The sequence below is a fragment of the Odocoileus virginianus genome, chromosome 11 (assembly GCF_023699985.2).
Source record: "Odocoileus virginianus isolate 20LAN1187 ecotype Illinois chromosome 11, Ovbor_1.2, whole genome shotgun sequence".
Lineage (NCBI taxonomy): Eukaryota > Metazoa > Chordata > Mammalia > Artiodactyla > Cervidae > Odocoileus > Odocoileus virginianus.
This window is the reverse complement of record NC_069684.1, coordinates 40,407,739-40,468,097: the sequence shown is the minus strand read 5'-3', so window position 1 is coordinate 40,468,097 and position 60,359 is coordinate 40,407,739. Positions and strand designations below refer to the sequence as shown.

The following is a 60,359-nucleotide window of genomic DNA, read 5'->3' as shown; positions in this document are numbered from 1 at the left end:
GATGTTGAGCATCTTTTCATGTGTTTGTTAGCCATCTGTATGTCTTCCTTGGAGAAATGTCTGTTGAGTTCTTTGGCCCATTTTTTGATTGGGTCATTTATTTTTCTGGAGTTGAGCTGGATCAACCTCCAGACATTCTTTGGACTCATTGGAGAGTATATAACTCCATTGCTAACACTAGCAAGCGGGTACTCTTTCTACCCCCTTCGATGTCTATGTCAGAAGCTTTCTCTATCTCCTTTATACTTTAATACAACTTTATTGCACACACACACACACACACACACACACACACACAAAGCCCCAAAAGTGGGACTTTGAGCATCTGTCAGCAGATGGAGAGGCGTTTATCTGACCAGAGCCTTCCCACCACTCCTGTGTCAAATACTGAGAAAGATTTTCTCCTAAGTCCAACCTTAGAGTGCTCACATGCTCATTCTTCTGTTGAGTTTTCTCTTTCCAAGACTCTCACCTATCACTTCATCTGCCTTTAGCCCTTACCCTAGCTATTGCTCAGGCCCAGATATTCTGCTGTCTTTTAGGCATTCTAGTACCACTTCTAAAACCAATTCCAAATAGGCTACACCAAGAAGACTCTTATTCTGAGTATATTATTGTCTACAAGGCCAAAAATCTTACTAATAATCTTACTTTCTCTCTTTCTCTCCTTAGCTATTTATAGCTATTAACAAGTCATCAGGTCCTGAAAATAGAAAAGCTCAAACCCAACATATCCACATTCTTCCTGCACTCCTCTGTCTACACACACACAAATTTGACTGTGAGTGCATTGTCCATAAAATAAATAAATTAATTTTGTTGGCAACCTTTGCTCTTCTTCTCACTATTTGCTTAAATAAATCTAATTCTATGAAGCATTAGCAAACAATTCAGATTGTTCTGTTGGAAAACAAAGGGATACATCTGGCACCATAAGGGAAAACTTCATCGAAAAATCTTCATCAGACACCTCCACTTTCTCTCAAAGCTTCTCTTTGATTATCATGTCATTCTCATCATCTTCTCAACCCTTTCTACCCACTGCTACTTCATTCTACGGTACCAGACAAACCACCTCCTCTATGTTCTACCTACAAATCTTTCACTCCTTTCTTATTAGAACAGTCCCATTTTCTCTAGTTTCCTCAGTCATCTCAGTCAACAAAGGATTCTACTTTGAAAATGTTGAGGATTTTCATAACAACTACCTTTCTAATTTCCCCATGTGTCATAATTGCCCAGTCACAGAAAAATGAAGGGCAGCCTTAAAAGCTTAAAGAAAACACAAAGAAGCATCATAAAACTGGAGGAATAATATAGAAAGAGAAAAAAAAAAGTAATGACTTTCTTTTTTCTAGAGTTTAGAGCCACGGAGATTGTGATTATGGATTTTGTTCTACAATGTGGGGGTTTTCTCCACATCTCTATTAGGTTTGTGCATTTTTTAAATTATCTAGTTATGACAAAGTTTGATATTGACTAGATTCATCATTTCATCCATACATACTGTGAAATTTTTGTTTTGTAAGTTTGTTACACACAAATCACATGCAAAATGTGACTAGCCTAAAATATTTATAACATATACTAAAAGGCTCAAAAAAATTTAATGGGAAACCAAATAGGGTTTTTTTAAGCAAAGAAGTAGCATAAGTTAAAGGAGCAATATAAGAAATTTCTCTAACTTCACGGTGGAGAATGTGTTGTAAGTGGGCAATGGTGGAAACAAGACTAATTAGAAAACTATTGCATGATGTAAAGTAATTAGCCTCCATCTAATAAAAATAAATGGAAAAAAAAACAATTGCAATAACTCAGGCCTTATTTCCATAATTCAGAAGATGTGATAATTCCAATAAGGATGTGAGTAAAGTATCCCTTCTTCTTATCTATAAAAGGGAAGTTTCATGAACAGTCAATACCATCAAAAAAAATACTGTAAGAGAGAACAAACTATTACAGATTGCAGAACATTTTAAATACTTTGGAAGCAATCATGTTCACATGACTAAGAGGAAATTTTAAATTATTGTTTATTTTTTTAAAGTATGCTCTTGAAAGACTTTGATTGGGGAACAATTGGTCCAAATTGTACTTGAATTTGGCTTCCTTGGCAAATTTAGACTTAAACTGAAGAGAGTAGGGATAACCGCTAGACAATTCAGGTATGACCTAAATTAAATCCCTTATGAATATACAGTGGAAGTGAGAAATAGATTTAAGGGATCTGATAGAGAGCCTGATGAACTATGGATGGAGGTTCGTGACATTGTACAAGAGACAGGGATCAAGACCATCCCCATGGAAAAGGAATCCAAAAAGACAAAATGGTTATCTGAGGAGGCCTTACAAATAGCTGTGAAAAGAAGAGAAGCAAAAAGCAAAGGATAAAAGGAAAGATATGCCCATTTGAATGAAGAGTTCCAAAGAATAGCCAGAAGAGATAAGAAAGCCTTCCTCAGCAATCAATGCAAAGAAATAGAGGAAAACTATACTATGGGAAAGACTAGAGATCTCTTCAAGAAAATTAGAGATACCAAGGGAATATTTCATGAAAAGCTGAGCACAATAAAGGACAGAAATGGTATGGACCTAACAGAAGCAGAAGATATTAATAAGAGGTGGCAAGAATACACAGAAGAACTGTACAAAAAAAGATCTTCATGACCCAGATAATCATGATGATGTGATCACTCACCTACAGCCAGACATCCTGGAATGCAAAGTCAAGTGGGCCTTAGAGGGAATCATTACAAACAAAGCTAGTGGATGTGATGGAATTCCAGTTGAGCTATTTCAAATCTTCAAAGATGATGCTGTGAAAGTGCTGCACTCAATATGCCAGCAAATTTGGAAAACTCAGAAGTGGCCACAGGACTGGAAAAGGTCCATTTTCATTCCAATCCTTAAGAAAGTCAATCCCAAAGACTGCTCAAACTACCGCACAATTGCACTCATCTCACACGCTAGTAAAGTAATGCTCAAAATTCTCCAAGCCAGGCTTCAGCAATACGTGAACTGAGAACTTCCAGATGTTCAAGCTGGTTTTAGAAAAGGCAGAGGAACCAGAGATCAAATTGCCAATATCCGCTGGACCATCGAAAAAGCAAGAGAGTTCACTACTGTAATGATGTAAAGTAATTAGCCTCCAACTAATAAAAATAAATGCTTATTATTAAAAAAAAAAAAGCAAGAGAGTTCCAGAAAAACATCTATTTCTGCTTTATTGACTATGCCAAAGCCTTTGACTGTGTGGATCACAATAAACTATGGAAAATTCTGAAAGAGATGGGAATACCATACCACCTGACCTGCCTCTTGAGAAACCTGTATGGAGGTCAGGAAGCAACAGTTAAAACTGGACATGGAACAACAGACTGGTTCCAAATAGGAAAAGGAGTACATCAAGGCTGTATATTGTCACCCTGCTTATTTAACTTACATGCAGAGTACATCATGAGAAATGCTGGGCTGGAGGAAGCACAAGCTGGAATTAGGATTGCCAGGAGAAATATCAATAACCTCATATATGCAGATGACACCACCCTTATGGCAGAAAGTGAAGAGAAGCTTAAAAGCCTCTTGATGAAAGTGAAAGAGGAGAGTGAAAAAGTTGGCTTAAAGCTCAACATTCAGAAAACTAAGATCATGGCATCTGGTCCCATCACCTCATGGGAAATAGATGGGGATACAGTGGAAACAGCATCAGACTTTATTTTGGGGGGCTCCAAAATCACTGCAGATAGTGACTGCAGCCATGAAATTAAAAGATGCTTACTCCTTGGAAGGAAAGTTATGACCAAACTAGATAGCATAATAAAAAGCAGAGACATTACTTTGCCAACAAAGGTCTGTCTGGTCAAGGCTATGGTTTTTCCAGTGGTCATGTATGGATGTGAGTTGGACTGTGAAGAAAGCTGAGTGCTGAAAAATTGATGCTTTTGAACTGTGTGTTGGAGAAGACTCTTGAGAGTCCCTTGGACTGCAAGGAGATCCAGCCAGTCCATCCTAAAGGAGATAAGTCCTGGGTGTTAATTGGATGGACTGATGCTGAAGCTGAAACTCCAATACTTTGGCCACCTCATGCGAAGAGTTGATTCATTGGAAAAGACCCTGATGCTGGGAGGGATTGGGGGAAGGAGGAGAAGGGGATGACAGAGGATGAGATGGCTGGATGGTATCACCGACTCAATGGGCATGAATTTGAGTAAACTCCAGGAGTTTGTGATGGACAGGGAGGCCTGGTGTGCTGCGATTCATGGGGTCGCAAAGAGTCGGACACAACTGAGCGACTGAACTGAACTGGTGGTTCAGAGGGTAAAGCGTCTGCCTGCAATGCAGGAGACCTGGGTTTGATCCCTGGGTTGGAAAGACTTTGATTGGGCAACAATTGGCCCAAATTGTACTTGAATAACTTGTTTAAGTACATGCAATATTTGGCAAATACTATGCATTCAATAAATATTTACTAGGTAATTGCACATATTCATTATTTCTTTAAAAATATCCCCTCATTCAAATATTATAACAGTTGACCAGCTTCACCCTTTTCCCCACGATTCTATGAATTAAGCCTTCAATCCATGAAATATTCTCCTTAAATAAAGTATGCGCTATAATCCTAGTATGTATTTTAGAATATTAAAAAATAGACCAGAAATCATTCTTGATTTATAAAGTTAAATCATGTAGTTTTAAATTACACAAAATATACTAGAATTAAAAGTTACAGATGTGTCTACAGAGAAGAAAACCAGCAAAAATTGAAGTTGTTTGTTTTCTTAAGAATTACTGATATGGAAAGTGTACTGTTAATAAGATTTAAAGGATTTAGTTAAACATAATGAAGAACTTCCTAATAGTGAGGGCTGCTAAAAGAGAATGAGTGGCAAAGAGAAATTGAGCATCTCCTTTTCTAAGAGGCTTTATAAAGGTAATAGTCCTTCATAAATCTCACTAAATCTCTATGTGGAATTCATAATGTCATGAGTAGAGTATGAGCTAAAGTTGATTTTTGCTAAATATGACTTCTGTTTTTCAATTTGAAAAGAAACTGAATAAAAGAACAATATTTAAATGGAGAATACTTAGACTAATTAAGAAAAACTAATCATTTACTATTACAGCACAAAACCCATAAAAATTAGAATTATGGAAATTATAAATGATGATCTCTTTGCTAAGAAAATGCCTGCTGAGGTCCATGGCACATTTAAAAGTGAACCATATTACATATTTTAAAAGCAATCATTATTCAACTTTTTCATTGATTTTTCACTGATACCCTCAAAGGCAAATACCAGTCAGTTTATTTGCCTTAAATTTAAAGTTGGTAGGACTATGTCAATAATCCTCAAGAAATCCTAGTGGATTAAGTTACCATTTCATTCAAAATCAATTGATCCTGAATGTGTTTGTTATTCAACAACTAGGACACGCAAAGCATTTTGCTAGTAAGGAAAAAATAGCTAATCCTGCTTTAAAAGAATTTATCTAAACGAACACATACACACAAGCTACATATAAGCAAAAGAATCTGGAGCAGTTGAGGACAGTGAGAGCTGTATAGTGACCCCTCTCCCAGGATCTCCTCATCAAATACTTTGAAACAAGTAGAATTAAAAGGTAATTTCTACATCAAAACATTCCTTCAGTATAACTTGAAGACAGAAAACACCAAAACTGCAAAGTAACTGTGAGTAAAAGAGAAAGATTACCAAATAACAATGTGCAACTTCACCTTGTGCCACCCACTCTCCTCAAGTTGCAACACTTTGTAGAGGCAGATCGAGAAAAACTGCATGAAAGAAAGATGGAAATAGTGAAGGAGGCTAAGGGTGAGTTGAACAATCTCTAGATTAATTACATTCACCATGCATTACAAAATACTAGAAAAGCATATAGGCAGATCAGAGTACTGACTAGAGGAAAGGAACTTTAAAAACAAGGTATTTGAAGAACTGGGCACCATTTTAAGGACTGGTGCATTATAAAAACAGGTGCAATTTTTTGAGTAATCATGATTTCTTATTAATTAATTTCAACTGGAGGATAATTTCTTTACAATATCATGGTTGTTTTTGCCATACATCGATATGGATCACCCACAGGTGCATATGTGTACCCCCAACCTGAACTCCCCTCCTACCTCCCTCCCCAACCCATCCCTCTGGGTTGCCCCAGTGCCCCAGCTTTGAGTGCCCTGCTTCATGCATTAAACTTGCACTGGTGATCTGTTTTACATATGGCAATATACATGTTTCAATGCTATTCTCTCAAATCATCCCACCATCACCTTCTCCCGCAGAGTCCAAAAGTCTGTTCTTTACATCTGCTTCTATTTTGCTGCTTTTCATATAGGATCATCATTACTGTCTTTCTAAATTCCACATATATGCACTAATATACTGTATTGGTGTTTTTCCTTATGACTTACTTCACTCTGTATAATAGGCTCCAGTTTCATCCACCTCATTAGAACTGAGTCAAATGCATTCTTTTTTTATAGCTGAGTAATAGTCCATTGTGTATATGTACCACAGTTTCCTTATCCATTCATCTGCCAATGGACCTCTAGGTTGCTTCCATGTCCTAGCTACTGTAATCAGTGATGCAATGAAATTCGGGGTACATATGACCCTTACAATTCTGGTTTCCTCGGTGTGGAAGCCCAGCAGTGGGAATGCTGGGTCATATGGCAGTTCTATTTCCAGTTTTTTAAGGAAACTCCACACTGTTCTCCATAGTGTTTGTATTAGTTTGCATTCACACCAACACCGTAAGAGGATTCCCTTTTCTCCACATCCTCTCCAGCATTTATTGTGTGTAGATTTTTTGATAGAAGCCATTCTGACCAGTGGCAATGAGATGGTACCTCATTGAGGTTTTGATATGCATTTCTCTGATAATGAGTGATCAATCACTTCCTCAGTGATCAATGCAAAGAAATAGAGGAAAACAATACTATGGGAAAGACTAGAGATCTCTTCAAGAAAATTAGAGATACCAAAGGAACATTTAATGCAAAGCTGAGCACAATAAAGGACAGAAATGATATGGACCTAACAGAAGCAGAAGATATTAAGAAGAGGTGGCAAGAATACACAGAAGAACTGTACAAAGAAAATCTTCACAAACCAGATAATCACGATGGTGTGATCATTAACCTAGAGCCAGACATCCTCGAATGAGAAGTCAAGTGGCCTTAGGAAGAATCACTATGAACAAAGCTAGTGGATGTGATGGAATTCCAGTTGAGCTATTTCAAATCCTAAAAAATGATGCTGTGAAACTGCTGCACTCAATATGCCAGCAAATTTGGAAAACTCAGCGGTGGCCACAGGACTGGAAAAGGTCCATTTTCATTCCAATCCCAAAGAAAGGCAATGCCAAAAGAATGCTCATACTGCACAATGGCACTCATCTCACATGCTAGCAAAGTAATGCTCAAAATTCTCCAAGCCAGGCTTCAACATTACATGAACTGTGAACTTCCAGATGTTTAAGCTGGATTTAGAAAAGGCAGAGGAACCAGATATCAAATTGCCAACATCTGTTGGATCATAGAAAAAGCAAGAGAGTTCCAGGAAATCATCTATTTCTGCTTTATTGACTATGCCAAAGCCTTTGACTGTGGATCACAGCAAACTGTGGAAAATTCTTCAAGAGTTGGGAATACTAGGCCACCTGACCTGGCTCCTGAGAAATCTGTATGCAGGTCAGGAAGCAACAGTTAAAACTGGACATGGAACAACAGACTGGTTCCAAATAGGAAAAGGAGTATGTCAAGGCTGTATATTGTCACCCTGCTTATTTAACTTATATGCAGAGTACACCATGAGAAACACTGGGCTGGAGGAAGCACAAGCTGGAATCAAGATTGCCAGGAGAAATGTCAATAACCTCAGATATGCAGATGACACCACCCTTATGGCAGAAAGTGAAGAAGAACTAAAGAGCCTCTTGATGAAAGTGAAAGAGGAGAGTGGAAAAGTTGGCTTAAAGCTCAACATTCAGAAAAGTAAGATCATGGCATCTGGTCCTATCACTTCATGGAAAATATATGGGGAAACAATGGAAACAGTGACAGATTTTATTTGGGGGGGGCTCCAAAATCACTGCAGATAGTGACTGCAGCCATAAAATTAAAACACGCTTGCTCTTCGGAAGAAAAGCTATGACCAACCTAGACAGCATATTAAAAAGCAGAGACATTACTTTGCCAACAAAGGTCCATCCAGTCAAAGCTATGGTTTTTCCAGTAGTCATATATGGATGTAAGAGTTGGACTATAAAGAAAGCTGATGACTAAAAATTGATGTTTTTGAACTGTGGTGTTGGAGAAGACAAGAGTTTCTTGGACTGCAAAAAAATGAAATCAGTCCATCCTAAAGGAAATCAGTCCTGAATATTCATGGGAAGGACTGATAGTTAAGCTGAAACTCCCAATACTCTGGCCACTTGATGCAAAGAACTGACTCTTTTGAAAAGACCCTGATGCTGGGCAAGATTGAAGGCAGGAGAAGGGGACGACAGAGGATGAGATAGTTGGATGGCATCACCGACTGGATGGGCATGAGTTTGAGTAAATTCTGGGAGTTGGTGTGGACAGGGAGGCATACTGCAGTCCATGGGATCACAAAGAGTCGGGCATGACTGAGCTTCTGAATTTAACTGATAATGAGTGCTGTTGAGCATCTTTTCATGTGTTTGTTAGCCATCTGTATGTCTTCTTTGGACAAATATCTGTTTAGTTCTTTGGCCCATTTTTTTTATTGGGTCGTTTATTTTTCTGGTATTGAGTTGCATGAGCAGCTTTTATATTTTTGAGATTAATTCTTTGTCAGTTGCTTCATTTGCTATTATATTCTCCCATTCTGAAGGCTGTCTTTTCACCTTCCTTATAGTTTCCTTTGTTGTGCAAAAGCTTTTAAATTTAATTAGGTCCCATTTATTTATTTTTGTTTTTATTTCCATTACTCTGGTAGGTGGTTCATAGAGGATCTTGCTGTGATTTATGTCACAGAGTGTTCTGCCTATGTTTTCCTCTAAGAATTTTATAGTTTCGGGTCTTACATTTAGGTTTTTAATCAAATTTTGAGTTTATCTTTGCGTATGTTGTTAGAAAATGTTCTAGTTTCATTCTTTTATACGTAGTTGACCAGCTTCCCCAGCACCAAGTGTCAAAGAGACTATCTTTTCTCCATTGTATATTTTTGCCTCCTTTGTCAAAGATGATGTACCCATAGGTGCATGGATTTATCTCTGGGCGTTCTAATTTGCTCCATTGATCTATATTTCTGTCTTTGTGCCAGTACCATACTGTCCTGTGATTGTAGCTTTGTAGTATAGGCTAAAGTCAGGCATGTTGACTCCTCCAGTTCCATTCTACTTTCTCAAGATTGCTTTGGATGTTCGAGTTTTTTTTTTTTTTGTATTTCCACACAAATTGTGGCAAATAGATGGGGAAACAGTGGAAACAGTGCTGATTTTATTTTTCTGGGCTTCAAAATCACTGCAGATGGTGATTGCAGCCATGAAATTAAAAGACACTTACTCCTTGGAAGGAAAATTATGACCAACCTAGACAGCATATTAAAAAGCAGAAACATTATGTTGTCAACAAAGGTCCATCTAGTCAAGGCTATGGTTTTTCCAGTGGTCATGTATAGATGTGAGAGGGACTGTGAAGAAAGCTGAGTGCTGAAGAATTTATGCTTTTGAACTGTGGTGTTGGAGAAGACTCTTGAGAGTCCCTTGGACTGCAAGGAGATTCAACCAGTCCATCCTAAAGGAGATCAGTCCTGGGTATTCATTGGTAGGACTGATGTTGAAGCTGAAACTCCAATACTTTGGCTACCTGATGCAAAGAGCTGACTCATTTGAAAAGACCCTGATGCTGAAAAAGATTGAGGGCAGGAGGAGAAGGGGACGACAGGGGATGAGATCGTCGGATGGCATCACCAACTTCATGAAGACAAGTTTGAGTCAACTCCGGGAGTTGCTGATGGACAGGGAGGCCTGGCGTGCTGCAGTTCATGGGGCCGCAAAGAGTCAGACATGACTGAGCGACTGAACTGAACTGAGCGACTGAACTGAACTGACACAAATTGTGAAATTATTTGTTCTAGTTCTGTGAAGAATACCATTGGTAGCTTGATAGGAATTGTGTCAAATCTATAGTTTGCTTTGAGTAGTATACTATTTTCACTATATTGATTCTTCTGATCCATGAACATGGTATATTTCTCCATTTATTTGTGTCATCTTTGATTTTTTTTTAATCAATGTCTTACAGTTTTCTATATATAGGTCTTTTGTTTCTTAGGTAAATGTATTCCTAAGTTTTTATTCTTTTCATCTCAATGATGAATGGGATTGTTTCCTTAACTTCTTTTCTGTTTTTTCATTGTTATTGTACAGTAATGCAAGGGATTTCTGCATATTAATTTTATATCCTGTAATTTTACTATATTCTCTATCTATATTACTATATAGCTCTAGTAATTTCCTGGTGCTATCTTTAGGGTTTTCTATATAGAGGATCATGTCATATGCAAAAGTGAGAGTTTTACTTTTTCTTTTCCAGTCTGGATTTCTTTCATTTATTTTCTCCTCTGATTGCTGTGGCTAGGACTTCCAAACCTATGTTGAACAGTACTGATGAGAGTAGGCACCCTTATCTTGTTCCTGATTTTAGAGGAAATGCTTAAATTTTTGCCACTGAGGGTAATGTGCCCTGCGGGTTTGTCAAATATGGCTTTTATTATGTTGAGGTATATTCCTTATATGTCTGCTTTCTGGAGAGTTTTGATCATAAACAGTTGTTTCATTTTGTCAAGGACTTTCTCTGCATGTATTGAGATAATCATATGGTTTTGTCTTTCAATTTGTTAATATGGTATATCTCACTGATTGATTTGTGAATATTGAGGAATAAAGCTCACTTGGTCATGTTGTATGATCTTTTTAATATGTTGTTGGAATCTTTTGCTAGAATTTTATTGAGGATTTTTGCATCTATGTTCATCAGAGATATTGACCTGCAGTTTTCTTTTTTTGTGGCATCTTTAAGGTAGGTACAGTTTGAAAGGATAAACTACATGTAAAGAAGCAGTCTTTGAAATACACAGCTCTGGAGGAGAAAAAAGATAAAAGAAAGGACAATGTGCCCTTTTAAAATTTGGTGGTGAAGAGAGAAAAAAGAAAAAAAGTGGGGGAGGATCTAGGAACTTGCAAGACAAAACAAAAAACAAACAAAAAAAAAAAACTCAAGATAAGAGGACTCATAATCCTTCCACCACCATTTAAACAAAAGAAAAATTTTAAATACCAGAATTTTTCTATTTTTCAGAAGGAATGAATCATTAAATGAGGAATCTAATAAAACATCCCAATATCACAAAAATAAATAAAGAAGATGAAGACTCAGTTCAGCACAGTTCAGTTGCTCATTCATGTCCGACTCTTTGCGACCCCATGGACCACAGCACACCAGGCCTCCCTGTCCATCACTAACTCCTGGAGTTTACTCAAATTTGTCTCCATGGAGTTGGTGATGCCATCCAACCATCTCATCCTCTGTCATCCCCTTCTCCTCCTGCCTTCAATCTTTCTCTGCATCAGGGTCTTTTCAAATGAGTCAGCTCTTTGCATCAGGTGGCCAAAGTATTGGAGTTTCAGCTTCAACATCCGTCCTTCCAATGAACACTCAGGAGTGATCTCCTCTAGGATGGACTGGTTGGATGTCCTTGCAGACTCTCAACAGTCTTCTCTCAAGACTCTCAAGAGTCTTCTCCAACACCACAATTCAAAAGATAAAGCCTATGCTACATCTAAATAGGTGGGGGAAGGAGAAAGAGAGAGGGAAAAATATGGGAAGAAGATAATGGAGGGGGAGAAGGAAGAATAAGGAGGGAGGAGAGGTAAGGAAGGGGAGAAGAAGGGGGAAAGGGGGAAGGAAGAGAGAAGGAGGAAAAGAGGAAGAATAAAAGGAAGGAGGGAAAGAATGATGGGAGCAAGAAAGGGAAGGAGATCAAATACTTCCCAGAAATCCACTGGAAGAGTTCTGTGTATGTCTCATCATCAAAATTAAAATAGCATGGTGACTCCCAAGTTGAAGGGCATCTGTAATAATGAAAATCTTTTCCAGCCTATAGTGGAAAGGGAAAACGAACCTGGAAGCTTTTGGAGAGCCAATAAACAGTCTCCGATATGTCTTTCCTCACAAACTTAATTAGTAAATATTTCAGTTGGATATAAAACTACAAGCTGAAATTTTTATTACCTAGAGTTTTTAAGTCATTGCCCCACTGTCTTTTAGCTTCAGTATTATTGTTAAAAGTCCATTGTTATTTCTATTCTCTTTTCTTCTCACACAACTTGTATTTCTTCTTCTGGAAGGTTATGGAAACTTCTTTTTACCCCTGTAATTTTTGTCAGAGTGAAGTGCCTTGTTTGGGGGTCTTTTTACATCTTCTGGTCTAGATCTTCACCAGTTCAATTTCTACAAAAATCAAACTTTCAGTTCCCATCCAAGATGGATGAAGGCCAGCCTCATGGTTATGCCATATGTGAGGGAGAAATATCTGTCCCTTAAACAAATTTTAAACCAATCTTGTTGTTTCCTTACCAACATCTTTGAAATTCCTGATGCCTTCAACTTCTAAGCCATCCTGACCTCATCTGGTTTGATTCACCTTTTTTGTGTTACCATTCCTCTTGCAAATACATATGTTAACTTTCTCATTTCTGATGAATCAATTCCCATCTTCAAAAAAAAAATGTGATGACACGTCTTCTCTACTGTAATCTCCTCTCCTATTCTGTGTATCCTTTGAATTTATGCTTTTTGGGGGTATTATTAATAATATTTTAGTGGGATTTCAAGGGCAACAGAAGAGTAACATGTGTTCAGTTAACCATACTTAGCCTGAAGTTCTCTTAATTACACCTGTAGTCTAATGAATAAATCTGGGGGTGGGAAGGAGTGGTTAAGGTGGAGGGCAGTGATGGGCTAAGACTGAGAGTCAGGAGACAATCAGACTTTCAGTAAGAAAGGACAACCACCTGAACTTTGATAGTAGCAGGCATAATGGAGATAAGAGGCCAAATTTCAGACAAACTGAGTTGATAGAAACAACTGCAGTTGGTTATTGGTTGTGAAGAAGTCTAACACAGTATATGAGAGAAACTTGAACAGGTTACAATTCAACAGTAGCAAAGTAAGTTCTAATTTCTGTGTGGTTGATCAGGAAAGACTCCAAAGATGGGTAAGAGTTTGATAGATGGAGATGGAGGCAGGGTATTATGATTAATTATTACAGTTTATTTGTAACAACTTCTACAAAGACTAGGATTTAGACACTTTTGAAAGTGATAAAACTGCTATTTCATCAGATACAATTAGTTTCTGCCTTCCTGAATGGGGACTGTCATTTACCTCTTTAGGTAGATCCTCCCTTTTTCCTTAGTTCATTGCTCCATTATTTCAGTAGTGACCATGTAAGACAAGCATCAAGCACTTTCCTTAGGTGAACCCAGGATTCAGTGAAGTTATCCAAATGCAGAGGCTTTTTTGATGGCCTAAACAGTAACAATTGTGCTTGTTTTAATAGCTATATATTTTCATTGTTCAAAAAACTTTTAATGAAAAATCTTACATTCACTCCTGGCCTCTATCTACCAAGGTCCCACCTCCCTTCTTTTCAGTTCCCATTCTCTGATCCCCTTGAGTATTCACTTTTACTAACTTCCTGAATAGTTTTTCAGTTTATTTATGCAAATATGAGAAAATTAAAATGCATTTTCTTTTTATTCTTCTGGTTTTACACAAAGTATACCATGATACATATACTGCTCTGTATCTTTCTTTTTTCATTTAATAACATATCTGGGCAAGCAGTATATAGAGAAGTTTCTCACTCTTTTTAAAGCTGCATATTATTTGATTGTATGGATGGACTGTAACTCATTGAACCCAGTCTCCTATTGATGAACATTTTGTTTCCAGTGTTTTGCTATTTCCTTCCATTATAATCTTGTAGGATCAAATATTTTGTTTAGAAATAAAAAGTGGATGTTTTAGCAAAGTCATGATCATTCAGACCTAGTGAAATGTTTAGCACTATTTTTGGTTTTGATTTTTCATAAATCTAGAGCTAGACCAATCTATGCATAAAACCATCCATTGAATGATATATGTGAGCTTGTGTTTACTTCTAATTTGCCTTCCAGAATGCAAAAGTAGAAATGAGAATATAGCAAAAAGGAATATTCAGGCAGTCTTTCCCTGAGAGATAAAAAATTGAATAGAAAGATATTGGTCTTGGCAGCACAACATGCCCCAATTAGGGGGTCACTCACATAGTGTTGAGGCCTTGTAACTGCAACTTTGAGATGTCTTTACTGGAGCTTCCCAGGGGGCACTAGTGGTAAAGAACCAGCTTGCCAATACAGGTAGAAAAAAGACAGGGGTTCTATCCCTGGGTTGGGAAGATCCCCTGGAGAAGGGCATGGCAACCCACTCCAGTATTCTTGCCTGGAGAATCACATGGACAGAGAAGCCTGGAAGGCTATAGTCCATAGGGTCACAAAGAGTCAGACGCAACTTAGCATGTATGCACTGTAATTCTATTACACTCTTATTCTATTATTATGGTTTGTCCAGATCATAGGAACATGTCTTTCTTTATGGGCATGGATTTTTACTGGAGAGTAGGAAGCTCTTATTGTCATTTGTACTGAGTATGGGATTAATCCCAAGAAGCAAACAAGGCAGACCAGGGTGACTATGCTTTCTGGGTTTTAGAGGCAGTCAGGCCTAGGCTTTAAGGTTTATCTCTACTATCAGCGAAGAGTCAACCTGGTGAGGGATTCTGAGATTTGATTTGGGCATATAGATTTTAAGAGAAGACACTTCAAGTATCAACTATAACTTATTCTTCAAAGTGTACTATTATCTACAAACCTTTGTTAATTCAAAGCACTCAATAATCCAAAAAAAGCTTAAAATATGATGAAATATCATTTCACATCTTTAATATTAGATTAAAAGAACCTCTGAAAATGCCAAGTACCAGATAAAATGAGGATCAAAGAGAATTAGTCATTGTTGGAGGGAGTATAAATTGGTACATACATTTTGGAGGACAATTTATCTAGCAAAGCTGAAAATATGAATATGCTATAATCAAGTGATTCCACAGTGAGGCAGGTACCCTGGAGAAACTACTGCACAGGTGCTCAAGTAAACAAAAACAGGAATATATTATTTATATAGAAAAAATAGAAATAACCTTTCATTAAATGGAGAACTAAACTATAGTATATTTATATCAAGGAATTTTCCACATGATAAAAATAAATGAAATAAAGTTGCATAGATTTAGAAAACATGGATCTCATAACATTGAGCAAAAAAGCAAGTTACACAAAAATGTATATGGTGTGATATATTTTTCTGATACTATAATATTTTATTCATTACATGTAGTAAAAGTATAAAGAAATGCACAAAAACTTAACCAGACTGTTTACCTTTAGCAAGCATAGAAAAGAATAAAATCAAGGAGGGTACAAAGAGCGCTTCAGCTGGATAGTGAGTGCATGACTAGGCGTATACCTTTGTAACTTTGTAATATATTCATAAATGTTAAAAATAAACTTACATCTTTATCTTTGTAGTGCAATAGTGATTTAGGGGGAAGCGGTCTTCATAATAGCCATTCCAAACATTCATCAACTGATGAATAGATAAATAAATAAAACATGGTTTCCATACAATGGAATATTATTCAGCAATAAAAAGGAATGAAATATTTGTTTCTACAACATGAGTGAACCTTAAAAAATTACTGCTAAGTGAAAGAAGCCATTCACATAAAAAAAAAAGATCATATGATTCCAATTATAGGACATTTTAGAATCAGCAAATCTATAATAATAAAAAGTAAATAAGTGGTTGGCTAGGACTCAGGGTGGGGCTATGTGCAGAGAAATTGAGATGTGATTGCAATTCTGTACAGGAGTTCTTTGGAGGGTGATGAGAATATTCTAAAATTGATTGTGGTGATGGTCACACAACTCTGTGAATATACTAAAAACCATTACATTACATGGCTGAATGGCTAAACTATTTAAATTAAATAAATGAATTACATAGCATATGAATTATATCCCAATAAAAGTTTTAAAAATCTAGTCCAAAGAGCATTTCCTTTGCTCAGACCTGTCATGCATCCATTCCTTCATATTACTTTCCTACCACTTCAAAGAAATATTGGGAATGTTTCTTTTGGTTCAAAAACTAAGGAGGATTATTTTAAAAGAGAATCGCCCCAGAAAATATAGAGCACATGGAAATGATGAGACAATATACATCACACAGGAGATATAGATGAGTTCATCCAAAAAATAAAACTGGGTCAAAAGATACTAGGACTAGTTTGGCTTGTCATTTACCTAATAGTCTAAAGCAACATAATGAGAAAACTTGTCCTTCTGGCTCTGCACTTTCTGTTCTCAGGGAGTGATGCATGTTTTTAAGTTATCTGTTGAAATATATAATTAAAAGTAAAATGAAAATAGGAAGATATCATGGCTGATATATACACTGTTCTCTTGAGCGTAGCCATAATTAAGAGACCTCAGAACCTTCCAAGAAAAGCTCAGGAGGTGACTCCAGGACCCCAGCCATGAGGATGGATAGTGCCAATAACCACTCAGTCCTTTACAGGGACCAGCATACTTTCCAATCCAAAGTTTTCTCAGCAACTTTGTGCCTATTTTAGAACTACAACTGACAGTGACAGAATCCAAGATCTAAAATCTTGCAGTTAGGAGAACTTTACTTCACTATTGCACTCCACCTCAATAACCTCTATTGTCTTCTAACAAGTGGTTTTCCAACCTCTGTTTCAATAAAGTAACAGGGAATTTATTACCTCACCAAACAGCTCATTCCCTTCTTGTACAGCATTGTTAGCCAAAATGTTCTTCCTTATATTGAAGCAAACAGATTTTCTGTAACATTTACAAATTTGATCCTGAATAGACTTTTGTGTCTACTCAAAATAGGCTTAAATGACCTTTACCATATAACAGCCTTTTTGAAGGCAAGTACCATATACTTTTCAACATATATTCTCCAGGCTAAACATTAAAAGCTTTTTCAGGGACTCATTATGATAAGGTTTCCAGAAGCTTATTACCGTCTTTGTTATTCTTAAACTTCCTTGTAGCCAAGTTAAGCTCATTTCATATCCATAAAACAAGGATAGGTAATAATGCCTATGGGCTTCCCAGGTGGCGCAAGTGGTAAAGAATCAGTCTATGAATGCAGGAGATGCAAGAGGCACAGATTTGATCCCTGGTTCAGGAAGATCACTGGAGTAGGAAATGGTGAGCCATTCCAGTATTCTTCTTGCCTGGAAAATCCCATGTACAGGGGAGCCTGGTGGTCTACAGTCCATGGGTCTCAGAGTCAGACATGACCTAAGCATGCACACACACACATACACACAGAGTAATGACTATGGTCCTGAATTAACCAAATGAATTAATGTATATAAAAGTATTTTTACATTTTAAAATACTTTGTAAACATAAAATACTATTAGAAAGTATCTGCTTCCCAGAAGGCAACTTCTCAAAACATAGTAGAAACTCGTAATACACAATGTGATCTAAGGGTCAGTGGCATTGGAATCAACTGGAATCATGTTAGAAATGAAGAATCTCAGACCCATTCCTTATCTATTAAATCCACATCTGCAGTCCCAGGTGGCTCAGTGGTAAAGAATCTGTCCAGCAATGCAGGAGATATGAGAGACACGAGTTCAATCCCTGGGTCAGGAAGATTCCCTGGAGAAAAGAGTGGCAACCCATTTTAGTATTCTTGCCTGGAGAATTCCATGGACAGAGGAGCCTGGTGAGCTACAGTCCATGGGGTCACAAAGAGTCAGACAAGACTGAGCAACTAACACACACACAACAAGTATTTTATACATTAAAGTTTGAGGAACACTGTGGACTTTCAAATGGGCATACACTTAGCAGTTTCTCTTTTAGATTTTTATCCTGAGAATATGATGTGGTAAGTGTGGAAGAAATAAACAAATAAAATTCATGAAAGCTTTTTCATAATAGCAAAAACTTAGACAAAATCCAAAGATATACTAATAGAAAATTAGGCAGGTGATTGATGGTTCATTTTTGGATATACTCATTCTCCCCAGGAGGCCTTGTTGGCCCTTAGCATACCTAACTGCCAGCTAGGGTTATCTGTTGAGCAAGCTTCTCAGCTTGTGCTAATGGCAAGAAGATGCCTGCTCATTTGGACACAAAGGGTATTAATATCTCCAGACAGATTATCTACCTGGAGAGAATCAAACCATTTGCCTAAGAATTCAATCTCCCAAGGGTTCAATCAGTTTTAAAATACCGCTAGCAGCATATCCGCGTGTTTTCTCAAGTACAAGTATTACAGGACTTTTACTGAGATCGTAATTAACTAGAGAAGGGACAGTGAAGATATAACTAGAGAACTGCTCCCAGGCCACTTAAAAAATTTGTGACCCAATGTCAGTAAAGTGGCTTTTTCCCTCTTTACTTGAGAAACATGTTCAACTTTTCTATTCTTTAGTTTTGACCATTGCCTTTGAAGTTTCTTTTACTCTTGTTACAGAGTTACTTTACTTATTAGACCAAGAAAAACCTTCCACTGTGACCAAACAGTTTGGGAAATTTTAGGAAAATGATGTTTCCTGAATGCCTTATTTTAAAATATCAAACTATACTTCTTCACTCCAAGAGCTTATTTCTCTGCTTTATTTTTCTCCACGGCACATATCATCAACAACTCTACTTGTTTATTGTTTTATTGATTCCTTGTCTGGCTCCCTCCACTGGAAGGCAAGCTCTATAAAGGAAAGAAGTATTGCCTCTTTTGTTCATTGCTATGTGTACAGCACTTAGGAATTGTCTGACACCTAAGAGGTGTTCAACAAGTGTTTGTTGAATGAATCTGCTTTAAAAAAATTTCAGTATCCTTAGGTCCACTGGTCTTGTTAGCTGGATCCACTGGTTTTGTTGGCTGGAGAACAAAGTCCTTTATCATTTAGACTATATCCAAGGTATACTATGGAGTAGGAAATGGCAACCCACTCTAGTATTCTTGCCTGGAAAATTCCGTGGACAGGGGAGCCTGGAGGATTACAGTCCATGGGATCACAACTGAGCACAGCAAGGTACACAGAGGCTTTATAGACTCTTGATTTAGTCTTCCTAATTAACAGTAGTGCTAGTAATTGAGATTGTAAGCAAAGGTAAGTTATCCAGTACTATATCAAGGCAAAAAGATAGCAATGAACCGGAAGATATTAGAAGTCTTACTAGATTCATCCAAGTGAGCAGATACCCAAGCAGAGACATATGATAATATATAGCTTTGGGGAGGATAAGCAGTCTAGGAACAAGTAAGTTAAGTTAGGATCCAGAAGTCATCAAGTCTAAGAAAACCAGGCCAAAACAAGAATGTAAACTCCAGAATATATGTTTGTGTGTTAGCCACTCAGTCATGTCCGACTCTTTGCAACCCCATGGACTATACCCTGCCAGGCTCCTCTGTCCATGGAAATTTCCAGGCAATACTGGAGTGGGTAGCCATTCTCTTCTCCAGTGGATCTTCCCAACCAAAAGATTGAACCCAGGGCTCTGCTTTGCAGGCAGATTCTTTATCATCTGAGCCACCAGGGAAGCCCGTGTGTGTGTGTGTGTGTGTGTGTGTGTGTGTGTGTGTGTGTGTGTGTATTTTAAAAGATTGTTAAAAGAGTGAGATCATTTGTCCAGGTATGGTGATATGTCAGAAAAAGAAATGGGTATTTGTTAGATGGAAAATTAATCCATCAACAAAATGGAATTCATGCAGTCATTTTAAAAATGCTGCTGTAACTGGGATGACCCTGAGTGATGGGATGGGATGGGGAGGGAGGTGGGGGAGGATTCAGGATGGGAGACACATGTATACCCATGGCTGACTCATGTCAGCGTATGGCAAAACCACTACAATATTGTAAAGTAATTAGCCTCCAATTAAAATAAATTAACTAATTTAAAAAATAAATAAAAAATAAAAATGCTGCTCTAAGTTTTGAGACTGTGTGAAATTTGTAGGTTAATTTTGACAAAAAGTTGACCTCCTTATACTGCCTTCTCATTCATTAGTGTGAATTCTCTCTGCCTTTGCTTAAATCATAAAAAAAATAATTAAAATTTAGTTCTTTTGCACTGTTCTCATTATGACTAATAGTATTTTGGAATGTTTTGCATAAAAATGCAAAACATTTTTTTTGCATAAAAATGCAAAACATTTTTTTTGCATTATGTCTTCTAATGTATATGTATGACCTATGAAAATCCATTGAATTTTTTTGGTATTGTTATATTGGATTTTGGTATTTCTTTTCCTATTCATCCATGTTGCTAAACCTTTGCCATTTTTAAACATTTTATGTGCTTCTGTATTACATTAACCAATTAATGATTAATTAATTGGTTAATTAATTAACAACCAATTAATGGTTTGTTAAAGTGTATTTTGGAGTTATTATTTTAAAAAAATAAATACACATGTTCAGTGTTTTATAAAAAAATGTTGCTATAGATATAAAGGTATTGCTATATTGTAGAGTGAAAAATCAAGTTGAAAATTATATGTTGAGTGAGACTCCATTTTTTGTGTGCATGTATTATCTACATATATAGATATGAAAGATAAACAAAAATGTTACGGTTGGTAAAGAGATAATTTGGACTTCTTTTTATTGGTCCATATTTGCTAACTTGTTAATGAGCATTGGTTATATCCATTATATCAATAAAGAGGATTTTTAAATTCTCTGTATGATACATGTGTACCTGTACAATATTGTTACTGTAACCTTTAGACTAAGCCTCAGGCCATGAGCCTCTTGCTTCATTTCAGGACTCCTCCTGACAAAGACCTTGAAGTTTCAGCTGGCACCATGCCAGAGGAGGAGGACTGGGAGCTCCTCCCATTTCCCACAGGCTCCTCTGGCTCTTAAAACACTTCTGATTACCTCCCAGCATACAACCTACACAGAAAACTACTGTCAGAGAGTGCACTCAAAGGCAAAAACAGAGGTAAGGATGATAGCTGGGGAAAAAGACTCAAAAACAGAAACTCGGCACTCTGAAGAACTTAACTGAAGACTGGCTCATATCCCTGGTACTATGCTATTGAATCGGTTGACTTTGTTAAATAGGTTGCTTTTAACCATTAAGCCAAGACATGGCTCAACTTGGTTTCTTTCAAGGGGAAGAGGAGACTGGGAATTGACTAGTGACGCATTTATTCAAATAGTACTGCTTATTAAATGACCACTGCTACAGCATTTAAAGCCAGTTACTGTCTTACCTGTCGCACCATAAGAACTGTCTTACTTGTTGCCTTAGTGAAGCAGCATTAACTGATCAACTCCTTGACAGGATACCATGGCAAAGAAGGTGGCAGTGATTGGAGCTGGAGTCAGTGGCCTGATCTCTCTCAAGTGCTGTGTGGATGAGGGACTCGAACCCACTTGCTTTGAGAAGACTGAAGATATTGGAGGACTGTGGAGGTTCAAAGTAAGTGAGATCGTCTTGTTTCTTGAGCAGGGTGTGCTGCAATTGTAGGATGACTCATACTACTGACTCATCTTGGCTTTTCCTTAGCAGCTTTGATCAGACTTAGTTCAAGCAGGAACTAAAGAAATAGGCTGGTGCCAAGGTGGCCAACCCGGCCTATAAAAGAATCTTTTCCTCTGGATGCAATGGTTGTCTTGCAGCCTACATTTTTGTTATTCTCAAAGCAATATAATGATTAGAGAACATTTTACAAATAGAAGTGACAGGCATTCTGTTCAAGACACGACTTATATTCTAACCACTGAGCACTTGCTTTTTCAGAGAGGGAGTTCTTATTACTACTGACTATTTTCTGACAATAAAATAAACAATGTTTGCTTGGCTTTCTAACAACACTCTAGTGTAACCATGGGCACTCTTTAAGTATTTATTGTTATTGTTCAGTCACTCAGTCACGTCCAAGTCTGCAACCCCATGGGCTGCAGCACATCAGGCTTTCCTATCATCTAAGTATACTATACTTTTTATACATATAAAAGCACATATTTTTATACCTTTATATGTATAAAAGTATGCTTATAAAAGTATATACTTTTATACTATATTATAATTTTAACTATATTTTACTCATTTAATTTATTCCATTAGCCAAATTCAAATACTGATAATACTAGCTGTCCTTCAAAATTTGTATAAAAATTAAAGAAAGATGCAAAGATAGATAGCTATAAAGATTTATAATTATTTCTTCCCATAATCTTTTAAGTAAATAATTAGCTGGCCATCTCCTAGATGTGAGAACTTGGGCAAGTTATTTACAGTCCTGTGTCAGTTTTCTCAGCTATATAATGAGCTATATAATGAGGAACAACAGATAAGTATGATTATCTCATAGTGCTGTTTTAAAGATAAAGGGAGACAATTTATGCAAAGAACTTCAAATATGGAAACATTAGTTATGATACCTACATTCATATTTTATAGACAAGCAAACAGAAGCTGAGGGAGGTTAAATGACTGGTCACTCAGCTGTAGGAACCGACATTCAAACCTTAGTCTCTATGACACCTAAGCAGGAGCCCCTTCTTATAACCATAATTTGCATGCCTTCTCAGAAAGATTAAACAAACTTTTATCTCAGAACTCAAGAGCAGTGACTTTCAGATTATGTATCAAGTACATCCAAATGAGATATTAAAACTGGTGGAAACACTCTGGACACAAGTGAAAGATTTTGAGTGCATGAAAGCAGATTCTCAGACCAGCAGAGACCATACAAAGGGCTCTCACTACAAGCTGACTCATCAAGGAGATGGCAAGAACATCTAACATGTGTGCTTTCCCAGTTCAAAATGAGTCTCATGCCAAAAGGGTTTCTCAATTGTATATAATTATAAGACATGCCTAGAAGGTTTCTTAAAGATACAGATTTTTGAACACCAGCCCAGACTTACTGAATCAAAATCTTTTGAGGCAGGGAATCTATTTTTAACATGAGTCCCAAATGAATCCTATGATGAGACAAGTTCAGCAAACATTGCTCAAATATCAAACAAAAAAATCTGTGTTTTCAACCATTCAAGCATACTCAGAGATAATGATGAAGATGTTGATCCTTATACAAAACAGGTAACTTTTCTGAGAAGAAACTGGAAAACAGCTTGAATCACATTCATTTCTTACTAACAACTAATCATTAGAATCATCATAGCTTTACCTGCGGAGAAGGCAATTGCACCCCACTCCAGTACTCTTGCCTGGAAAATCCCATGGACGGAGGAGCCTGGTAGGCTGCAGTCCATGGGCTCGCTAAGAGTCAGACACGACTGAGCGACTTTGCTTTCATGTTTCACTTTCATGCATTGGAGAAGGAAATGGCAACCCACTCCAGTGTTCTTGACTGGAGAATCCCAGGGGTGGGGGAGCCTGGTGGGCTGCCGTCTATGGGGTCACACGGAGTCACACACGACTGAAGTGACTTAGCAGCAGCAGCAGCTTTACCTGAGAGGGTGATATGATTAAATGGAAATTTCTGTCTTACCCAAGGATGTGCTATTTTGCCTACTCTGGGTTCACATATAGATTCCATTTCAGATATTTTCCCCAGGTAGATTTTTTTTCACCTAAGAAACATGAAATTTCAAAAAGTCCATGTTTAATGATAAATTTGTCATTGCTCTGTTTTATTACCCAATTTGGGATTTACTATCAAAGAGCCAAATGTCTCTTATTTAATTATCATTAACTTGGATACAGAAGAGTAAGAGTTATTTTGAGAGGTCTATCAAAAATATGACTTGATGGGTTCAAGTGGTACAAGAAGGCAGTGTAGGAAGACCTGAACTCACTTCCTCCCATGTACACAACAAATCCGCAGCTAAATATGGAACAACTCTCTCTGGGAAGGACTTGAAAATGAACTGAAAAGCCTGCCACAACAAAGAATAAAGGGGCTGCATTGAGACAGGTAGGAGAAGCAAAGGCATCATCTTTCCCAAAACCCCATCCTTGGCAGAGCAACCCACATGTGGGAGGGATCTCATGAACCGAGCACTTCTCCCTGAAAAGCGAAGGGTTTGTGCCCCACATCAGGCTCCCCAACCCTTGGGACCTGCACTGGAGAGACCAGCCTCCAAAAAGTCTGACTTTGAAAAGCAACAGGGCTTTCATCTAAGAGAATATTAGGCTTGTAGGGAATGGGGATTCTGCTCTTAGAGAGCTCATGCACAGACTCATTTGCCCTGGAGTCCAGCACAAAGGCAGCAGTGTGGGAAGTGCCTAGACCATATGTGAAGGAGTTTCATTTACTAGTCCTAGGGCATCTGCCTAGGTTCAGGAACTTGTTGGGCCTGTGGGTGGAGATGGAGGCACTGCCAGAACCAGTTTGACATTCTCCCCTCCATTACTAGCACTGTTTGCTGATCGCTGCACCCTGCCCATGCACTGGTCCTTTGGTTCTACTAAAGCCTGCTAAACAAGTAGCCTGACCCCCAAGTCACCCCCAGGGCTTCACCGAAGCTGGTGGGCAGGTGCAGACCACACAGTGGATGCCTCTGGCATGCTTGGCTCTGAAGACCAGCACAGGGTGGACTGTGTTCTGGGTTCCACAGAGTGACAAAAAAAAATGAGACAGAGAGTTCTTGGCACCTCAACAACCAGGACCTATTAAAAACTTTGACTGTTTAGACACTCAGAAGGCTTGAGAGACAGCCAAGTGTTAGGGCAAGTTAAATGATAAGTTTCTTCTCTTACACAAGGCCACTTCCTCAATACTGGTTGAGATAGCTGTTCACCTGGTACATAGAAACAAACACAGAGACAGAGAAATGTTTCAAATGAAAAAACAATAAAACCCCAGGAAAAAATAATAATAATGAGGCCTATATGGGAAAAGAATATTAAAAAAAAGTAGATATATGTATAACTGAATCACTTTGCTGTAAACTTGAAACTAACACAACATTATAAGTCAACTATATGCCAATAAAATTTTTAAACTTAATGAAACAAGATATATAATTTATCTGTAAGGCACTAAAAGCCATGGTCATAAAAACACTGAAAAGAATGAATGAACGCAGCAAGAAGTTCAGCAGAAAGATAGAAAAGTACCAAACAGAAGTCTTAGAGCTGAAGAATATGTAACAGCTAAACTGAAGAATACACTAAAGAGGTTCAACAGCAGACTAGATGAAGCAAAGAAAGAATCAATGATCTGGAAGACAGGGTAGTGGAATTCACCAAAACAGAGCAGCAAAAAGAATTTACAAAGTGAAGACAGCTTAAGGGACCTACGGGACAGCATCAGATGGAGTAACATCTGGATTGTAGATGTCTCAGGAGAAGAGAGAGAGAGGGCACAGAAAAGTTATTTGCAGAAATAATGGCTGAAAACAACCTTAACCTAGGGAAGGAAACAGACGTCTGTCAGAATGGCTATCATTTAAACACACACACACACAAATAACAAATGTTGGCAAAAATGTGGAGAAAAGGGAACTTCCATACACCGTTAGTGGAAATGTAAATTGGTGCATGCAGCCACGGTGGGAAACAGTACAGAAGCTTCTCAAAAAACTAAACTAGAACTACCATATGACCCAGCAATACCATTTCTGATTATTTAATCTGAAAAAAACAAAAACACTAATTCAAAAAGATACATGCACCCCAATGCTCATAGCAGCATTATATACAATTGGCAGGATATGGAAGCAACCTAAGTATGCACCAACAGATGAATGGATAAAGAAGATGTGATGTGTGTGTATACTGTGTATATCTATATGTACACATATACACAGTGAAATATTATTTAGCCATAAAAAATAATAAAATTTTGCCATTTGCAACAATATGAATGGACTTGGAGAGTATGTGCTAAGTGAAATGTCAGACAGAAAAACAAATACTATATGATTTCACTTATATGTAGAATATAAAAAATAAAGCAAACTGTCGAATATAACAAAACAAAAACAGACTCACTGCTATAGACAGCAAACCAGTGGTTACCAATAGTGAGAGGGAGGATGAGAAGGGAAAAAGGAGTAGGTGATTCGGAGGTACAAACTGTTAGGTAGAAAATAAACTATTGTTGTTTAGTTGCTAAGTTGTGTCCAGCTCTTCTGAGACCCCATGGACTGTAACCATGAGATTCCTCTATCAGTAGGATTTTCCAGGCAAAAATACTGGAGTGGGTTGCCATTTCCTTCTCCATACATAAGCTGTAGTGAATATTTTGTAACTATAAATGGAGTATAATCTTTAAAAATTCTGAGCCACTATGTTATATACCTGAAATTTACATAATATTTTACATCAAATATACTCAATTTCAAAAATACTTTAAACAAAAGTGGTTAGAAAACTGTAACTACAATGATTATCTAAAGGACACACAGAAAAAATATAAACTGTGACATTAAAACATAAAATGTGGGGGGTAATATGGACATGGCTGAGTATGACTGAGTCCCTTTGCCATCCACCCACAACTATCACAACATTATTGACTGGCTGTACTCCAATACAAAATAAAAAGTTTAATAAAAAATAAAATAGAGACTGAAAAAACAATAGAAAATATCAGTAAAAGAGTTGATTCTTTGAAAAATAAACAAAATTTATAAAACTTTAAGTAAAAAAGAGGATTAAAATTAGAAAAAAAGAAGAGTCAAAACAAATACCAAAGAAGTACAAATGCTCATAAAATACTACTATGAATAATTATATGTCAACAAATTGGACAACCTAGAAAATATGGACAAATTCCTAGAAATATACAATCTTCTAAGACTAAATCATGAAGAAACAGAAAATCTAAACAGGCTATTACTAGTAAGGAGATTGAATCAGTGATTAAAACAAACAAAAAAACTCAACAAAAGTCCAGGACCAGATGGTTTCACTGATGAAATAAACCAAGCATTCAAATCTTTCTCCTTGAAAGAAAAGTTATGACCAACCTAGAAAGCATATTAAAAGGCAGAGACATTATTTTGCCAACAAAAATCTGTCTAGTCAAAGCTTTGATTTTTCCAGTAGTCATGTATGGATGTGAGAGCTGGACTCTAAAGAAAGTTCCAAAGAACTGATGCTTTTGAACTGTGGTGTTGGAGAAGACTCATGAGAGTCCCTTGGACTGCAAGGTGATCAAGCCAGACAATCCAAAAGGAAATCAACACTGAATATTCATTGGAAGGACTGATGCTGAAGCTCTAATAGTTTGGTCACTTGATGCAAAGAGCTGACTCTTTGGAAAAGACTCTGATGCTGGGAAAGATTGAAGGTGGGAGGAGAAGGGGACAAGAGAGGATGAGATGGTTGGATGGCCTCACCGACTCAATGGACATGAATTTGTATAAGCTCCAGGAGTTGGTGATGGACAAGGAAGCCTGGCGTGCTGCAGTCCATGGGGTTGCAAAGAGTCAAACACGACTGTGTGAACTGAACTGAACTGATAAAAAGATCCTGAACAGTGAAAGCAATCTTGAGAAAGAATAGCAAAGCTGGAGGCATCACACTCTCTGATTTCAAACTATTACAAAGCTTTAGTAGTCAGGAAATAGTATTGTACTGTCATAAAAAAAATAGCACATAAGTCAATGGAAATGAACAGAGAGACCAGAAATAAAGCCACATATATAGGGTCAATTAATTTACAACTCAAGAATACACAATGGGGCAAGAATAGTCTTTCCAATAAATTGTGTGGGGAAAACTGAATAGCCACTGTGAAAGACTGAAACTGGATCGCTACCTTACACAACACACAAAACTGGTTCAGAATGGATCAAAGACTTGAACACAAGATCAGAAACCATAAGACTCCTAGAAGAAAATGGAAGCAGTAAGCTTCTTGACATCAGTCTTGGTAATGATTTTTTTGTATCTGACTTGAAAACAATTGCAACAAAAGCAAAAATGAACAAATGGAACTCCATCAAACTAAAAATCTTCTGCACAATAAAGGAAACCGTTAACAAAATAAAAGCACAACCTACTGAATGAGATATTTGAAAATCATATATCTGATCAGGTGTTAATATTCAAAACATATAAACACTCATACAACTCAATAACAAAAATAAACAATCCAATTATAAAATGGGCAGAGAATCTGAATAGACAGTTTTCCAAAGAAGACATACAGATGGGCAACAGGTAGGTGAAAATATGCTCAACGTCACTAATCATCAGGGAAATGCAAATTAAAAACACAACAAGATATCACCTCCCATGGGTCAGAATGGCTATTATCAAAAGGATAATAAATAACAAGTGTTGGTGAGGATATTGAGAAAAGAAAATCCTTGTGCATTACTGGTGGAAATGTAAAATGGTGCAGCCACTATGGAAAACAGTATGGAGGTTCCTCAAAATATTAAAAATAGAGCTACCAATAATAATCAAGGAACTCTTGTTCTGAGTATTTATCTGAAGAAAACAAAAACACTAATTGGAAAAGATATAATGCACCCCCATATTCACTGCCACATTATTTACAACAGCCAAGATAGGGGGAAAACCTGTGTCCATCAATAGATAAATGGATGTGGTATACATTGGATTACTGTTCAGCAATTAAAAAGAATGAAATCTTGCCATTTGAAACATTATGAATAGACCTTGGGTATTACGCTAAGTAAAAATAAATAAGACAGAGAAAGACAAATACCATATCATTTCACTTATACGTGGAATCTAAAACATAAGCAAAACAAAACTCATAAATACAAAGAACAGATTGGTTGCCAAGGGTAGGGGATTGGGGAATGGGTGAATGAGATCAGAAGGTACAAAATTCCATTTATAAAATAAATGCCATGCATATAAATGTCATGCATATATAGTTTGGAACTATAGTTCAAAATATTGTATTACAAGTTTAAAAGTTACTAAGAGGACTTCCCTGGTACGTGGCATGGGTTCAATCCCTGGTGGGAGAACTAAGATCTCACATGCCATGAGATGTGGCCAAAAATAAATAAAGATTGCTAAGAAAGTACATCTTAAAAGTTCTCATCTCAAGAAAAAAACCTTCATAACTTTTTATCATGACAAATGAGAAATAAGACTTACTGTGGTGATCATTTCACAATGCATACAGATGTCAACCATTATGTCCTATATCTGAAATTAATACAATTTTGTATGCCAATTATGCTTCAATTAATAGATATATGATTTGATTAATTCCAGGAAGATGCCTTCTGCCCCAAAATACTTCTCCTGCTATCACATTCCTGATGTCTAAAATTTCAGAATTAGAGATATCATCCTGTGGGATAGAAGAGTTAGGTTAAAATTTGAATTAATTCAGTTCAGTTCAGTCACTCAGTTGTATCCAAGTCTTTGCAACCCCATGGACTGCAGTATGCCAAGCTTCCCTGTCCATCACCAACTCCCGGAGTTTACTCAAACTCATGTCCATCGAGTTGGTGATGCCATCCAACCATCTCATCTTCTGTTGTCCCGTTCTCCTCCACCTTCAATCTTTTCCAGCATTAGGGTCTTTTCAAACGAGTCAGTTCTTCGCATCAGGTGGTCAAAGTACTGGAGTTTCGGCTTCAGCATCAGTCCTTCCAATGAATATTCAGGACCGATTTCCTTTAGGATGGACTGACTGGATCTCCTTGCTGTCCAAGGGACTCTCAAGAGTCTTCTCCAACACCACAGTTCAAAAGCATCAATTCTTCGGCACTCAGCTTTATAGACCAAGCCTTATTAGATATAAAGTGTTTAAGTATATAGCTTGCAACAATATCACATTTCAAACCTCCCTTAAAACTATATCCAAGAGATAAATATAAACAATTTCTCTACCCAAAGAAAACAAAGTCTTCAGTGAAGAGTGAAACATATAATAAGCAAAATTTCACAGGCCTCCAATGGGATCATGTGAGGGTCTGGATTTCCAGGAGACAGTAGTTTCAAGGAAGGAGCTGCTGAAAATGCTTCTGGAGCCTCCACACCCACTTCCAGCAAAATTTGCCTCTCCACAACTCTACCAATCAGAATCAATGTTAAAATATGTTACTCTTTAACTTCTATATTTACACACAATTATCCTCACTTAACATATGAAGAGTTTAGGATAAATAACTTGCCCAAGGGAATATAGGTAGTGGGAAAATACTAAAAATGAAAGTCTGAATCAATCACATAAAAATCACTCCCCTCAAAAAATCTATGGTCAATTCATTTTACACTTTCCCACTATAGCTTGTGCTCACTAGGTTTGAATGCTGCACCTCTCTACTAAAGGTTTAATGTGCACTAGCTTTTTAAGTGGAGAAGGCATGGTACTTTTGCCTGGAAAATCCCATGGACGGAGGAGCCTGGTAGGCTGCAGTCCATGGGCTCGCTAGGAGTCAGACACGACTAAGCGACTTCACTTTCACTTTTCACTTTCATGCATTGGAGAAGGAAATGGCAACCCACTCCAGCATTCTTGCCTGGAGAATCCCAGGGACGGGGGAGCCTGGTGGGCTGCCGTCTATGGGGTCGCACAGGGTCGGACACGACTGAAGCGACTTAGAAGCAGCAGCAGCAGCAGCAGCAACTTTTTCAGTATTTGCAAAGCTAATGCTATCATTTATATAATTATTTGCATATGAATTATCTCATTCTATACTCACAATACATTAGTTTTTATTAATTCTAACTGAAAAGTGAGAAAGCCAAAGTAAGTGATTTGCCTATAGTAACTAATAAGTGCTAGATGATAATAAGGTGACATAATAAGATGTCTTAGAACCAGCCACAATATTGAGGTTAAATTTATATATGTTTACCCTCATGCTTCATCTCACATAATTCTAAAGATGAATACTAAACTTGGGATCAATTAAAACCCCTGTGTGTTTTTTCATCTGAATTATTGATGACTTGGGTCACTATTATCCTATCTTTGTAAAAACTAATTTTTTAATCTTAATTACAGTATTTCACATTTGTGCAAGTTAGACATTATTTAGTTGGTTTTATTCTTAGTCAAAGAGTGTTTATATGAAGTTTCAATCTTCTATTAAGTTTTCTATGTTGAATAATATTAGAATATTTACTCACACCACATAAAAAATTAAACTCAAAATGTATTAAAGACCTAAATATAAGATCTGAAACCATGAATCTCCTAAAAAAGAACATAGGTAGAACACTCTTTGATATAAATTATAGCATAGTTTTTGCCTAAGGCAAAGAAAACAAAAGCAAAAATAAACAAATGAGACCTAATAAAACTTCAAGGCTTTTGCACAAAATGAAAAGACGATCTACACCAGCCCAGGTTGGGTGCATGAGACAAGTGCTCGGGCCTGGTGCACTGGGAAGACCCAGAGGGATCGGGTGGAGACGGAGGGGGGGGGGGGACGGGGATGGGGAATACATGTAAATCCATGGCTAATTCATTTCAATGTATGACAAAAACTACTGTAATGATGTAAAGTAATTAGCCTCCAACTAATAAAAATAAATGGAAAAAAAATAAGAAATAAAAAAAAAAGAAAAAAAAAAAAAAAAGACGATCTACTGAATGGGAGAAAATACTTGCAAATGATATGGCTGATAAGGGGTTAATATTCAAAATATATATAAACAGCTCACACAACTCAGTATCAAAAAAGAAGCAACCCATTTTAAAAATGGGCATAAGACTTGCATAAATATTTCTCTAAAGACACACAGATGGCCTACAGGCATATGAAAAGATGTTTAACACTGCTAATCAGAGAAATGCAAATTAAAACCATAATGAGATATTACCTCACACTAGGGTGGCTATTATCAAAAAGACCACAAATAAGAAATGTTGACAAGAATGTAGAACAAAGCTAACCCTTGTATACTATTGGTGGGAGTGTGTATTAGTACAGTCACTGTGGAAAATAATATGGAATTTCCTCAAAAAATTAAAAATAGAATTACTATGCAAAGCAGCAATGTCACTGCTGGGTATATATCCAAAAGCACAAATTCAAAAAGATACATGCACCCCAATCTTTATAACTGCCAAAATATGGAAGCAACCTAAATGTCCATCAACAGATGAATGGATAAAGATGTGGCAATATACATAATGGAATACTACTCAGCCATAGAAAATAATGAAATTCTGGCACTTGCAACTACCTGGATGGACCTAGATAGTATTATCCTTAGTGAAACAAGTCAGAGAAGGACAAATACTCTATTATTGTTTATGTGTGTAACCTGAAAAATAAGACAAACAAATGTATATAACAAAACAGAAACAGACACAGATATAGAGAACAAACTAATGGTTACCAGCAGGGAGAGGGAAGAGAGGAGGGGCAAGTTATGAGTATGGGACTAAGAGATACAAGCTACCCTGTATAAAATAAATAAGCTAAGCAACAAGGATATATTGTACAGCACAGGGAAATACAGCCATTATTTTGTAATAAGTTCTAATGGAGTACAATCTATAAAAACACTGAATCACTCTCTGTACACTTGAAAGTAATATAATATTGTCAATCACCGATACCTCACTTTCTTAAGTGTTTGTTTGAAGCTTCAATCCTGTGTCTAGTTTCTATGCCTCCATACTTCGGGTATATACAAATTTGATCATCTGTATTTGTCTCCATCAAATTTACTGATTTAAATGTTGATAATAGATGAGACTGTGAAGTAGACACCTGGGAAATCACCAAATGGAATTTTCCATATGGTGCCATTTCACACTGACCAAAACATGTACTTTCTTTATTCTATGCCTCACAGCCTCTCTTCTGTTTCAAGTGGCATTTTTTTTTTTTAACAACATATTATGTTCAGTTTAACACTAAACAGAATGAGCTTAGAACAAAGAGCCATTTCCTTCCCTGAAAAGATAACCGCCTTACCCTTGTTTTACTTTCAGAAGTTCTCTGTGATAAATGTATCACAGCATTATCCACTATATGTTTTTGTACACTGTTGTCCATTTAATAGAACCAAATTTAACATGTTAGATATTTGTAACTCTCCAGGAAAGTAAATATAAAGTACTATGGTTCTTAAGCCTCTTTACCAGCTGTTTAAGATATATTTTGATTGGTGGTTTAGTCGCTCAGTCATGTCTGACTCCTGTGATGTCATGGACGGTAGCCTGCCAGTCTGTGGGATTCTCCAGGCAAGAACATTGGAGTGGGTTGCCATTTCCTTCTCCAAGGGATCTTCCCAACCCAGGAATCGAACCTGGGTCTCCTGCACTGCAGGTAGATTCTTTACCAACTGAGCTACAGAGGAAAGCCCTAATTTTGGTTAGTTTTCCATAATTTTTTTTAAAGAAGTAATGTTTACATGTATCAGTTCAGTTCAGTTGCTCAGTCATGTCCGACTGTTTGCAACCCCATGAATCACAACACGCCAGGCCTCCCTGTCCATCACCAACTCCCGGAGTTTACTCAAACTCATGCCCATCGAATCGGTGATGCCATCCAGCCATCTCATCCTCTGTCATCCCCTTCTCCTCCTGCCCCCAATCCCTCCCAGCATCAGGGTCTTTTCCAATGAGTCAACTCTTCACATGAGGTAGCCAAAGTACTGGAGTTTCAGCTTCAGCATCAGTCCTTCCAATGAACATCCAGGAATGATCTCCTTTAGGATGGACTGGTTGGATCTGCCTGCAGTCCAAGGGACTCTCAAGAGTCTTCTCCAATACCACAGTTCAAATGTATAGAATAAAGTTTGTAACATAATATTAGCAAAAATCATAACATTTGCATGCATGAAACAAGACAAAGTTTATAGCATACTATCAGCAAAATCATTTACTTTTTCCCATTACACTACTATTTTAATGTATCATTTAGTAGTATCTTAGTATCATTAAGCCCTATTTACAAGGAGGGAAAAATGCTCTGGTTAACATGACTTCTTTCACTCATTCAACAAACATATTACCTGGTTGCATAATATGTACCAGGCATATACTAGGTACTAAAAAGACACAATTATACAGTCCCTGCCATCAAAGGGCTTATTTTTCGGGAGCGGGGTATGACAGAAACTAAAAAAAATTCAGGGTGCAGATTTATAAGAGCTGAAACACTGAGTGTTATGGAAAGCACAGACTCTCACTCAGCAGAAGGGTATGATACTTTTATTTGTCTTGACAATAAGCAGAGATCAGTTATGTGAAAATCCATATAGACTAAGCAAATGGCATGTGCAAAGGTGTGGAGGTTTGTGAAACTTGATATACTTAGAGAATAGAAAGTCATGTAATGTGGCTGGAAAGAAGGATGCAGGTGGCTGAGCGATAACTGATGAGGCTGGAGAGAAGAGTCAGGGTCTCACCATGAGCACCTTGTGTCCCATGCCCATGAGTGTACCATTTACCCTGAAATCAGTGAAGACAGTGGGCAGTATCTGAGTCAACGAGTTTAACTAGGGGGCCCTTTCAGTGATCAAGGGCAGAAATTAGGGAAGTACCAGCCCAAAGGAGAGAGGGCAGAATGCAATGACATGCTAATAAAGGGTGTCTCTCCCAGTGTTCATTGTGCATAAGAGTCAGCTGGGGAGCACTTCTAAAATACAGATGTCTGGGAAGCACTTCTAAAATACAGATGTCTGGGCCCAAACCAGATCTACTCACCCTTTTCATACTTTTCAAAGATCCCCTGAATTCTTCTACTGGAATCAGTCCATAGATTAGCATTTGAGAAAGATAGTTTTGCCTCTAACTGTAGGACAAGGACCCACATGAGAAAAGAATCTAAAAAAGAGTGGCTATGTAAGGATAACTGATTCATTTTACTGTACTGCAGAAAGTAACACAACATTGTAAATCAACTATAAGCCAATAAAAAATTAAAATTTTTAAAATAAAAATAAGATGCTAAAATAATTAAAATAAAATTTTAAAATAATTAAAATAAAAATATTCTTATTGGTAATAATTTAAAGTTTCAATTATACTTATTACAAGTATATTACAAGAGCAGATAAAATCCACCTAAAAGAGTGAAAATATGGAATGTTAGGATATTTTCAAAGAGATAAATTTTATTTCCAAACTGCTTAGAATAACTAGCCATGAGAATAAACTATGGATTGCTAGAAGTCAATATAATTAAATTTCATAACAAAAATAATTTACAAGATTTTGTATTTACATTTTTAATAAGTGAATCTATTTTTGCTTTGCAAGCTTGCTCCTTCTAGTAGACTAAATATTAGCTTTATAATCTTTCTTAAACTTAATTTAGTTTTTATATCCTTTTCATCTTTAAGGAATAAAAGATAAACTTCAGTACAGCCTATAATAAAAGATCACAAATTCTTTTTTTTTTAAGATCATAAATTCTAAATCGGTGTTGTCTGAACTAACTTGGTTTTGCTACATAATCTTCTGACCTGCAAAAAAATTTATATTAAGAAAAATGCTTACCATATGATCAATTACCTTAAATAAGTAAATTGTCACTAATTCTGTTAGGAAATTCAGGCTATTAATCTGTATTTGTGCTTAGCTCATTTTTAGGCAGTGCTTGTATTTTAAATAAATATATGAGTTAAACTTATATGTTTTAAAAGTCATGTCTCCTGTCCTTGCCTTGGTGAGAGCAAAGCCTCTCATCTTATTTCTCTACTTTCCATCCCCAAAGCCCAAACTGATTTTAATTCAATGTGATAATAAGCTTCATGAAGATAGAAAACTGTGTGTCCTGGTTACACTTTACCCCTAACTCCAAGCTCAGGGCCTAAACAGGAGATATAGTTGATAGACATTTATTTATTTACTTACTTATTTGCTAATAAGAATCATCTTCCCTTTATAACCCCAGGAAAACTCAATTTTACCCAGATTTATCTAAACGTATAGCCATCTACTTCAGCCAGTATAGGAAGAAGCGCACGTGGACAGAAAGCATTTTTTAATAGTTGTCCAGCAATCAACCTAAGTATAAAGATCATTACTTGATGTTCAGTAAAAGAATTTTGATGTCATCATCAGGTGTGTCAAATTACACAAGTAAAACCCCCAAAGGAGAGTCTTGCCCTGGCTCTGGAACTACTATAGGGGCTCAGACATCAGAACCAGTTCTCATCACTCAAAATTCCCTTAAAATGACCTGACAGAGGAGCCAACCACATGTTAAAGCCAATTTAAAGCACTTGTAAAAACTAATATGTTAGCTCTACTGTAACAGTCCATTTAATAAAATGGACAGAATACTGTCTCAAAACTGTGACTGGTTCAGTAAGACTGACTCTAATGGCCAGTAGTAATGCAAGAGAGGCAAACGTGGATGGAGCACTTATTTAAAGTCAGGCATTGTGCTAAGCATTTTATCTAATCTCATCAAAGCCATATGACAACTGACTAATGGAAAAATTGATGAACTTCATTTTACAGGAGAAAAGGAGAAATCTGACTTATGTAACTTGTGTATGCTCTGTGCATATACTACACCATTTTATATAATGGACTTGAGTATCCTGGGATGTGGGTATCCATAGATGGTCCTGGAACTAATCCCCTATGAATACTAAGGGATGACTGTATTATGCAATTTGAAGCTAGTGTTTGAAAACAAAAATATCATGATTTATTCACCCAAAGTTCAGATTATATCCTTGTATATGATACAGAAAGCACTTCATATTTGAATACAAACTCCCTTTGCCTTCTGTACATACATACAGTTAATAATAAGACCACACTAAATTAATCACTTAGAAAGCTAATATACCCTAACATGACTAGTTTTTATCAAGCCACTTAAAACTGTAACAAAGCTATCATCTGCACCTCAATTACAGACTAGGAAAGATAAACAATCTGCTCATGGGGAAAAAGGCATCTGACTCTTGGCCTATGGTAGGAATGAGTGAATGAATGAATGAGGAAGAGTGTGCAATTTATGAGGGAGGAGGATCTTTACAAACTCAGACTTTTTATTGGTCTTAAACGTGTTCTGAGAGCAAACATCATTTTAGCCTTGGAAAGTCATGTTAGTACTGATAATCTCTGAAATTTGGACACAGTGAAGCCCAACACATATAAAGAGCTTCACTGATAAAAGAGGAAAGATCCCACAGTTTAATCTTTAACTCTTTGAAATAAAGTATAGCCTCTTGTAAAGGAATTATCAGAAAATTCAGATGTGATAGATGATAGCGACTGTGTTTGTATCAGTTCCTGTGGTGTCAGAGCAGCTGCCTGGATACCTTTATTCTGTGGTGAACAGTGAGGTGTCACTGACAACTTTGCTGAAGCTTATAGCTTCCTCTGTAACAACAGACAATAACAATACTATTGAGCACCTAGCACATCCCTAGTTTACAAATGACAGGACCGAAGCTCAGAGGCACTGACTGGTCCAGGCTCACACAGCCTGAGAGAGATGAATTCAAACTTGTGTCTAACTCAAAGCCCAGGCTCCTTCTGCTAGTCCAGGTTGCCTCTTTCTGTGTTACAAAAATCTAAGGAGGCTTGATCCAAAGATCTGGCAGGAAAGGAATAATTTTCTATGAGTAATGGTAAGAAAGCAATGTATACAACTGATTTATTACAATGGTGGAATTAGAGTTGGATATTTACTGTCCTTTACTATTCTGCAGAGGAGATTTTAATGCCATTTATATAAGATTAGATAATTTATTACAATTAATTCATGAGTTCCTATAATCTTTCCATTTTTATTTTTATATCCCACCCTGGTGCTGAGTCATAATATGCTGGATTATACTTAGTCTCTGCCTGTGCATAAGCATCTGTTGAGGAGTTCTTGGGTGGCATTATTTACATTTTCTTATAAAGCCTGTTTGATAACATGCTGACTTCACAGACATTGAATCACCATACTTGGCTCTTGCATGATTTAATGTTAAATCATTATGCAGAGCACTTCTTGTAGAGGAAATTATAAGCTCAGCCACAGCATGTGCTGTCTCCTGAATTATCAAAGCATACTCAACAACACTCAAAATCAAACTTAAGATTTGATTGGGGAATCTAAAAAAAAAAAAAAGATACAAATGAACTTACTTACAAAACAGAAAGAGACTCACAGACTTAGAGAACGAACTTATGGTTGACAGGGACAGGTGGGGAAAGGATAGTTAGGGAGTTTGGGATGGTCATGAACACACTGCTATATTTAAAATGAATAACCAACAAGGATCTATAGTGTAGCACATGGAACTCAATGGTATGTGGCAGCCTGGGTGGGAGGGGGGTTTGAGGGAGAATGGATATCTGTGCATGTATGACTGAGCCCCTGCGCTGTTCACCTGAAACTATTACAACATGATTAATCAGCTATACCCCAATACAAAATAAAATGTTCAAAAGGAAAAAAATATACTTGATTAGCATTAGTACTACTTACTTGGGACTTCCCTGGTGGTCTAGGGGTTAAGAATCCACCTTCCAATGCAGGGGATATAGGTTTGATCCCAGTGGGGGAACTAAGATCCCACATGCTACAGGGCAAATAAGCCCCCAACACAACTAGAGAAAGCCCACGCACTACAACAAAAACCCAGTTCAGCCAGAAAAAAAAAATACTACTTACTATTATCACTTGAGGAAGGTTGACTCACATAAAGCATAAGATAAAGTGGGGGGGTTCAAATTAAGATGTGAAAACTTCCTGCTCCCCAAAGTACTCATTTTAACTGAAATTCTCCATTATAGTCTCTGACCAGTGACGCAGAGTTTATTGATTCCTAAAGATGTGGAAGACGGGTGTAGCCTCCCCAGGGGAAGTTTTGGAAGGGGGCTGATTGTCACAATCAGTTCAGTTCAGTCACTCAGTCATGTCTGACTCTGCAACCCCATGGACTGCAGCACACCAGGCCTCCCTGACCATCACCAACTCTCAGAGTTTACTCAAATTTATGTCATTGAGTCAGTGATGCCATCCAACCATCTCATCATCTGCCATCCTCTTTTCCTCCTGCCTTCAATCTTTCCCAGCATCAGGTTCTTTTCCAGTGAGTCATTTCTTCACATCAGGTGGCCAAAGTATTGGGAGTTTCAGCTTCAGCATCAGTTGTCACAATGACTGACACTAAACAGGTAGTAGGAAGCTAATTTTAATGCATTCTTTAGCAACATAAGAATGGCACATACACAGCTCCTCATCCACCAGAAATTTCAGTCATACTGCAACAATGAAAGGGGCTTCCCAGTTGACTCAGTGATAAAGAATCCACCTGCCAAGTAGGAGAGGTAGGTTCAATCCCTGGGTTGGGAAGATCCCCTGAAGAAGAAAATGGCAACCCACTCCAGTATTCTCACCTGGGAAACCCCATAGACAAAGGAGCCTGGCCAGTTACAGTCCATGGGGTCACAAGAGAGTTGAACATGACTAAACAACAACAGCAATGAAAGAGCTTCACATCACACAGGGGTTAGATGTGGAAGGTGAGTAGGAAATCAAGGGATTTCTTTAATACCTTATTACCACTCCTTTATTTCATTAGGAAAGTGTTGACGATGGCCGAGCAAGTATCTATCAATCTGTCATCTCCAACACCAGCAAAGAAATGTCCTGTCTCAGTGACTTTCCAATGCCTGAAGATTTTCCAAACTTCCTGCACAATTCTAAAGTCCTGGAATATTTCAGAATCTTTGCCAAGAAGTTTGATCTACTAAAGTATATTCAGTTCCAGGTATTGTATTTGGGGTAGGGGGGAGGGAAACAGCGCAATAGAAAACTCGAAAAGTAATGTCATTACCCGTGATATTATAGACTATATGCATAAACAGAAGAAAAACATTTGTCAAAATTAAGGCTTGAATGATATTGACAGTGAAACTGCATGTAAATTAGTATCTATAACCGCTAAGACGACTAGCCTCATTTCCTTTGAAAGGGTATATGAAAACAAAAGTTATGTTGTTTTATTTTCTTACCTTCTCCATAGAAATGGATTATCTTAGAAAATGGATTAGATAAACCCACAGCTCCCCATTCATCTCAGAATCCTATAGAAACCACTTTTGTTAATTTTTGATGCATTCTTTAGCAACATAAGAATGGCCAGATACAAGACAGGCGCTTTAACCAACTAAGCCCAGGTTGGATGCATGAGACAAGTGCTCGGGCCTGGTGCATTGGGAAGACCCAGAGGGATGGGGTGGAGAGGGAGGTGGGAGGGGGGACCAGGATGGGGAATACATGTAAATCCATGGCTAATTCATTTCAATGTATGACAAAAACCACTGCAATGTTGTAAAGTAATTAGTACAGCCACTATGGAAAACAGTGTGGAGATTTCTTAAAAAGCTGGAAATAGAACTGCCATATGACTCAGCAATCCCACTTCTAGGCATACACACTGAGGAAACCAGATCTGAAAGAGACACGTGCACCCCAATGTTCATTGCAGCACTGTTTATAATAGCCAGGACATGGAAGCAACCCAGATGCCCATCAGCAGACGAATGGATGAGGAAGCTGTGGTACATATACACCATGGAATATTACTCAGCCATTAAAAAGAATTCATTTGAATCAGTTCTAATGAGATGGATGAAACTGGAGCCCATTATACAGAGTGAAGTAAGCCAGAAAGATAAAGACCATTACAGTATACTAACACATATATATGGACTTTAGAAAGATGGTAACGATAACCCTATATGCAAAACAGAAAAAGAGACTCAGATGTATAGAACAGACTTGTGGACTCTGGGAGAAGGCGAGGGTGGGATGTTTCAAGAGAACAGCATCGAAACATGTATATTATCTAGGGTGAAACAGATCACCAGCCCATGTTGGGTGCATGAGATAAGTGCTCGGGCCTGGTGCACTGGGAAGACCCAGAGGGATTGGGTGGAGAGGGAGGTGGGAGGGGGGACTGGGATGGGGAATACATGTAAATCCGTGGCTAATTCATTTCAATGTATGACAAAAACTACTGTAATGATGTAAAGTAATTAGCCTCCAACTAATAAAAATAAATGGAAAAAAAAAAGAAAAACAAAAAAAATAATTAGCCTCCAACTAATAAAAATAAATGGGAAAAAAAATTAAATGCAAAAAAAAAAAGAATGGCCAGATAATTCTGAAATGCAATTATAACTACCTTTCCCTTCTTTCCTCAAAAACAAATAATTAACAAGAAAAAACCAATAACCTCATTAAACATCCTAAATTTGTATGAATAACCTACACTCTGAAAACCAGTAACTGTGTCTAGGAAATAAATTATAGTGCTGAATAAATATTGGTAGAACTTATTTTTTAAACATTTCATTTTCTCAGTAATTTTAGTTTTACTATAGATTTGTATTACATTAATTTGTAATAATTGATTTGGTGGACATAAACATATGCAAATACCATGAAACTATTTCAGTCTATCTAATACAGAGTTCCTCCAGTTTCTTCATCTTTTGTTTATCGTTTTACTGATGTTTTCTGGAGATTGGAGAGGGCTTAAGAAAACACACTCCCATTTATTGATCTCTGAATTGGTATAAGCCATAAGATGCAATAACTCAATTCAAACTATAAAAGGACATGTTCAGACTAAGTTCAGTATCAATACGGTGACCTCCCAGGAATGGGAAACCACCAGGTTGCCTGAGAAGGAGTGAACTGGCTCATGGAAGTTACATTTCTAATAACCTCCCCAGTTACAGTGAAGATTGGTCCTCGAACCACATTTTGAATAGTCAAGAATCCGGAGTACTTTAGTGACTATACCATGCTTAACTTCAAATTTGAAATCTTTCAACTCAAAATACCTAGACATTTTGTAGCCTTTTCACAACATTCCACATACATTTTTTAAAACTGTAAAAGCTTCAAAATTGCCAACACAGCATTTTGAAAAATATCTGAAATTTGAAAAGCATTCATAAGGGGCTCAAACACTTGCCAGCAAGAAGGAAGCATGCCATTCATCTGGCAGAAAATCTTCACTTCCTTTGACATTGCTTCTTAAATACATCAAACACAACATTTATGTACACTTTTGAAAAATCCATAAACCTCCACACAGCAAACAAAATTTTCCAAAAATCAATAAACCAGTAAATTATTTAATCCAAATGAGAGTATGAAATGTGTTGCTAGCAAGACATTTTAAAAATAATAAATATGACAAGCCACAGCTACTGAGCCCACATGCTGTAACTACTGAAGCCCACGCTCCTAGAGCCTGTGCTCTGCAGAGAAGCCCACACACTACATCTTTAAAAAAAAAAAAAAAAAAATGAGTGGATATGAATAGACAATTCACAAAGGAAGAAATGTTGTGCAAACTTAACAATGAATGTTACCAAAAAAATTCACACTCACTAGTAAACAACAATATGCAAAATAAAGGATATGATGCAGACTTCTTTGGTGGCACAGTGGATAAGAATCCCTCTGCCAATGCAGGGGACACAGGTTTGATCCCTGGTCCAAGATGATTCCATATGCCACGGAGCACCTAAGCCCATCCACCACAATTATTGAGCCTGTGTGTTGCAAATACTGAGCCTGTGTGCCGCAACTACTGAAGCTCTCATGTCTTAGAGACCATCCTCAGCAACAAGAGAAGCCACCTCAACGTGAAGCCCATGCACCACAATAAAGAATAGCCCCCACTCTGCAATGAGGGAAAGCCCGCGAATAGCAATGAAGACCCAGCGCAACCAAACTTTAAATTAATTTTAAAAAAAAGCACATGATGCCTTTAATAAAATAAATAGGAACAACTCACCATTCATGGAGTGCTGTCATTGTGCCAGGCACTATGCATGGAATATATTCTCTAATATAGAGTCTGCACAGAGGTCAACACAAAAGTTTTGTGTTAAATGCTGATTGTGTGATCACTTGAATGATGAACACATGTTTCGTATCTTGCCCAGACTTTTGCCATGATTTTCTAAGTCTCTCTCCTTATTCAGTCCTTAACGCTGGTTCCCACTGCTGAGTCAGGCCTCTCACACAAAGCAGTACATCCTTGGTACCATGTGCCAAGGAAGAAGCAGCAGGGCGCACTTAGAAGTCTTTGCCTTAAGTGGCTTGAACTGGCTTCAAATGGAATCTCAATGGAGCCAGACATTGCACTCTACCCTTACCCACTCCCAGGCACTGGACAAGGCCCCTTTTATGCCAGAGTAATCCTCAATGATGCCTTCTCTGTGTTTGATTCCAGACAACCGTCCTCAGTGTGAAAAAACACACGGATTTTGCAACCTCTGGCCAGTGGGTGGTTGTTACTGAGAACAATGGTAAGGAGCAAAGCGCTGTCTTTGACGGAGTCATGATCTGCAGTGGCCATCACGTCTTCCCTCATCTCCCACTGGAGTCATTTCCAGGTGAGGCCTGTGCAGAGCCCCGGCTTTTGGGAGTGGGTGTCCAGGTACTTAATGTTCACGCTAGATTGACAGCAAAACTGGCTAGCTACTGCAACTCAGCATAATATTAAAATCAGGATAGAGCCAGAAAGATGAAAGATTCCAAATACCATCTTTGTTTCTTTTGAGCCCTCCGGGTCTTCATTATCAGAGTTTAGCCAAAGTTTAGCCTTCCCCAAAGTGACTAAATGTTACTCAGAATTTCAGAGAATTTTCACCCATCTTGGTTTTCTGTTGGAGAGATCCTTTCAGCCATGTACCTTACCTTACGACAGGGAAGCCTGGCGTGCTGCAGTCCATGGGGTTGCAAAGAGTCAGACAGGACTGAAAGGCTGAACAATAACAAAAGCTTACCCTGACCTTTTTCTATCCTGCCAAACACTTGTGGCTGTTTCGTTTTGGGGACTTCCACAGAGCCATGCCCACAGCCAGGGTTACTGGGGGTAGTTTCTGGACATCAGTACTCCTATAGGATAGTGGTGGATGCCGGAAGTGCAGGGGAAGATGGCTCCTCCCAGGCCCCTCCGTAAGAGAGCACACTTCCTTGCCAAGGCCTTTAGGAAAACATTTAATAGGGTCGTTCAGTCCAAGCCCCACATTATTCAAACCACCTGAGGAGTTTTTAAAGTTCAAATGACCTTCAAAGATTCAACAGGTCTAGGGTAGGCCTAGGTCAATTACTTGTTCAAGTGATTTCAATATGCAACCTGGACTGAAGCTTCCTGATCTAAAGCAATGAAACTTTCCAACAGAATCACCTAGAGGACTTTTAAAACCACAACTTTCTAGGCTCCACCCCTAGCATTTCCAGCTCTGTAGATCTAGGCTGAGAATTTGCATCTTTAACAAGTTCTCTGGTGATGCCAATACTGCTGGCCAAGGGACCAACACTTTGAGAACTCATACGATCTAAAGGAGAAGGAAATAGCAACCACTCCAGTATTCTTACCTGGAAAATTCCATGGATAGAGGAGCCTGGCAGACTACAGTCCATGGAGCTGCAAAGAGTCTTATGCGACTGAAGCAACTGAGCACATGATCTAAAGGCTCTTTCAAGCAACCCATCATCAAAGACAAATACTTTAATAAGGCCATGTTTTCCTGGGAAAAGACACAGATGTTTATCTTCAAAAAGGCCTGTCCATGGAAGCAATCTAGATGTCCATCGACAGATGAATGGATAAAGAAGCTGTGGCACATTCATACAAGGGCATATTACTCAGCCATTAAAGTGAATACATTTGAGTCAGTTCTAATGAGGTGGATGAACTTAGAGCCTATTATACAGAATGAAGTCAGGAAGAGAAAAACAAATATATAGTATATTAATACATATACATGAATCTAGAAAGATGATACTGATGAACTCTATTTTCAGGGCAGCAATGGAGACATAGACATAGAGAACAGACTTGTTGATATGGGTTGGGGTTGGGGAAGGAGAGGGTGGAACGAATGGAGAGAGGAACATGGAAGTATATATGCTACCATCTGTAAAATAGATAGCCAGTGGGAATTTACTGTATGACTCAGGGAACTCAAACTGGGGCTGTGTGACAACCTAGAGGGGTGAAATGGAGTGGGAGATGGGAGGGAGGTTCCAGAGGGAGGGAATAAATGTATACCTATGGCTGATTCATATTGATGTATGGAAGAAATCAACACAATATTGCAAAGCAATTATCTTTCTGCTGCTGCTGCTAAGTCGCTTCAGCCGTGTCCAACTCTGTGCCACCCCATCCCTGGGATTCTCCAGGAAAGAGTACTGGAGTGGTTTGCCATTGCCTTCTCCGAAGTATCCTTCAATTAAAAACAAATAAATTTTTTTTTAAAGGCTCTCCAAAGAAGACATACAGGTGGCTAACAAACACATGAAAAGGTGCTCAACATCACTCATTATTAGAGAAATGTAAATCAAAACCACAATGAGATATCACCTCACACTAGTCAGAATGGCCATCATCAAAAAGTCTACAACAATAAATGCTGGAGAGGGTATGAAGAAAAGGAAATGGTCTTGCACTGTTTGAGGGAGTGTAAATTGATACAGCCAGTATGGAAGACAGTATGGAGATTCCTTAAAAAATTAGGAATAAAATCACCGTATAACCCAGTAATCCCACTCCTAGGCATATACCCTGAGGAAACCAGGGTTGAAAAAGACACATGTATCCCATTGTTCACTGCAGCACTATTTACAATAGCTAGAACATGGAAGCAACCTAGATGTCCATTGACAGATGAATGGACAAAGAAGCTATGGTACATATACACAATGGAATATTACTCAGCCACAAAAAGGAATGCATTTGAATCTGTTCTGATGAGGTGGATGAACCTAGAACCTATTATACAGAGTTAAGTGAGTCAGAAAGAGAAAGATAAATATCATATTTTAACACACATATACAGAATCTATAAAAATGGTTTTGAAGAATTCATTACAATCATTTAAAAGAATATATGCTATGTGATATTGAAGTATCATTGTATATTACAAAATAGGATGATGGATGGCTTGAAATCAATACCCGACTCTGCTCTATCCATCAAAACCACTGTCCTCTAGTAAATACCTAAGCTGCAACCTCTGAAATCAACTTATTTGGTGCTGAACTATAGGCTTGGGCTTCCCTGATGGTTCAGATGATAAATAATCCACCTATAATGCAAGAGACCTGAGTTCAATCCCTGGGTTGGGAAGATCCCTTGGAGAAGGAAATGGCTACCTACTCCAGTATTCTGGCCTGGAGAATCCATGGACTGTATAGTCCAGAGGTCACAAAAAGTCAGACACGACTAAGTAACTTCCACTTCACTACACCATGTGCTTAACCTAACATTTCTTACATGCTCCATACTTTGAGTTTGCCAGTTGGCCTTAATACTGTAACTTCCCTAAGAGGGGAAATAACAAAACGAATAATTGATCCCAGAAAGGAAAAGCTGACAGGGCAGTTTTATTGAAATTAAGTTGACATAGTTCATGGATTTCTCTTTTCTTTACCCCAAAGGTATCCAGAAGTTCAAAGGCCAGTATTTCCATAGCCGTCAATACAAGCACCCAGAAGGATTTGAAAAGAAACGCATTTTGGTGATTGGAATAGGAAACTCAGCCTCAGATATTGCAGTTGAGTTGTGTAAGAAGGCTGCTCAGGTAAGATGCTCCCCGATTACCTTGTCTGCTGGTGGGGCAGAGGCGGGGGGGTGGTGGGGGTTGGGGAGGAGAGGAAAAGGGAAGGGCATAGTAGAAAATCACAGCCATATAACCAAGGCTCCATTAGTTAATAATTGGTTGATTAGTTGGTTGGTTGCCCAGTGTGGTATCATAGGAAATCTAGAAATCAGGAAGCCAGTCAATCTCCCAGCTTTGCCATTAATCAGCTGTGTAACCTAGAGTAAGTTATTTTACTTCTCTGGATGTCTCCTCACTTAAATTTGGGTCAGACAACATTCAGCACAGGAGGCCTTGTTTCTACCCAGGGGCCTCTATGAGTTGACCTGCTCATCTTTGGAAGAGTGCCTTTTAGAAATTTAATGCATATTTGAATTCTATTTGAAATGTAAATAATCCATAGTTCCCAAGAATCATTTTAAAAAAGAGAGAGATTAAATAGACAGTAAGACTCCCAAACAAGATCATAAATATTTAGGTGCTTCCTGAGGTCTTCTGACCACTGTTATCTTTTCACCTGTTCAGGAATGACACAGTTTAGCTGCCAGCGTCAAACATTACAAGATGCAGATGATGCTGACAGAGATGGCTGAGAATAGCAATAACTAAATCCCTTTTAGAAGGACAGGCCTAGGCAAAGATGGGAAAATAGCTTGGGTTCCTCTCCCCACAGCAAGCCCTTTCAACATGGTCTGGATTCCAGGAGTTCTATCACTCTTACACTGGCCTCCTTAGCCTGGCATCTTCTGGCTCCTCAGGACTTACTGTGGCCATGTCTACCACTGCCAAAAGTGCCCTATCCTGAGACTCACACTGTCAGGACTCAGATGTTGTGGTCACTTTTGGGTCGCTCAGTCGTATTTGTGACCCCATGGACTATAGTCCTCCAGGCTCCTCTGTCCATGGGATTTCCCAGGCAAAAATACTAGAGTGGATTGCCATTTCCTTATCCAGGGGATCTTACTGGACCAGGAATCTAACATGTATCTCCTGCACTGGCAGGCACTGGTTCATATCACTGAGCCACCAAAGAAGCCCCAGGGCTCAGATGCCCAGTAGCAAATGTGATAAGCATATGTGGTGCTTCCCCAGCAGGTTGATGATGGGGTTCCACTGGGACCTGTCAGAGTTACCACCCTGAGGACAGAGCAGGTCATTAACACTAGAAAGAGTTGTACTAGACACAGGAGGTCCTCGCCTTATTTATGAAAAGAAACCACTTTTCATTTTTCAAAGTTTTAAGGCCTTCATGTGAAGAACAAGTAAAGAGGCAGTAACTGTAAAGGCTTGGAGAAGAGCCAGCTCAGATGGGGAAGGTACCAAGTTCAGTCTCCTTACTGTTTGGAAAACCTGACAAGCTTAGGGAAGGGAATATGATGAAAGGAGCTGACCTAGCTGTCAACTAAGTGAAGCTCCATACTAGACCACTACATGTTGCAGGTCAGTGATTTGGACTTAGAACAGTTGATCCAAAGATCTTAGATTGCAAGAGTCTATTTCCTCATATGGGCTTTGCAATGTAAAAGCCTGTCTATCATGCTAGATTCAATAATAAGTAAGCACCTTGGCTATATTTGTGTGCCTTCCAGCTCATTAATTTTTAAATAGTGTCTTTCCAACATTTATTAGATTAATAACATAATTTATCATTATGATAAAATATCTTACACAGAGCAATGCACTCTCAATCCTTCTTTGACAAGGCTTACCAGAGATTTTCTAGGAGCTATGTAGGTAAGAGTTAGAACCAAGTGCATCTGCAAAGCTTAAAATTACATCTAAACTCACCTTAGTCCTGAGTGTGCCCTGCTTCTGTTAAAGGAATTTCATGTTCATAATGATATGACTTGTTCTACCACAGTCCAACCACCCACTCAAAATACTGTGTGATGGTGCTGAGTCATCCACACACTTTTCCACCAAAACCCAAATCTCTGATCCTTTGCCTGAAGTATGCATCTGATCCTAAATTCTCAGACATATCACACTGCTACAGCTAGTGGAGCTAGCCAGATTAGACTCCCATAGGCAGAGCTTCCAGTGTGAACATGGATTGATCCTAAGTGTGTTAGTCACTCAGTCATGTCCATTCTTCGTGACCCTATGGACTGTAGCCTACCAGTCTCCTCTGTCCATGGAGTTCTCCAGGCAAGAATACTGAAGTGGATAGACATTCTCTTCTCCAATGGATCTTCCAAATCCAGGGATCAAACCTAAGTCTCCTGCATTACAGGCCATTACAGGCAGATTCTTTACCCACTGAGCCACCATAGAATCCCTAAAGAAGAAGGGCAGATGATAAGTAATGGAAAGAGACTGCATAGAAACATTTAAGTACATTACCTAATGCCTAGCCAAAGTATTGCCAAGCTAACAAAAGGATAGCAGCAGAAACAGTCAAGATGTTAAGTATATTACTACACACAGACCAGCAATTCAACACCATTTTATATCAGTGCTACTTCACAAGTTAAGGAGTTGAGACCCAGAAAAATGTGTCTCCAAGTTCTGGCTCACTCCAGATATGTGGCACTACATGAAACTCCTCCAGCCTAAATTTACAAAACATTAATAGCTAGCAATATCTATCATTGGCCAACCAACAATTTCAGCCCTTTACATGTATCATCTCCTTTAATTGGTACAATAATTTTATGAAGCAGGTACTGCTACTACCCCTATTTTATGGAGAGAGAAACAGAGACACAGAGAGGTTGAAGTAAGTCACTCAAGGCAACACAGCTTTTAAGTAGTGAGGCTGGGAGTCAAACCCAGGTAGTCTGAATCCAGAGTCCTCAGTCTAGAATTCACAGTCCTCAACTCTTAAGTCAATCAGTTCCTTACAAGGGAGTATTAACATGTTTATCAAGTCCTTGTACAATAGAACTCACAGAGTTCTGGCATGTCAAAGTACTGACATGCAAATTTTTTTTTCATTTATTTTTATTAGTTGGAGGCTAATTACTTCACAACATTTCAGTGGGTTTTGTCATACATTAACATGATGACATGCAAAATTTTAAGAAGCAAATCAAACATGCATTTGGTCAATGGAGAAGTAACAGTAAACAAGGTAAAATACACATTTGAAAAGAGATTTAAATGTACATCTTGAAAACTAGGGCAATATGAGTATACAAGTTAAAGAATACATCTGACATACACACAAACACACTACTAGATATAAAGTAAAAGCCCATGTGTAAAATATATAATCAACAAGGAACTACTGTGTAGTACAGGGAAATATACTTTGTACTCTCTAATAACCTACATGGGAAAAAAATCTGAAAAGAATAAATATATGTATATATATATTAATATAACTGATTACCTCCTATATTAACTTCCATATAAAGTAATATCTATGAATAGCAAAAGTTATATTTTTAAACTCTGAGTTTTTGAAATAAATTCAAAGTTAAAAATCTGGCTTTTAGGCTGCAATCATACATATTTCCTTGGATTATAATTGTATACTGTTGCTATAAAAACAACCTGGGTAGGATAGAAAAGTGAGAGGAGGGAAGAAGTATTGAACCACAATGCAAACGTAGATTTGTGGATTTTATGGTTGGTTTAGCCCAAAGATTTTCTCCGGTCTCCATGAAGTCCTCAAGACTATGGTAGTCTTCCTCTATCAGTGTAAATACCCCGGGGCACCACTTGTATGATAAAGCTGACCCAGAACAGTGAAAACTAGAAGATCCTTCACTTTGAAGTCAATCATCTTTAAGACAAAGCATTTCAGCCAGTTCTGGGGCCATACATGTGATATAGTATCTACACAGTGGGTTCCTCCCAAAAAAAGATGATGCCCTAACATGAACTGCATTTCTTTTTGCTCACTAGGTGTTTATCAGTACCAGACATGGTTCCTGGGTCATGAGTCGTATCTCTGAAGATGGCTATCCCTGGGACTTGGCATTCCACACCCGCTTTAAAGTCATGCTCCATAATATCGTGTCACAAATTGTTGTAAAATGGTCAATGGAAAAAGTGATGAATAAATGGTTCAACCATGAAAATTATGGCCTTGTCCCTCAAAACAAGTAAAATTACTTTACTTTTTTATGGTATACTCATTGATAATCAGGGTTGTCAGAAGGGTTTCTCTTTGAAAAGAGCCAGATTGCTAACATGATAGCTCAAAGTACAGCCTAACAGTATGGGTATCGTACAGCTCCCAGATTTTGAATCCCAGATCCATTCTGTATGCCTTTTAAAAAGTGAATATTTGAGAAGATGAAGTATAAATATTATAAGTTGCTCCAGAGAGTATAACTAGGATTGGGGGAGGACTTCCTTATACCCAGAGCTATCCAACATTGGAAAAGGCTGTTTTAAGAGATTGTGACCTTCCTTTCAGAGGGTGGGATGGGAAAACTGATCTAAATTCTACAGGAGCCCATTATCAAATAAAGAAAAATAAGCATCCATATTGTTTGCTTGTGTTCATAAGATCAGAGATGTATAACTTGGAGATTAACAGGCAGTGAATATTTCTCATAAGCCCCCCCGTGAGAAGAACTCTTATGGTGTAGAGTTAGCAAAGTATAACAGGCTCCTTCCCCCTTCCCCCACCCCAAAAAAAGAACAGGAGAGCTTTGCAGTCTTTCAACAAATGCAATATGGCTGCTGTATTCTGGAATCTGATACATATGCCATGCAGTCTTTTTTTTTTTTAAGTGGTTCTCAAATCTAAAAGAAAAAGGAAATTCCAGACATATAACCAGACATTGCTCCACTATTCATGCTATCATGCTATCTGTGGATATTTGAGATAAACAGACATCCCCAAACTTAATTCTATGCATTAATTTTCATACTAATCTCTTAATTAGTTTCAAAACTAATAGGAATTTAACAAATTTTTTTAACAACTTTTTTCTTCCTTACTTATGACCAGATAGAGATTAAATAAAACAGCAAGATAATTAAGGTAGATAACATAAAGCAACAGTGGAGATATCAGCAGGATAATGACAACTGGAGTACTCAGGAATTGATCACAGACGTTGGCATTTTGCCTAAACCCTTAGGATGTCTCTTTTTTTTTTGCAATGTGTTTTGCCCACATCATCTACATGCATGTTTTCCTTATTTGTTGAAGGAAGAGATATGTGACATGTGATTAAAGTCTCATGTGACATGAGAATAAAGTCTGAGAGTAAAGCTTGGGGTAGGCCAACTAGTCAAGTTAGAAAGTTTTATAGATATTTTAGAAACTACTTTTTTCTCAAATCCAACCCCATAAAATATTAGCAGAGTTCAAAACGACTCATTAAATGCTCCTTTCTGAGTGTTTTCTTCTGTGTGTTTCAGATACCTTTTAAAAGAGCCTGTCGTAAATGATGATCTTCCAAGTCGTATACTCTATGGAGCCATCAAGGTGAAATCAAGAGTGAAAGAGCTCACTGAAACATCTGCCATCTTTGAAGATGGAACAGTAGAAGAGAACATTGACGTCATTGTCTTTGCAACAGGATATACTCTCTCTTTTCCCTTCCTTGAAGATCTTATTAAAGTAGAGAATAATATGGTCTCGCTATACAAATTCATCTTCCCTCCTCAACTGGAGAAGTCAACTCTTGCATGCATTGGTCTCATCCAGCCCCTAGGTCCCATTTTTCCAGCTATTGAACTTCAAGCTCGTTGGGTAACCAGAGTTTTCAAAGGTAAGTGAGTGAGTGAGCAGGCAGGTGAGTGGCTGAGGGTTTCACACTTGGTGGACTTTGCTAAAAACAAGTTTAGGAAAGGAAGTTGCCAAAAAGGTTTCCAACCTTGGCTGCTCTCACAAAATTGGTATCCTAAAAAATTAGCAGAGAATTCAAAAAATAACAAATACTGGGATACAAGAATAAATATCCATAATCATTCCTTTAAAATAGTAGAAAATTCAGAGAATTTCAATTGGCATAGTGTTAAGTACATATTACTTTTTGTTGGACTAATGAAAGAACAGTGAAGAAGGAAGACATCTATGACTCCAAGTTTTACCTATAAAATGTTTCTAAGTTCCTTGGGATATGTGCAAATCAAGAGACCTAGGCCCTACTCCATACTTAATTCCAAATTAACTCTTAATATCTAAGCACCTCAACCTCACAGATCCCTACTAAGCTATAAAATGATTGAAATATTTCTCTCTGAGCATTGTGTAGCACTTTGCACTTCTCAGAAGACTGTTACTATCTCCCTGATCCCAGGGTTCAATTCAGTTAAACAAAAATTTATTGAATATTCAGCCCTGTGCTGGAAATTGGTGGCATAGAGACAAATTTAAATGGATCATTTCAAGATAATAAGACAAATGCTTTGTCAGAGGAATGCATGGAGTGTATAGAAAGAAGAGAAAGGGTGCTGAGCAACAGCAGAGTGGGGTTGAGGAAGGGCATGTGGTCAAGGAAGACTCCTAGAGAGCTGGGTTTCCCAGGTGCAGAAAAAGGAACCCTTGAGTGGGAGTACAGAGGTGTGATATAGATGGAGAGTTACATGTTATCTGATATTCCTAGAACGTGGGGTGTGAGGCAGGGAGGGGTGAAAGATTCTTCTTAGAGGGCAAGGAACCAGAACAGAGGAACCTTTTAAGGCACACTAACGAGCTTGAATATAAAATATAGATCAGCTCTTTCCTAATTTCTTCTTGTTGTTTAGTCTCTAAGTCATGATCAACTCTTTTGCGACTCTATAGACTGTACCCTGCCAGGCTTGTCTATCCGTGGGATTTCCCAGGCAAGAATACTGGAGTGGGTTGCCATTTCCTTCTCCAAAAGATCTTCCCAATCCAGGGATCAAACCTGTATCTCCTGCATTGTGGGCAAATTCTTTGTTACTGAGCCACCTGAAGGCCCTTCCCAAATTTAGTTGGTAGACCCAAAACCATCCGGTGGATCCTTAGGAGCCCTGATTAAGTCTGGCCTGAGAACCTAGAGTCTCCACTTAAGAAAGCTCTTCTGCCAGAGGACCCAGTGAAAGGTTCTAAGCAAAGACCAGATATTATCAGATTTACATTTTTGGTAGATTATTTCAGCATTAATGTGAAAAATAGATTTGAAAGGCGAAAGGAATACAGTCCCAGAGACCAGTGAGAAGGCTGTGTAATTGTCTATACTAAAATATGATACAACCTCAGCCAGGCAAACAGACAACATGGAGAAGAGAAATAGTTAAGAGCCCATTATACAGAGTGAAGTAAGCCAGAAAGATAAAGACCATTACAGCATACTAGCACATATATATGGAATTTAGAAAGATGGTAATGATAACCCTATATGCAAAACAGAAAAAGAGACTCAGATGTATAGAACAGACTTGTGGACTCTGTGGGAGAAGGCGAGGGTGGGATGTTTCAAGAGAACAGCATCGAAACATGTATATTATCTAGAGTGAAGCAGATCACCAGCCCAGGTTGGATGCATGAGACAAGTGCTCGGACCTGGTGCACTGGGAAGACCCAGAGGGATCCGGTGGAGAGGGAGGTGGGAGGGGGGATCGGGATGGGGAATACATGTATATCCATGGCTGATTCATGTCAATGTATGACAAAAACCACTACAATATTTTAAAGTAATTAGCCTCCAACTAATTAAAAAAAAAAAAAGAGTAAAACCAGAAGGACATAATGATTGGCTCCAAGAAGAATAATTAAAGGAAGAGAGCAGAATCACAGGTGACTTGCAGATCTCAGGCAGTGGAAACTGGATTGAGAGCAGTGCTGGGACAAGGGCAGGCATGTGGAAGAATGCAAGCCTGAGCAGGAGGACTTCAGTGATAAACTCAGTTTTGGACTCATTGAATCTGAGATGTCTGATGACTAGCCATATTCAGGGAGTGTTACTTCTTCAGTCATGTCTGACTCTTTGCAACCCCATGGACTGTAGCCCACCAGGTTTCTCTGTCCATGGAATTCTCCAGGCAAGAATACTGGAGTGGGGAGCCATTCCCTTCTCCAAGGGCTCTTCCTGACCCATGGATCAAACCTGGGTCTCCCGCATTGCAGGCAGATTCTTGACTATCTGAGCCCCTAGGGAGCCAAAAAACGTGAAAAAAAAGTGTTAGTTGCTCAGTCATGTCCAATTCTATGCAACCGCATGGACTGTAGCCTGTCAGAGAAACTGACCATTTTCCAGCATGTCTGATGCTCCAGGGACACTTGTGACACAGATGGCCTCCCAAGCACACAGTGATGACTCACATCAATCTTTCTGCATCCCCACTGCCCCACCCTAGTTTGTGCCACTCCCTCCCTCGCCTGGTTTACTTCACAGCCTCTTAACTGGTCTTGCTGCCTCTAAACTCACCTCCCTGGAACCCATTTTCCAAAATTCAACACCTCGGAGAATCTTTCCAAAAGGCAAACCTGATCAGGTCACTTCCCACAGCTTCCCACCACCCTCAGAATGGAGCTCAAGCCACCTGGCACAGCTCCCTGGCTTCTTAGGCTCACTTTCCCACTCAGACTTCCTCTCTTACCACCATCACCCCACCTCAGAGTCCATGGTGTAGTCTGGTGAATCCTGGGCAACATCAAGCAGAACTCAATGTGAGTGGCACACCCTGGAGTTCAACAGCACAGCCTCCCTGACTGGTTTAACATGGGTCAGTGGCCAAAATTTACATGTAAGAATCAATTACTAGATAAAGTAATGATACCGATCCAAACCTACTGCTCAACCAACCTTTTATTTTCTAGGCTTATGTACCTTGCCCTCAGAGAGAACTATGATGGAAGACATTATCAAGAGGAATAAAAAAAGAATTGACTTGTAAGAATTTTTTTTTTAATTCTTTACATAGAACAGTATTGAACTGCTCACAAGAATCACCTAGCTGCTTCTTAAAAATCCAGAGACCTGGGACATAACCCAGACCAACTGAATCAAAATTTCTGGATGAGACTGGATTTTTGTGTTCTTCCAAGGTGATTCTTATATATGCTAGTTTAAGATCCAACTGCTTAAAAATAGTCATTTCACCTTCCTTGACATATTTTCATTTGTTTTGTATGATGCCTGTGTTAGATTCTATATCTTCTCACACTCTGTGGTAAAGAGAAAATGGGATGGGACAATGGTGGTGACAGTAGCCCGAGTATCTCTGGAAAGTTAGCTGGGGGAACTCCCATCAAAGCAAATTAGAAAGGAGTTGGTATGGAATGAAAGTCAAGGATTTATACTTTGTAACACAGTAGAATCCATAAGGGATCTTAAAGATCCATTAAGAATCCATTCCATAAGGAATCCACTAAATTCCATAAGTGATTAAGTACATCGGAAGGTTTACTCTGGGGCCTTACATCACATGTAGGGATTATCTCACTTTAAAGTTCTCATTCATCTATTATATTCCAACCAGAGTGCCAGATACTTTAACAATTTAACTAGAAAATATTAAGCATCTCTTCTGTGCAAGACACCAAGCTACACTTGCATCTGTAATCTGGTGAATCTTTGCAACAATCCTGACTAGTTTTACTTGCCAGAAGATTTGTAGCTGCTTGCTAAATACCAAATAATAATAATGGTTATAAACCCTATCACATTCCTAGAACTTCCATGAAATCAGACTTATTTATTTTATATCCTACTCTCAATCTGAGATATGGGTCTCCTGTTGAAATAAACTAACACTTGCCACCAGAGTCATTCAAAGCTCATTTATTCATTCATTCATCTCTCCATTCTTTCAGCACTTATTGAATACCTAATGTTCTTATGTAACTTAGAATAATTTGTGACTCTGTCCTTTTTTCTACGTTAAGGTTTGGAGAGAGCAAAAGCCAGCTACTGCAGACCAGATACATCAGCTACTTGGACGAGCTCGCTGTAGAGATAGGTGTGAAGCCAGACATCCTTTCCCTCTTGCTGAAAGATCCTAAACTGGCTGTGAAACTCTATTTTGGGCCGTGCAACTCCTATCAGTATCGTCTGGTTGGGCCTGGGCAGTGGAATGGAGCCAGGAATGCCATCTTCACCCAGAAACAAAGGATACTGAAGCCTTTAAAGACACGGGCTATCAAAACCTCATCTACTTTCCCAGTTTCCTTCCTGTTGAAAATCCTGGGGCTTCTTGCTGTTGTGGTGGCCTTTTTTTCCCAACTTCAGTGATTCTAGTCTGTCAACATTAATGCTTTAAGTTTTATAGCAGTCAGTACCTCTTAAAGAAAAAAAAAATTAAAGAAAAAATATTAAATCTAAAGTCTAAATTTTAGAGTTGGAAAGAGAGAGAAAGAGTTAGAAGAATTAGGTATAAAATGTATAAAACCAAAATTATGTCATGAAATTTCTTTGCCATCCATCCTTCCCTCAAACTCACCAGACTCTCTAAAAAATAATAATAATAATAAAAATCAATATAGTAACACTGGCTGAATAGTGCTGCCAAGCCTGTGTAAAGGAAAGCCATATGGGAAAATAGTAGAGTTACACAGAATGAAAAGCACCCATGATTTAAATTATTGGAAAATACAAATTGTGGGTAAATATTTAAATTTCTGCATGTTGTTCTTGATAGTCTTCTTAGCCAAACTTTATTTGGTCACAGTGTTCTCAAATGTTAAGTCAGGCTCCATTTGCTTCATGAAGAATCACTCAAAAATATTGGAGAAAAAGAAAAATGAGAAGATAGACTTAGAAAACAGCAACATTCAGACAGGTTTTTAGGGCCTTACATCAAAAGCTGAGCAAATAGCCACTTTTCTTATATTTGTCTTATATTTTTGAAGGGCTTCCCTGGTGGCTCAGGCAGTAAAGAATTTGCCTGCAATGCAAACCCAGGAGACCTGGGTTTGATCCCTAGGTAGGCAGATCTCCTGAAGGGAATGGCCACCCACCCCAGTATTCTTGCCTGGAGAATTCCATGGACAGAGGAGCCTGGTGGGCTACAGTCCATGGAGTCGCAAAGAGTTGGACACAAGTGAGTGACTAACACTTTCACTTCACTATATTCTGATAGAGACACTGCTGTAAAATTAAAAATAAGCATACCATAATAGATGGATAGATGTATTTACAATATTACTATACATATAATATGTATTTACCATATATATATTGAGAGAGAGAGTACTTATCATATACCAATGTGCACATTGTGTGTATTATTTCATTTAATTCTCATGACAATTCTGTGAGATGGGTACAGCTCTTGTACCCATTTTACAGGCTATGAAACTGAGACTCAAGTTAGGTAACATGCCCAGGGCCATCCATCTTGTGATGGAGATGGGATTGGAACTCAGGTTTGCCTGACTCCAGAACTGAATATCATAACCATGCCCCATAATATTTATTTACAAAAACCTTTACTATTAACAAAATACTTACTAAAGTTCTATTTATAATCACATATGTATTACTTTTGTAGGCCCTTTACATAGAAAATAATACTCTTCTCATAAATAAGATCTGATTAATTTTATTTATAATATTTGGATTATATTTTAGCTAGATCTAAAATTTGTTTGAAGGAATTTACAACAAAATAAATGCTTATATAATGATGTTAAAGATAATCATTGACATTTTCAAAAAACAAGTGTTAAGGGGAAAAAAGTATATTTCCCAAGTAGATGAAAGGTATTGTAATAACTGGGCCTTGTATTTAGCTCTAACCAACAAATAACCAAGGCAAAAAGCAAAACAGTATGTAATCTTTGTCATCTGATAAAAGCAAGCATACCAGCTTGTTAGGAGAGACAGACATTTGCTTAGAACTGAACTTTAAAAATGTCACAAGCAATTCAATGTCAATAGATACTGAGCAACATAATAGATAAACATCTGATTATAAAACATTCATCACAGCCGTTAGTTCTACAAATTGTGCTTTGGGAGATTAAACCATGCCGCAAGCCCAGAACAAGACCTTCAAAGACAGGGGAAAGGTCAGAGATTCAAGATTTAGACAAATTTCTCCTTTTATTCCTCCAAAGCCACTGGGGTCATCACTCTTCACTTGGCCTAGATTTCTCTCTCAAGTGCCCAGAACAATGTGATGGCAATCCTGTCAGTGGAAACTCTTTAAAGGCTATTGAAATGATACCAGCCTTTATATACAGGTGGTGTTTTTTTTTCATTGCTCCTACAAGCAGATTGCTTTGAAAAAGTGTATATGGTATATATACTTAGCTATCAATTAAAAACCAATTACCTTGCTAATTATTAAAAATCATTTACAAGTGATTATATTAATAATAATAACAAAATAGAATTTATCAAGGCTTTATAGCAAGAGTAGGCAAACTACTGCCTGTAGGTCAAAACCAGCCCACTACTTATATCTGTAAATGAAGTTTTACCGGAACATAGCCATTCCTTTTCACTGATTGTCTGTGGCTGCTTTGAAGCTGTAATGACAGCGCTGAGTAGTTGCTAACAAAAACAGTATGGCTCACAAGGATAAAATATTTACAGAAAGTTTGTAAATACAGAAAGCTTGCAGGTCCCTGCTTTGTAATGTGCAAAGCTTTGCCCTAATTGTTTTTTCATAACTCACTCATCATTACCATTACCCAGTGAAATGACTATGGTTATTACTCTGTTTCTATAGTGGAAGATTGAGAATCAATTGTCAGGTCAATGCTGAATCAGTGGGGTCGGGGGGAATAATGTCATTAGGACAAAATTGTTATTCAATTTACATTCTTGAAAATGTTTAGAAAGAAGATGATCACTTGAAATCATTTCAAGTATTCTGGTAGATTTTTTTAAACATAAATAGTTCATATCCAGAGCCTGAAATTGATTAAGGAAGACTCATTCAAGTCTATTCCTTTGCCTCCATACATCCAGAAACATGAAAGTATCCTAGATAAACAAACCATCTAGGATAGTTTGTTCCAAACTATGATCCACAGAGACATTCTCTGCATCAGAATATCAGATATGAGCTAGCTACCATCTTCTTGCAAAATCTCTCCCTGTGATTGGTTCCCTTTTACTAACTTCTGATTTTAACTATTTTTCTCCAGATGATTGGTCCTTGATTTTCCACCCTCAAAGCCAAATGTGTCATATTTGCAGAAAAATAAAGATATTTTAAAAATAAAACTATTGGACCATCATATGTAACAAAATTCCAAGTAATAAAGATTTTCAAAGCTTAATTGAAATATAATCCAGCAGTCACATTATAATAAGGATGGCAAAAGAAGATTCTTCTTCATAACTGGTCTTTCATCCTGCAAGATGTTGCTACTGGCCTGCAACACCTTGTACAGAGTTTTTGGCTATTTCCCAAGAGGGAGAATATTTTTATACACAACATACCTCACTTTCTGGTCCAGTCTACCTTATGACCAGATTGTGGATCAATGAGGCTAAAACAAAGGTTCCTGAGATTGTTATTGTTCAGTCACCAAGTCATGTCCAATTCTTCAAGACCCCATGGACTGCAGCATGCCAGGCTTCCCTGTCCCTCACCATCCCCAAAGTGCGCCCAAGTTCTTGTCCATTGCATCGTTGATGCCTTCCAGCCATCTCATCCTCCATTGCCCACTTCTCCTTCTGCCTTCAGTCTTTCCCAGCATCAGGGTCTATTCCAATGGGTCAGCTGTTTGCATCAGGTGGCCAAAGTATTGGAGCTTCAGCTTCAGCATCAGTCCTTCCAACAAATATTCAGGGTTGATTTCCTTTAAGATTGACTTTAAGGTTCTAATCTCTAATCCTGAGATTAGATTCTACTTAATTCAGATTGGTTGCTAGA

General features: G+C 38.0%; 1 protein-coding gene across 1 annotated transcript; it reads left to right on the top strand.

The window, feature by feature from the left end:
- The first annotated feature begins 21,084 nt into the window (after nucleotides 1–21,084).
- FMO2 (flavin containing dimethylaniline monoxygenase 2) lies at nucleotides 21,085–59,760 on the top strand. The gene is made up of 9 exons (XM_020904164.2): nucleotides 21,085–21,162; nucleotides 21,508–21,645; nucleotides 39,598–39,786; nucleotides 43,276–43,438; nucleotides 46,492–46,634; nucleotides 50,505–50,704; nucleotides 51,978–52,330; nucleotides 55,348–55,420; nucleotides 56,416–59,760. Exons 2-9 carry the CDS (start codon nucleotides 21,514–21,516, stop codon nucleotides 56,759–56,761), a joined length of 1,599 nt encoding a protein of 532 aa, XP_020759823.2. The 5' UTR covers nucleotides 21,085–21,162; nucleotides 21,508–21,513; the 3' UTR covers nucleotides 56,762–59,760.
- Nucleotides 59,761–60,359: the final 599 nt, after the last annotated feature.

Excerpts from the sequence above, each read along its gene's own strand:
- FMO2 (XM_020904164.2), top strand. The coding sequence starts at position 21,514 with ATGGCAAAGAAGGTGGCAGTGATTGGAGCTGGAGTCAGTGGCCTGATC. Across the intron at positions 50,705-51,977 it reads GGCCTTGTCCCTCAAAACAA|ATACCTTTTAAAAGAGCCTG; the intron begins GTAAAATTACTT and ends TGTGTGTTTCAG. Across the intron at positions 55,421-56,415 it reads AATAAAAAAAGAATTGACTT|GTTTGGAGAGAGCAAAAGCC; the intron begins GTAAGAATTTTT and ends TTCTACGTTAAG.